Genomic DNA, 68,869 nt, shown 5'->3' with positions numbered 1-68,869 from the left:
GAAGAGAAAACGTCGCTAGTAGATTGGTTGGGCGCTGAAAGGGATCCAGACGCACCATACTATTGGCCCAAGGCTCGGAGACGTAAGCGCCGACTAGCCCAATGGCAGGCGTCAGGCAAGCGATGATTGGGCGCGTTCGGACGTCTGCGCGGCGGCGGGGGAGGATGGTGGGAGGGGCGTTACTGAGGGCGATTGGGGGCGAAAGCGAGGCTGCGGAGCAGGCGAGAGGCGGCGGCGGGAGCTAGAGAGGGTGCAGCGCTAGGGTGGCCGCGGGAGGGGAGCGGCTCCCCGGGCCGGGGCCCGGGGCGTGCGAGACAGCGGAGGTGGGTGAGCGCTGGCGGGCGCGCGCACGGAAGGCCGCTCACCCTCCCCTGCGGCCTGCTTTCGCCACCCCGCCTGCGCACTGAGGGCCGGAGCGGGGCGCGCGCTGGCGGTGAGTGCGGAGCCGCACCAACCGCCGGCGGGGCGCGCGGGCAGCGGGGTGGGGGCCGGGCCGGGGCGGTGGATGGGGAAGGGGTCTATAATCGAGTAATGGGGCTGAGGCCTGGGTGGGAAGGGAGGCGTTAGAGCAGTCCCCTGGAGGGGCTCCAGGGGTATTCGGAGCGCAGGGTTTGGCCGTGGGACAGTCCAGGACCAAAAGGGGGTGAACAGTTGGCGGTCACTTGGGTGCCCGGGGAGGTTTAGGGCGTGAGGAAAGAGGTAATCAAGTTAATGTAAAGAGAAGATCGTGTTATACCTGGAGAGAGTTAAACCAGTGAGAAGGATCTTGATGTGAAAGATAACAGGGAATGGACGTCCCGAAAGAGTAGATTTAGAGCTGAGGGAGAGGTCTAGGTGTGAAGAATGGGGTTACATAAATGTGAAGAGGGGTTAAACCAAAGTGAAGGGGGGTTGGGTACCCCTGGAATGGGTTCAGAGGGGTCCCGGTGCAAAGAAGGGTAATGTGAAAAGGGTGTCTAGGTGTCCCTAGAATAGGTTGGTTGGAGGTAGTCCTTTTGAAAAGTACAGCGAATTAGGTCAAGGTGAAGAGAAGGAATTGGGTCTTCTTGGAGGGGAGTTGGGGTGGTGAAAAACATGTGTGCAGGGGCAGTGGAGGGTGTCTGGGTATCACTGGAATGAGAATGACCTGTCAGATTAATAACAAGTTGGGGATCTGGGTATTCCCAGAGTATATAATAGATTGGTTGGTGAGAGGGTCCAGATGTGAGGAAGAGGGGACTGGCTGTGCTCTATCTGGGTTAGGGCGAGGGTGGGGAGAGTCTACATAAGAACAAAGGGTCTGGATAACCCTAAAGAGAACTTGGGTAGTGGGGGTGGGGGGTCTGTGTGTGAAAGGGGTTCTAACAATTGCAAAGGGTAGTCTGGATATCCCCGAATTAGGTTAGTGTGTGTTTAGGATCTTTTTGCAAAGAAGGGGAGTTAAGATGATACAAAGAGGGGGTCTGAACATCCCTGGAATGGGTTAGGGCGGGGGGGGGGGTTCTTTTGCAAAGAAGAAAAGGTGAGGTTAATAATGGGAACGTGGTCTGGGTGTCCCAGAATGGGTTAGGGTAGGTCTTTTTGTAAAGAAGAGGGGCTTCGGTTGATAGGAAGAGGGTGGAAGTATCTCAGAAATGGGTTAGGGTGGTTGTAAATGAAGACAAGGGGTTTAAATCAACATGAAGAGGGGATCTGGGTATCCCAGAGGGGGATTAGAATTGTAGATGAGGCCTCAGTGCAAAGAAAAGGTGATTGATGTGACAGGTGTCTGGGTACTCTTAGGTGATGGGGAAGGGTCTAGGTATCGGGTTAAGGTTAGGTTTTATGAAGATGGGTCTAGGTATTCTGGATGGGGGGGTTAGGGTTGTGGGAGAGAGCCTTTATTTGAAGAGGAGCATTGGGGTGTCATAGAGAAGTGGTTAAGTGGGAAAGTCTGGGAATAGATATTGGTTAGGCCAATGTGAGAAACATGGATTAGAGGAAGGGGTAGTTTGATGTAAAGATCCTGGGCGCCAGAGAGTGTGGGTAGCAGGGGTTGTGTCTAAAGGCGAGTTGTTGCACAATGTGAGGGTGCTGAAGGGGGTGGGCATTGGGCAGTTTGAGTGGTCTGGGTGTAAAAAGAGGTTGAAGCCTGGGTTGAGGGGGTAGAGGAAGAGCAAGGTTGGAAGAAGCAGGTGATTAGAGCCTTTGTGGACTCCCCTAGGAGTGGGAATGGGATAGTGAGTTGGTAGGGAGAGGAGTCAGTGGAAGGAGGTCTGAGTAGAGAGGACACAGGTTCCTGTGTGATAAGCGGGGCCTTGGGTTAGCATTGAGGCAGGGGAGAGTGAGGGATTGGATAGGTTACAAGGATCTGGTGGGTGGAGTTTGATTCCATTTGATTCTGAGGTGAGATTTGGGTAGAATCACCAGAATGGGACTGCTGGGAAGATTTTGTGCTTGGTGCGCTTGTGTGTTTGGGAGAGGAAACATTGTTAGGGAGGCGGGTAGGAGTGGTAAAATGGAGGCGAAAAGTAAGAGGTGGATATAGATTTAGGTTGGAGGATGATAAAGGGAAAGAATCCTGGGAAGGACTGAGGAAGCAGTGGCTTAGTTGTGACTTGTCCCCACATCTCCTCTTTCCCAGCCCAGGACCTTGCTGCCACCATGACTGAGGAGTCAGAGGAGACGGTCCTGTACATTGAGCATCGCTTTGTCTGCTCAGAGTGCAACCAGCTCTATGGATCCCTGGAGGAGGTGCTCTTGCACCAGAACTCCCACGTGCCCCAGCAGCACTTTGAGCTGGTGGGTGTGGCTGACCCTGGAGTCACAGTGGCCACAGAGGCAGCTTCTGGCACAGGCCTCTATCAGACCGTAGTGCAGGAGAGCCAGTACCAGTGCCTGGAGTGTGGGCAGCTGCTGATGTCACCCAGCCAGCTCCTGGAGCACCAGGAACTACATCTGAAAATGATGGCACCCCAGGAGGCAGTGCCAGCTGAGCCACCACCCAAGGTGCCCCCCCTGAGCTCCAGTACCATCCACTACGAGTGTGTTGATTGCAAGGCTCTCTTCTCCAGCCAGGAGCTCTGGCTGAGCCATCGGCAGACGCACCTCCGGGCCACTCCTACCAAGTCTCTGGCCCCAGTTGTCCTGGGGTCCCCAGTTGTCCTAGGGTCCCCCATGGGTCAGGCCCGTGTGGCCGTGGAGCACTCATACCGCAAAGCAGAAGAGGGTGGAGAAGGAGCAGCTGTCCCCTCTGCTGCTGCCACCACCACTGAGGTGGTGACTGAGGTGGAGCTGCTCCTCTACAAGTGCTCCGAGTGCTCCCAGCTCTTCCAGCTGCCAGCTGATTTTCTGGAGCACCAGGCCACCCACTTCCCTGCTCCTGCCCCAGAGTCTGAGGAGCCTGCCTTGCAGCAAGAGACCCTGACCCCATCACCAACAGAGGTGCCTGTGACTCAGCCTGATCCTCTCCCATCTGACCACAGTTATGAGCTGCGTAATGGTGAAACCATTGGGCGTGATCGCCGGGGGCGCAAGGCCCGGAGAAACAACAGTGGAGAGCCAGGTGGGTCAGCCACCCAGGAGCTCTTTTGCTCAGCCTGTGATCAGCTCTTTCTCTCACCTCATCAGCTACAGCAGCACCTGCGGAGTCACCGGGAGGGTGTCTTTAAGTGCCCTCTCTGCAGCCGAGTCTTTCCCAGCCCTTCCAGTCTGGACCAGCACCTTGGAGACCACAGCAGCGAGTCTCACTTCCTGTGTGTGGACTGTGGCCTAGCCTTTGGCACAGAGGCCCTCCTCCTGGCCCACCGGCGAGCCCACACCCCAAATCCTCTGCATTCATGTCCATGTGGAAAGAACTTTGTCAACCTCACCAAGTTCCTTTATCACCGGCGTACCCATGGGGTGGGAGGAGTCCCTCTACCCACAACCCCAGTCCCACCTGAGGAGCCTGTCATTGGTGTTGCTGAGCCAGCTCCAGCTGAGACTGGAGAGACAGAGGCCCCGGAGCCTCCTGTGTCTGAAGAGAGCCCAGCAGAGCCTGCTGCCCCAGGCACCTACCGCTGCCTCCTATGCAGCCGTGAATTTGGCAAGGCATTACAGCTTACCCGGCACCAGCGTTTTGTGCACCGTCTAGAACGGCGCCATAAGTGTGGCATTTGTGGCAAGATGTTTAAAAAGAAGTCTCATGTGCGAAACCATCTGCGCACACACACGGGCGAACGGCCTTTCCCCTGCCCAGACTGCTCCAAGCCCTTCAACTCACCTGCCAACCTGGCCCGCCACCGGCTGACACACACAGGAGAGCGGCCCTACCGGTGTGGGGACTGTGGGAAGGCTTTCACCCAAAGCTCCACACTGAGGCAGCACCGCCTGGTGCATGCCCAGCACTTTCCCTACCGCTGCCAGGAGTGTGGAGTGCGTTTTCATCGCCCCTACCGCCTGCTCATGCACCGCTACCACCACACTGGCGAGTACCCCTACAAGTGTCGTGAGTGCCCCCGCTCCTTCTTGCTGCGCCGGCTTCTGGAGGTACACCAGCTAGTGGCCCATGCTGGGCGCCAGCCCCACCGCTGCACATCCTGTGGGGCTGCCTTCCCTTCCTCGCTTCGGCTCCGCGAGCACCGCTGTGCAGCTGCTGCTGCCCAGGGCCCACGGCGCTTTGAGTGTGGCACCTGTGGCAAAAAAGTAGGTTCAGCTGCTCGGCTGCAGGCGCATGAGGCAGCCCATGCAGCTGCTGGGCCTGGAGAGGTCCTGGCAAAGGAGCCCCCAGCCCCCCGGGCCCCGCGGGCCACTCGCACTCCAGTTGCCCCCGCGACAGCCCTTGCAGGCTCTGCTGCTGCAACCCCTGCAGCGCCTGCCCGACGCCGGGGCCTGGAGTGCAGCGAGTGCAAGAAGTTGTTTAGCACAGAGACATCGCTGCAGGTGCACCGACGCATCCACACAGGTGAGCGGCCATACCCCTGTCCAGACTGTGGCAAGGCCTTCCGTCAGAGTACCCACCTGAAAGACCACCGGCGCCTGCACACAGGTGAGCGGCCTTTTGCCTGTGAAGTGTGTGGCAAGGCCTTCGCCATCTCCATGCGCCTGGCAGAACATCGCCGCATTCACACAGGCGAACGACCCTACTCCTGCCCCGACTGTGGCAAGAGCTATCGCTCCTTCTCCAATCTCTGGAAACACCGCAAGACCCACCAGCAGCAGCATCAGGCAGCTGTGCGACAGCAGTTGGCAGAGGCAGAGGCTGCTGTTGGCCTGGCGGTGATGGAGACTGCAGTGGAAGCGCTGCCCCTGGTGGAAGCCATTGAGATCTACCCTCTGGCTGAAGCGGAGGGGGTCCAGATCAGTGGCTGACCCTGCCCATTCCCCTGTTCAGCAGCACCATGACATGTTGCTGAAGAACCTCCTCCAACATCCCCTTAAATTCCTGTACATATAGTGCTTCTTTCTCCACTCCTTCCAGCCACTGTATAAGTTCTATAACTGGATTTATTCTCTTCTGAGGGGTGTTCTGGGGTCCTTGATATGCATAAAGGTGCCCCTCTCCCTTCCACGTGTTACCACTGGTGGCCCCAAGGTGAAATAGTCAATAAAGACTGATTTGGACATTAATGTGCTTTTGGCGAGCCCGGCTGTGTGGGGTGGAATTTGGGAGCCCAGGGACTTTTCATGTCTGCGTCCTGAGTGTCTAGAACAGGGCCTGGCAAGTAGTAGGAGCTCAGTAAATATTTGCTGAGTTGAAGAGGACCTGAATTCAAGGTTAAAACTCCTGGGGAGCCAGGGACTTCATTCTGGTTCTACATGGAGGCAGCATGGCTCTCTTGCCAGTAGAGGTCCCCACAGTTTTGTAGAAAAGTCTGGAGCTATTTCTAGTGGAAACATTTGGGCATATCAGGTTCTCCACTGCTTTCCTCCACTTCCTGGTGTGATAAAAGTCTTTTCCCCCAGGGCCATCTGCTTTTCTCACTATGGATCCCTCAGGGCACATTGCAGGTTTGGAAGAGGCATAAATGCACAGCAATAGGAGGGTGGCTCTTGGGATCAGACCCAGCTGTGGAGTTGAAGATTCTAAGGGTTAGCTGGGCAGGGCCGGGGGGCAGGGCAGATGCCTTGAAACCAACCTGGAGTTGGTCTCTGGCTCAGCTAACAGATGTTTGTTGGGAGAGGGGTGGTTGGTGTGGCTGACTGACATTTGAATGTCTGCTTTGTCTCAAGTACTTTCCTGCATTTTGGGGGGAAAATTTTCAGACTGATCCTGTGAGGAAAACATTTTGCAGGGAAAAACTTTGAAGTCAAAAACCAGGATGACTCGCTCAAGATCATGTAACTCAGAGAGGACAGAGCTTGAATTTAAACCTAATTTCATTTGGTTTAATTGCCCATGTGCTTTCCTCTACACTCTGCTGCCTCCTACATACTTAGAAGATGGTGGGGAAAGGAGATGGTGTGTGTGACTGGCAGGAATGCTTAGTTGCTGTTAGTCTTGTTTGTGAGAGGCACACCCCAAGGAAAACAAGCTCTCCCCACAATTATTCCAGTCTTTTTGTTAGATTTCTTATTTGGAACACTAGTAAGTGAGAGGTAGAAGGGAAGCTGTATTGAAACCAGGGGAAAGGGAGGCTCAAGCCTCTCCACTCAGCCTCTGCTGCCCATTGGGCCTACGAGTTCCTCTAGAGGCCCTTCAGCAATCCTGGGCACCAGGGCTCTAAGATAAACGGGGTTATCTTGTGGCCTGGGTGAGAGTGAAGAGATTTACCACAGACACATAAGTAATGGGACCAGGCTAGAAACCAGGTCTCCTAAAACTACCAATAGAGATTTTGCTACATTATGCTTATTTTAATTTTTTTAAAAAGCACTCACTCATTTGGCATCTTGACGACTCCTAATGAAGAGCAGTTACCTGTTAAGCAGTTTACAACCAAGGTGTGTTGATCCTAGGCGCCATCTTTCAGTAATCTCACACCCTGCAGAAAGGACTTGAGCCAAATTAGCCCAGCATGCTAGACCACTCCCCCTCAGTCTCCAGGTAAAGTTTTCTCCTCAAACTGCCTCCTCTCAACGAAGACCTGTAACATTCTGACAGCTGTTTCAAATCAGTACTTAGGACGGTTGGAGGATTTATGCTTGCAAAACCAGGCAAAAACCAGGCTGAATCAAGAAAAGGGACAGGAATGTAGAACAAAATCTCAGGTGCTGGTTGACCCTAAGATGCTTTCAGCAGAGAAAAAAGGCCTTGTGAAAGTGGGGTGACCACCCTTCCTCTATTGTGGTTCCTTTTTTCAAGCTTCTAAAGGAAATTTTGAGCTCCCACCTGAGGAAAATTTGTGTGCAAACAAGTTTATGGACAAGACTCATTCACCATCACCCTGCTGAAACTTCCATGGTCCTCTGTCAAAAAAGATGACTAATCAACCCCTTGTTGGATGCTGGGGTTTGAGTGCCACAGGCAAAGGTTCTCAAACTTGAACATGTGTTAGGCAATCCCCCCAGAGATTTGGATCCAGCAAGCATGAGTGGGTGAGACCCTGGATGTATGTGTTCAACACACTAGTTCTGTTGCAGGTCACTTGGCAGACACCTCTAAGAGCCCTTGCATTGCCAATTTATAGTTGGCTATGAAAGTGGCATGGCCAGAACTGTCTAGGGGACAGAACAGTGGTCCTCTAGTTCCCAAGTATGACTGTCCAGGAGAGGGCTTGTGCAGTGGTTGGGCACATTACAGGGCTACAGGTGGATGCCTAGTTCAGCTCAGGTGTGGTGTCTGTGTTTGTCACAGGATGGCCTGAGCGACAAAGAGCTTTTAGGTCTGGTTTCTGACTAAGCCCTGAGAGCAGGAGCTGGACCAAATGACTTTCCTCAGGGTATTCTGAACCCCCATCCAACACCACATCCCCCCATCCCTGCTGACTTGTCTTTCAGTCTAGTCAAAATGATGCAGTGCTAATACTTTTTATCTTTTTAAATGATCAAAACCCATTCTTCATTTCTCCTCTTCCCCCGTCCCTCACTATTGAATTTGCAGAATCCCAACACCTGCGTGCCACACATCAGAGGGTGGAACAGGGACAAAGAGACCTGATGGCACTGAGAAAACCCAGTTTGTGATAACATTTCTGGTTTTCAGTGGTGAGATCTTGGTGATCAGCCATGGCCTATCCTGTGAAGCTGTTGTTCCTTTCAAATGACTTAGTATGGGCACAACAATTTGAGTGAATGTTAATCTGAAAAAGAAGGATGTGTACCTTGTTTCACCAGACAACTTCAAAGTCAACTCAAGTTTTTAAAAGCTTTTGTTCTCTGGGGATGGAAGTGGGGAAATACTGGTTTCTGGCTTGTGTGTGTGTGTGTGTGTGTGGTTCTCATTGTGCTGGAGATCTGTCCTAAGCATTTATATCATTTAATTTTTATAACCCCAGGGTAGGTATTATTCCTATTATGAATGAAGACACTGAAGCTCACATATCAAAGGTCCCATCTATAAAATGGCAGAACTGAGATTGGAATTTGGGAATTTGAATTCATTCTAAGTTCTGAGGTTTGGTTTTCTGACTGGCTGAAAAAACCTGCTCAGGCCTTACTTCTGAGTGAATGTTTACTGAACAGAGAGGTAAAGCCCTCCCCACCCCAGCACGTACGTAGCCACCCTATACCCTGATTTTTCCCTGCCACTCTTCCAGAACAGAGAGGAGACCAAGGGAGAGCAGGCATCATTTCTCTCTGTACAGTTTTTAATTTTTTATTTTTTGATGTTGTTCAGATGAATGACACACTCAAGTTACAAAAATGGGGCCTTAAAAGAAGCACATTGTACAATGAACAAGCAGATTGGAGTTAAGAACACTGAAACGCTAACCCGCTACCACGAGAAGAGACAGGAAGGGGGTACATGATGGGAAGGGAGGGGCTACCAACACAGGGGTCAGACAGAACTGAAAAGAGGGGCTAACTTCGTGAGAATGGAGGAAAGGCAGGTCTCCAGGGCCTAATCAATTTCCAGATGCCACTTCTTGGTCTCCCATGCCCACTACTTGCCACTTCCCATCCCCATTCCAACCTGGTCAATCAAACGAGTAGGTGAGAAACACCCACCCAGCAAGGGCTGAGCCAATCAGATCTTTACATGGTGGGTGGGGGGGTCACCTTGCCCTAGTGCAGCCTTGGATTTGGGAGGTGATGGTGGCAGCAGTGGGATAAGAAGCCAGTAAGGAGCCAGCAAAGAGGAGTTGATCAAAGATCAGGCCCCTGCTTTTCCCCAAAGACTCCTTCCCCCTTCCCCACATGATCCAAAGGCCTTCTCTACAAGTTGTTGAGAGAGGCCCCCAGTCACCCTGCAATTATATAAATAAATAAATACTGAGCCCCTGGGAGTGGAGGACAGGCTGGGGGAGAGGCAGCAGGGATGAGGAAAGGGGAGGGGAGGGGAAGGGGGAGGCAGAGGGGAGGGGTCACAGACATAGTAAATAGTTGTCTCCGTCCCAGCAACACTTCTGTCTGGATTTTTTCTCTCCTTCTTGTGTTTAACAAGGAGCTAACATCTCAAGGACAAATACTTAAAAATATACATTATTTTTTCCTTTTCTTTGTTTCGCCTTTGTCATCGTCATCTTGCTTTGGAGACTGCTGAGGTCAAAGTTCAAACCACACGAAGGAACTGCGGCTTGTTTTGTGTATTTTTTTTTAATTTTTATTTTTAAATTTTTTTCGCTTTTTTTTCCAACGTATAAAAAGGTAGCGGAGTTGTCTGTGGGTTTTTTTTTTTTTTTAATGGTTAAATCTTTGGTTTGTTTCTTTTTTGTCTTGGAGGCCTTTATCTCTCGCACTTGCCTTTCCCACTCAGAGACCAGTGGGGGCCCGCGTGTCTCAGTCTTGCTCAGTCTGTCTCACTCTCTCACTCAGTTCCCCCTACCCTGGGCTAAAAGGGAGAGAGGCAGCCTGGAATCTGGGTGGGTGAGGAAATCTAGTCAGGTCAGGAGGTCACCCCCCCTACTTGGCTTGGGTGTGGAGCTTGGAGACCCTTTCTCTTGGCCCTCCCCAGGGAGAGGTGTGGGAAACTCGTATCCTTCTTCCTCCTGATCATACAGGGGCCTGGGTTCCCCATCTCCACTCAAGCCTACTTACAGCCCAGCCCCTCCCTCCCAGAAGAGAACAGAGACAGGTGTTTTAGTTACTGGCTTTTTTTGGCACAATTAAAAGGCCCACCATTAGGATAGGCCCACTCTCTGTCCCTCCCTCAAGTAGGAGGTCACGGTTGGGGAAAAGAAATTCATCATTCCTTTTCTCCAATGCATTCAGCTTCCTTTTTTCCTAGCCCAGGTCCCTGGCCCCTCACCTGACACATCTCACCTAGCCCAGAGCCTGGCCTGGAGTCTCCCCACCCAGCCCCCATATAATGTCCCTCAACCCCCCATCTCTCTCGTTCACACACAGACACACGGACACAGGCTCTGTACAGACCACAAAATAAAAACGATGAGATAGTTTTGTTTCCCGGAGTCGAGACGGGGGACTGGAGTGGAAGGGGCAAGAGGGGGGTGGGAGGCATGAATTCCCCCATCACCTTCCCAACCCTGGTTCCCTCCTGACCCCCAGCCCCTTGCCCTGGCTGGCCCCCAGCCAACGATATTTGGTTTCCTTTTTTTAACATTAAAGTTCTATGAGGTATTTGGTGCCTTATCTCGAGTCCTCGGGGGAGGGGGGCCCAGGGGGGAGACCTGGGGCACACTTGCCCCTCCTTCCCTCCCACCCCCTTCCCAATATTTGGTTTCACAGCTGTAGTTAAAGCTTGGGATTTGGTTATTTTTCCCCCACCCAGGAATTTTCTTTTATTCTTGTTTTTATTTTCCCAGTTATGGGGGTTGTACGGGGAGGGTCCCCACCACCCCCGGCTGTGTGGGGGTCCCTCCACCAGTGTCAGGGCATCAGCCCATCCCTGTCCCTACTTCCTCCTCTGGTGTCTGCCCCATTCCCCCCACACTGGGGTTGGGGAGAGGTCCCAGGTGGCAGGACTTGATGGGGAGGAAGCAGGATGAAGTGGGTGGTGGTGAGTCCTGGATTTTTTTTTCCTTTTTTTCCATTTTTTCTTTTTTTTTTCTTTTCTTTTTTTTTTGGCTTTTTTTGTTTGTTTGTTTGCTTGGGTTTTTTTTTTTTTTTTGGTCTAGAATCATAGTTTTTGTTTGAGTCATCTCCACCATGCCTTCCATGCTGCCTGTCTTCTCGGAGGGGTTTTTGGTTGTACTTCCTTCAGCTTTGCTCAAATGTCCTTACTGTCTGTTCAGGAGCCCTTGGCCCCCCTCTCCACCCTTGGGCTGGGGCCCAGGCCGCCTCAACAGTCTCTCTTCTCTTCAGGAAATAATAATGGACAAATTCAGAGGTAGGGTGAGGGCAGGGAGTCGGAGATGCTTACATTCCGGTGAGGATGGGCCGATGGCAGGCCAGGCCCCATCATGGGTGCCAGGGTCGTAGAGGTGGCCACCCCATTGCTGCCCAGACAAGGCACCCCAGACCCCCGCAACAGCCGAGTCTCTGCTGCCTCTGTGGCCCAGCCCAACAGTTTCATTTCCCGGGTGGGAGAGGGGAGACAAGAGAAAAAGAACACTGAGGCCTTGGGGCCTTAGGGTGGCAACTGAGGCTCTATCTGCCTCTCCTCGGAGTGTCCAGCAGCACTGACTCCCAGGGCGCTCCCGTCCCTCTGCTACGCTCTGCTCAGTGAGGGGCGGGGCCACTCTGATTTCCATGGCTCGTGTCCTTCACAGCAACACTTTGGTTTGAGGAGAGACGCAGAAAGAACAAGATTGAGAGAGGTAAGAGAAGTAGGAAGGAAGAGGGAGACAGAGACGGAGGTGAGCAGAGAGAAAGGACACAGAGGAGAGAGGGCAGACGGAAGAGAATAGAAAAAGAAATCAAAGGAGGAATCAAACCACCCGAAAGTTTGTTAGTTTTCCTTCGTCCATTCTTTTTGTCTTCTTATTCCTTTTTTCCTTTTTTAAAGCTTTTTCAGTTGATTGGGGTGGGGCAGGGAGTATGGGGCTCTTTACCCCAGTCCCTGACACCCCCTTCTCAGCCCTGCCCACCCACTTCCATCTGCCCTGGCTGAGGGACAGGCCCTGCCCCAGCCGCCCCCCTCCGGCTTTCCCGAAGACGACGTCCATGAGGTATTTGTGAAGAGAAAGAAGCATCCATCCTTCTATCCGCGCCTTGGGGACCAAGGTCCTGGACCATTGGGGCAGGGCTTGGCTCCGCCTCGCGGCTCCTTCTTATACTTTAAGAGTCCTCATCTTCTTTCCCTTAAATATATATATATATATAAATTCTTTTTTTTCTAGTTTTAATTTATTGTTTGTTTGGTTTTCTGTTTTTGTTTTTGGTTCAAAACTTTGTCGGCCTCCACAATAGCAGGAGGGCAAAGTGGCTCCCAGCGGTGTCTCCCCTCCGTCTGTCGTAGTCGAGATGTGTCTAGGGCTGAGCAAACACAGGATCCAGGCAAGACTCGAGGGAGGTCTCATGGGAGCACTGCCACTGGTGCCCTCTTGGATGGGGACCACAGGTCATGGCACTGTCCCTGCCACATGGACCCTGATGGGGATGCCATCTCAAGGAACCCCACCACTGGGGTGCATGCGTGTCTGCGTGGGGGGGGGAGAGGAAGAGGCATCTGCCAGTGTCAGAGGGGCATGGGGTGGGGGCGGGGAGTGAACGAGTTCTCTTTTTGGTTTCTGGTCAATGTCAAAGAACGTGAAGGATTCCACGGATAGGCACTGGAATATGATTTTTTTTTTTCAGGGAAACTGACAGACAAGGATGGAAAAAACAACTTGAATGCCCTCACCTCATCCCCTCTTGCCTGGAACTTCCACCTTCCCATGGGCTGGGGAGGGGGAAGATCCCAGAGCAGAGGAGGGTGACCCGGTGAGGGTGGGGGGAATGAGTGAGAGCTAGAACTTGGCAAAATGGCCTAGCCCAACCTTCAAAGGAAAAAGGGGGGAGGTACAGGGATGAAAAGTCATCCCAGGCCTTCCCCTGCACTCCCCTGGCTGGGGTAGGGAGGAGGTTAAAGCGAGACCCCCTGCCTGGGTGAGGAGACCTGGGGGTCAGGGGAGAGAGGGACACATGGTAGGGACACATTCTGTTGAGCGCAACGCTAAAAATTCTGTACATCCTTTGGATGAAGCTACTGAATATTTGGTGTAAGGTTGTTCAGGCCCTTTCTCTTTCACCTTCTGGAAAGGAACAACTGGCGGGTGGTTCTGAGCCCACCCTTCTGCCCCAGGCTGTGCCCTGTCTTCTCTGGCCCAGGGCTGGGGTCTGAGGCTAGGAGGCTGGCACGTTCTTTTTCCTTCTTTGGCCCCCGCTGGGGGCGGCAAGGTTGTGGGTTGACCCCACAGCCAGGGTCTCCGGGTGAGGTCCGCCTCATGAGGCTTCTCGGCCCCTGGCTGGGGGTTCTTATTTGGTGTCATAGCGGTGAGGGTGAGCACACTGAGGTCTGGCTTGCAACTGGTTTTTGGTTTGTTTGGTTTTGTGGGGGATTTTTTGGTCTGTTTTTGGTTTTTGTTTGTTTTTCACCTCTGGTTCCTTTGGGGCAGCTGGTTTCTGTTGTGATTATTTTTGGTTTTCTTTGTTGTTGGTTTCTTTCTTTCTTTTTTTTTGGTTGTTTGTTTTGTTTGTTTTTTTTTGGTCTTTCCTCCCTTGTCACTTCTGCTCCGAGGACCCTCTGCACCCCCACCGCTGGCCTCCTCGCCCTCCTCTGGGCGAGAGACCAAGGTGGGAGTCAGAAGTGTAGGAGGGGAGGCATAGTGGGCCTTCACTCGGGCTTGGACCCTGACTCCGGCCCCCCTGGGCCTCCAGGGGTCTGTGCTGCGGCCTCACTGCAAGTGGAGGAGGAGGACGAGGATGAGGACGAGGAGGATGAGGAGAGGCCAGGAGACTTGCTGGAGATGGAGGCCGCCACAGCTGCAGCAGCTGCCGAGACCAGGCCCACGCCAGGCGGGGCGCTGAGCAGGGGCAGCCCAGCGTGGTTCAAGAAGAGCGGCGAGGTCACCAGGCCGGGGCTCCCTGGGGCCGCACCGGCTGCCCCCAGCACCAGGTTCCCGCTGCCGTCAAGGCTGGTAAGGGGCAGGGTTCCACCAGAGGCCAGGGCTGGCAGGGAAAGAGAGAGGCTGGGCTGGCGGCGCCTTTCAGCATCCTGCCTGCAGCGCCCTGTCTTTCCATCAGCCCCACTGACCCCCATGAGCAGCCCTCACACTTTCCCCAAAGGTGAGATGGTATGAAGAGGCGAGCAATGCAGTGAGCAGGGGCAGGGTGGCATGGCTGGAGCAGCAATGGAGGGGCTCAAGGCCCACAGGGGTGGGGCTGGTGACCATGGGAGTGACATGAGGCAGCACGCACCTTGGATAGTGGCCAAAGGGTTGTTGCTCATGAGGGCTGGACTCAGCCCGGAGCTCAACCCCACCATTGTGCTTCTGCAAGAGGCAAAGCAGAGGCATTAGCGAAGGCAGGGCCACCGGCAGAGCTCGGGCTCGGCTACCCACCCTGGAAGCAGCAGCGATCCTGCTTCTCCCCACAGTCTTCCCCACCTGCAGCTGCCCACTTACCCCGCGCTGGGGTTCAGGCCCGTCAAGCCGATAGCCGAGTGGCTGCCTTGAGGGCTGGGATTTGTGCTGTTGGTGGTGGCCGGGGGTGGGGGAGTGACAGAAGGGATGGAATTGAGGGGGGGCGCGGCCCCGCCCCCGCCCCCACCCCCTGCGGCTGTCCGGCTAGGGTGGAGCGTCCCCACAGCTGAGGATAAGGTAGTAACTGCCAGAGAGAGACAGAGCAAGGGAGACTTCAGCTTGCACTCGCCCTCCACTCAGGAACCTGGGGTTTCTCTCCTGCCTGCCTCCTCCAGCCCCAGTCTCCCAGAGACTCCTCGGTCAGAGCCCACTTAAGCCTCCGCCCTCTCCTCCCAGGGCCATTTCTTTGTGCCACTGCCATGGTAACGGCAGTCACAGTCATCAAAGTAAGAGCAGCTGTCACTCACTGAGCCCGAGCCCTGTGCCCAGTGCGTGATAGCACCCTAGCGCCCCTTGTACCCTGCCCTGAATCTCAGCCGGGGCTCCTTTTTATACAGATAAGCACTGCGGGGGGTTGGGGGGGGAGAGAAAGAACTGGGGACACCCAGAAGACAGCGCCCTATGGCTCCCTCTAGGGGCCATGAAGGGGGGTGCAGCTGTGATTGGGCTTTGGGCTCAGGAATTGGCAGGTTGAGAGGGCTCAGAGCCCAGACTCAGGCCAGACAGCCAGCGCAGCCATTCCTGGCTCCGTCACATCCCACCTGCTCCTCCCGGCAAGTGCTTTCACCTCTCTGGCCTTCAGTTCCCTCATGAGGAAAATGGGGATAATGAAATGGGTGTGAGGATTAAATGAGTCAACATTCTTTGTAAAGCATTTAGAACAGTTCAGGCACACTTTACTGTTTTTTAAAACCTCCACTTACTATTTCTTAACCTGAGGAGGGGCAATATTGTGGGTTTTTTAAAAATAGTTTTCTTATGTATGGTATATGAGGCCCTGTCCCCAGGTAAGGGTGCTTTGTGCAAAAGGGTGTGTGCATGCATGACACTCATGTGTCTGTATGTACATACATGCACACAGCTTCTGCATGCATTACACTTCCCCAACGGTTTTATAGAAACTGAGGCCCAGAGAGATAAAGTCACTTCGGGAGCTCACCGAGTTTATAAATGCCAGGAACAGAATCCAAGCATGTCGCCTTTCGGAACCCCATGCTTTTCTCTGTCCTGGACGGGTGAGTCTGTCCTCTCCCCTTCATCCTCCCTGCCCCCTCACCCCCAGGCTCAGCCCCGAGGCCCATGGACATGGACACCCTGAGCCACTTGAGACCCCCTCGGGCTCAGGCCTGCGTCGTGCTCTCCCCCACCGACTTCTGCCCCCCCCTAACCTGTTGTGCTCAGACTGCTGGAAGCTTGGGACATCGGCAAGGTCCCAGCACCCCCTTGGGGTGTGACCTGGAGAGAGAGGAGAGAAGGCATGGTTAGGCCGCTGTCTCCCAGAAGCCCCTGTGGTGCTCCCTGTGGGTATGATCCCTGCTCCTCTGTCCCCAGGATGGGGAAGCCGGGCTCCGGGTACAGAATTCCGTTTGTGTTGTGCCAGGTGCTTTCCTCCATCTTTCTTCACATGTAGCCTAGGGGATCCTGAGCCACCAGCAGGAGGGAGTAGTTCCCAATTGAGGGGCTCCCCGCCTCTCCTCTGACACTATCCAGTTGCAGGTCTGAAGTGTGTGTCGGGGGGTTATGGGTTAGTTGTGTCTCTGCATCAGACTTGGGATGTCACATGGCTTGGTTTTCTGGGAACACCCACCCACCTCCTTCTTGGCCTCCCTGCCTCCAATCGCATCCCTCCATCATCCCCAGAAGCTTCACTAGAAAAGTGACCCTGACCCTCCACAGCTCAAAACTCCTCCTTAGCTCTGCACTGCACAAGTTCAAGCTCAAGCTCCTCAGTATATTACTTGGGTATTTGGTCCCTCCCCAACTCCCACCCCCATTCAATTCAATACATTCCAGCTCCAACCACACTAAACTGTCCTGGAGTTCCTCAAATTGGGCCGGACCCACTCTGGCTTCTAGGCCTTTGTGTACCCCAGTCCCTTCGCCCATCCTTCATGGGCCTGGCTAACTCTCTTGCCCTTTATGACTCGGCTCCGATGGTCCCTCTCTCCCCCACATCACAGGGTGGAGGGTGCCCCTCTCCATGGTCTTGCAGCCCTTTCCGCACTAGATGGAACAAAGGGGTGTCCTGGTGTGCCTTGTCCCGAGTGGGTCTGCACGCAGCTGTAGACCCGCGTGCACTCTCAGGGGTGTAGTAACATCCCGGCCTGTGTCTGCGTGGCTGTGTGCCTGCATCCCCCGCTGATGTCCGTCCCTGTGTGACTGTGTCCTCTGACAACTCTGGCTACATCCATGTGTGTGGGCGCTTGTACCCCCTATGTAAGACCACAGCCCCCTGGGAACTCTGTGTCCCTGTGTGACAGTGCTCCACCCATGTGACAGCCTGTCCACAAGGGTGACTCTCCCTGCTTCTGTTCTAGGCACTGTGGATCACCAGGTAGATCGTGCTTCACACACAGTGCCTGCTGCGGGGCAAGGAGGTGGCAGAGCTTTGTGCCCCTGCCCCACCCGAGGGGCTCTGGTACCAGATGGGGGCTGTAGCTGGCTGGCTTCCCCGGGCTGGGCAGCATGGGGGCCGCGCTGCAGGGGTTGATGCGTTTCTCCTTCTGGCGCCGGTTGCAGAACCAGACGCGGATCACTTCCTTCTCCATGTGCAGCTGCTCTGCGATCATCAGGATCTCCTCTGAGGTAGGCTTCTGGTTCTGCGGGCAGAGGGCTCATTAGCCCAGGCCCACTCTCCCACCAGCCCTCGGTGCTGCCCAGCACGGCGGCCTCACCGCTAGAAAACTCTTCTCTAAGGCGAAGCGGACATTTGTCTCGATGCTGGTCCTCTTCTTGCGTCTCCGGCCGGGGAGCCCATCAAAACCCAGGCTAGGGCTGCTCAGCTGGTTGGGGCTGGGCAGGCTGGAGTCCACAGACATAGTCTCTGTGCCCAAGAGGAGACAGGGGCATGAGATAGTGCCTCCCCCGACCCTGTGCTTGCCACCCACCTAGGAGCCCCAGTCCCACCTGCATCATTGAGCCACTTCTCCAGGAGGGGCTTGAGTTTGCACATGTTCTTGAAGCTCAGGTTGAGGGCCTCGAAGCGGGAGATAGTTGTCTGGCTGAAGTCATTGCCGTAGAGCTTGCCCATGGCCAGGCCCACGTCACCCTGGGCCAGTGGGGCAGGGAGAGGGTGGCGGTCAGGGCAGGGTTTTCAGGTACTGGGCTTGCCCCACCCATCAGCTTGTCTTGTCCCCTCATCCCCTCACCCACCGCCTTTAGCCGGGTGGCCCCAGACCTGCGTGAAGCCCAGCTTGATGCGGCGTTGCTTGAAGGTGCGGGCGAACTGCTCCAGCTCCTCCAGGTCACTAGGCTCCTCTGGATGGGATGGTGGCTCCAGGCATTTGGGGGGCTGCGGGTGTGAGAGGTGCGGGTCGGGCAGCATGGGGCGGGTCACAGCCTGGTGAGGTGGGCAGGTGGGTGGGATGCAGGACGAGGGAACCAGGATGGGGCTCAGCAATGGCTATGCAGTCCCCCTTCCCTTCCTCCCTCCCTGCCTTCCAGCCTCTTCCTGCAGATTCCTCTCCACCTGCCCCCAAAAGGTCCCCTCCCCCCACACTGGGCTGCTAGTTTTGTCAAGGTTACACTCTGCACCCTGGCTGGTGTAGCTCAGTAGGTTGGGTGTCATCCCACGAAGCGAAATGTCCCTCACACACTGATGTTTCTCTCCCTCTCTTTCTCTGCCCCTTCCCCTCTCTCTAAAAATAAATAAAATTAAGAAAAAAATATTTTAAAAAAAAGTTACACTCTGCTGCCCCACGTGGGGCCTCTCGCTGCTGGAACTCTCTGCAGAGTCCCTCCCAGACTGGAAATTCCCAGAAGGAGGGTTCTTGCTCCAAGGGCTCTTTCCCTAGAGCTGGAGGCAGCGAGTCCTCTCGGACAGGGAGTCAAGGACTGGCTCTGCTACAGAATTGAAGGTAGCTGGACAAGCCTCAACCTCCCAGGACCTCAGTTTCCCCCTCTGCAGGATGGAACCATTACAGCTGCTCGGCCTACCCTGTGGGGTGGTTGGGGAAACTTGGTTTAAAATGGTAGGCTGAGCCCGGGCTGGTGTGGCTCACTGAATTGAGTGCTGATTTGCAAACCAAAGGGTTGCCAGTTCGATTCCCTGCCAGGACACATGCCTGGGTTGTGGGCCAGGTTCCCAGTAGGGGGCGTGCACGAGGCAACCACACATTGATGTTTCTCTCCCTCTCTTTCTCCCTCCCTTCCCCTCTCTCTAAAAATAAATAAATAAGGCATTTAAAAACTGGTAGGTTGCAAAGTGAAAGTATTAAAAAGCAGAGGTGAAGGGCGACTGATTTACATAGAAGCAACAGCTCTTTCTGCAATGCTTCATCTCCCTAAAACAGGAGATCTGAAGCAGGTGCTGGGTGCAGGGAAGTTGGTCACACAGGTCCTTGATCCGTTATCCAAAACCCTGGGGCCAGATATACTTGGGAATTCAGAAAATGTTCAGACTTTAGAAAGCCTACATGGGGCATATATCATAGATGATGCAACACCGCTACCACCACCAGCAGGGTCAAACCGTCACCCTGTAGTTGGACACGTTAACAGCTCTCAGCAAAGCCTAAACCACACGAGAGAGAGGAGAAAAAAGTCACTGGCCACCTGGCATTGGGTCAGCACAGGTTTTGCAGCCAATGACTTCTGGTGTCCACGTTACGAGGGCAACTTGATTTCCAACCATTTTTGGATTGCAGAATTGCAGTTAATCCCTCTATTAGTCTCTAAACTTTTAGGGTTTTCTAAATAGTTCATATTATTTTTTGAAAGGGCTGTTACAAAAATGAGTAGGAGGGAAATTTGAAATCCGTAAAGGATTGTGAAAGATTACTATGAAAGTCTAGAGCGCGGGCAGCAAATGAGGAAAGACCGTGAAGGCCAGACAGGAGGGGCCGAGGCGGCCTGCAGAGTTCACAGCCGGCTTGAGGGGACCCCTGCTCCAGCTAGTGATCGACTGCCAACTGCCACCATGCCGTGTGGACACAGATCAGTTTTGCCAGAGCTTCTGCTTTGTCAAGAAAAGGTGGGATGCCCCAGTTGCTCTGGCCCAGTGGATTGAGTGCTGGCCTGCGAACCAGGGGGGTCACCGGTTCAATTCCCAGTCAGGGCACATGCCTGGGTTGCAGGCCAGGTCCCCAGTTGGGGGCTCGTGAGAGGCAACCACGCATTGATGTTTCTCTCCCTTTCTCCCTCCCTTCCTCTCTCTCTAAAAATAAATAAATAAAATCTTTAAAAAAGAAAAGGTGGGAATCTGGCGTTTTCTGGGAATTTTGTTAACTAATTTAATTTTAAAAACATGGTGTGGGCCGAATAAAGCATATCTGTGGGCCCTTGTTTTCGGTGTCTGGCCTGGGAAGGGCGAGTGAATAGTACCCAACAGACCCTTCCTCAGAGAACCCTCCATTTGAAGCCCTGGAAGAGACCCAAGGCACGCAAACCTAAAGGCTTTCTAACCCCCAAATTTCCTGTGTTTGTGCACATGTGCAGCCAGGGGTAGTGGGGGTCAGATCCAAATCTTCATCAGATTCCCAAAGGAATCCATGTGCCTGAAAGGTTAAGAGCCACTAGTCTGGTTGACTCCCCTCATTCTACAGAGCGGCGATTTTCAACCTTTTGCATCTCATGGCAGACATAAGCTACGAAAATTCTGCAGCACACCAAAACAATATTTTTTGCCAATCTGACAAAAAAATAGGTATAATTTTGATTCATTCACACTGGACAGCTGTTGTTGTGTTGGCTATTGTCATTTTTTTAATTTGACAACCTAAGGAAAAAAGTCAGTGCCCCTGACTAAGTAGTCAGGTACTGCGTGCTTTAAAAATTCTTGCAGCGCATTCGCTACTGCAGAGGAAGATCCAGACAGAGGGATGGCTTCCCTAAGGTCCCACAGCAAATTAGTGGTAGGACAGGGCTGGCTTCCAGGTCTCCCAACACCCATCCTGGCCCTATGGCTGTGGGGTGGGACAAAGGGAGAGGAGACCCTCAGCCCCAACCCCATCCTCATTCACCCAGCCTTCTGCAGCCCTGCTGCTGACCCAGCCAGGTGCACTTGGGGGATACTCACCTGTGTGGGCAGCCCGGCCCGGGGCTGGGAGGTCAGAAGCGCTCCCTGGGTTTGCTGAGGTAGCTGGAATAGATTTGGCGTCGGTAACAGGCCTGGGAAGACAAGGGGGACACATGGGGTGAGGGGGGAAGGGGAGTTCTTTGGGGGCGGCAGGGAGACCATCAGGTGGGGACCTTACCTGGCTGACTCTGCTGGGCCTGTGGCAGCAGGAACTGAGCAGGTGGCTGGAGGTGGTGACCTGGCACAAGCACCAGCTGCTGGAGCTGGAGGAGCTGCTGTATGTCCTGGCAGGGATGGCGGTGGACAGAAAGACAGCCTGAGCCCCTCACCCTCACCTGAGCCTCCAGGGGTGAGGCCTGGCACCAGGCAGGGAGGGAAGGACCACGGTATCTCTGAGCAGCACCCCCGAGCTAAGGGCACCTGGGAGGTTTGTCCCAACCCCAGGCTTCCAGAGTGTCCTACCTGGGCCATCCCAGGAGGGCTCACTCTATTTACCTTTTCTTTCTTGATGAAATATTTGCCTTGTCTTACAGCCCCACGGATCAAATAGAATTGTTTAAAAATGTAAATCAGACCAAGTCTTCCCTCCTTTTAAAACACGCCCAAGGCAAATGGCATCATGTCTGGAATGAACTTTGAAGTACTCCAGCACATCATGAGTCAGGAGATTGGACAACCACCTTGGGAAACTTTGGCACTGTTAGGGGCTGAACCGTGTCCCTCCCCCAAATGCACATGTTGGAATCCCCACCCCCAGGCTCCCAGAGGGTGCCCTTACTGAGGTATGGGGTCTTTGAAGATAGGGTCCAGTTAACATGAGGTCACTTAGGGTGGGCCCTAAGCCACCTTGACTGGTTTCCACGTGAAAAGGGGAATTCTGGACACAGAGACAGACACGCACAGGAGGAAGATGCCATGAAGACACAGAGAGAAGATGGCCACCTACAAGCCAAAGAGAAAGGCTGAAGCAGACCCTTCACAGCCCTCAGGAGGAACCAGCCCTGCCAACACCTTGATTTTGGACTCAGCCTCCAGGACTGTGAGAGGATACATTTCTGTGGTTTAAGACACCCGGCCCATGGTTCTTGGTTGTGGCAGCTCTAACAAATGAACACAGGCACCACTTACTAAAGCCAACCCCCTGCCTGGGCTTGAGCCACCACGACTGCGTACATGAGTTCACCGAAAGACATGCTGGGATGTTCATAGCAGAACGACGCGGGATTGCTAAGACCTAAAGGCAGCCCAGTACCCGCCAACAATTTATGGGGTAAATAAACTGTGACTCATGGAATGCCACAGCGACAAGAATGAGCAGTCTACAATCTCCGATGACACACAGCAGTAAAAATTCCCAAATGTAATGATGAGCGAAAGAAGCTGGTCACGGTAGAGAACATCCTGTGTGATTTCTTTTATGATCCATTTGCATGTTAGACATCGGGAGGCAGAGACGAGAAGGGACCACAGGGGGCTTCCGGGGAGCTGCCATCTGGGTACCAGTGAGATGCACATGCTCAGTTAGTGAGCATCACTGAGCTGTACGCTTAGGATTTGCACACTTTTTGGTATTTGTTATACTTCACTGAAAGGATTTTTTGTTTAAGGGCAATGAGGAGGGAAAGAGGGAAAGGAACAAATCTAGCCCCTCCACCAAAAAAGTAAGAGTATAGGTGAAAGAGGATTGGCAAAATGTTGGTATCTACTGAGCCGGTTGAAGATATGTGTGGTTCCTTATATCTTCTCTTTTCTTTTAGGTTTGGATATTTCCAAAAGGAAAAGCAAAACCCCCTCACACACAAATGAGCCAATGGATTCGTTTTTTAATCCATTGCTATGCCATCACCCAAGGCTATGTTTTCAATTGATTTTTTGAGAGAGAAGAAGGGAGGGGAGTGGAGAGAGAGAGAGAGAGAGAGAGAGAGACATTGGTGTGAGAGAGAAACACTGATCGGTTGCCTCCCGTACGCACCCCAACCAGGGATGGAACCAGAAACCTAGGTATGTACCCTGGCCAGGAATCAAACCTGCAACCTTTTGCTCTACAGGGACAACACTTCAACCCACTGAGCAAGCCGGCCAGCGCTTCAGTGGATCCTTGTAGCCCACACCACTACAACTGAACTCCTCCCCTGGCCTCTAGGGTCCCTTATACTGAGGCCTGTGCTAGTTTTCCTGACCTCAACCCCCACCTCGGGGCCTTTACGTGGGTTGTTCCGTCTGCCGGGCAGTTCCAGTTCTCACACTTAGCCCGGGTCCTTCTTGTCACTCAGCTCCTAACCCAAAGTCAACTCTTTGGAGATGCCCTCCTCGACCCCCTGATCCCAACCAGCCCAGCACCACCTCCCTTCGTCACCTCCATTTCACCTCCTTCACAAGACTTATCACTCTCTCAGGATGCCCCTTCTGTTTGCTGCTTCATCGTCACGGCAGCTCGTGAGAGCATGGTGGGGACTGCTGAGCACCGGTGTAACCTCAGTACCTAGAGCAGCAGCAGGCACCCAGCAGGCGCTCCACACATATCTGTTAAACGAACCAGGACTGATGTTTCATAATTAGCAACTTTTACGTATAATTGCAAGTTACAGGCTGGGGTGAAAGTAGGTTTACAGTAATGAATACACCAAACAGCTAATTCTAGTATTGTTATTTATTAATCATTGTAGTAGCTGCCATACGAACTGTAAACCTACTTTTGCCCCACTCTGTATATTACCTACACTTAAAATATTTTTTCCTCCCGAGAAACTGGAGGGATGACACATGCTCCTCAATTCCTCCCAATGCTATTTTTATTCCAAAGACCAACTTAATGTCCCAGGAGGTGAACCACAGGGGGGAAATAAAAGAAATCAACACTAAGTGCTTATTTCTCAATATATGAACAGCAGTTCAAAATCAATAAGAAAAATACCTAATGACCCAATAGTAATACGGTCAGCAGATAGGCCTGGTGACTGCCCAGCAAAGGAAATAAAAACAGCTCTGAATGAAAAAATATTCAGAGTTACTCACAATAAGATAAACACAGCTACACCAGCACCGAGATACTATTTTTACCTCTCAGATCAGCAAGGATAAGAGCGCACGGCACGCTCTGTTAGGGTGTAAGGGGAGCACTCTTGCACGTCGCTGGTGGGAGGGTAATTTGGCAATGCCTATCAAAGTTACAAACACACACACTTTTTGACTCAGCCATCCCACGTCTAGGAATTTATCTTAGGGATATACTCACACAAAGTAACCTCTCCAGAAGGATATTCCCAGCTGCAAGTAGTGTTTCAGCAGGAGTGGAACCCAGCTGAGCATGCAGCAGTAGGGGACAAGTGAGTGCATCAGGGCGGAGCTTTGCAATGAAATATTAGGCACTCATGAAAAATAACGGGGATGCTCTTTGAGCCCTGACGTGGAGCAATCTCCAAGATGTTCTGTTGAGTAGAAAGCTCAAGAGGCAGAACAGTGGGTGTGATGTGTGCTACTGTTTGTGTTTTAAAAAATTGTATCTAGGATTCTGCTTGGGTATGCATAGGTTAGATCTAGGAAACTGTACCGGAAACTGGCAACACTGTAAACCCTCTGTACCTCTTGAACTTTGAACATTTACTTAGTCCAAATAAAGAAAGAAATGTTGATCAGTCACTTCTGCCCAGCATCTCTGCTTTCCCAGTCATTCATCTTGCCACATTTCCTTTTTTCCCCCCAGTGACTCACATGTTTCTTTCTAATGAATTGACCATTACGTTTCCTAAGTTCTGACATGGCCAACAGACTATAGGAAGACACTTCTTTAGGCTCCTGCTTGAAGCCAGTTGTCTTGCCACACTTGAAGGCTGTTCCCTGTCCACCTGCGAAGGTCTCTGCTTTGTCCATGTGCTTTGGAAAGTGGATGGAGTACCTGGATGCTCCTGACCTTTCACCCTTCTCACTCTTACTGCTAATCACCTAAGACCACAGCTTATGGGGTTTGGAGTGCTAATGCTCTCTCCTTTGAAACTGTGTCCATTCTGCCTTCCCTTTCCCAACCACCTACCCACCCATCAATAAAAACTTCATGGCTGCCTCCCTTCTGCATGTGGACTGACCCTGAAGTGAGGGAAGCTTGGGCTTTAGCCCCACTTACGATGGACCCCTCCAAGACCCCATGCCTAATTTTGGTCTCATAATTTTGTCTTCCTTTTCTCTAAAAGGCCCTGAAAATTGTATAAAAGTCAGACCCCACAGAACGGTGCCCACCTGCTCCACTGTGCGTCTCTCACAATGCATTGCATTTGCTTACATATACTTTCCTCTGCTCGACTGAAAGTCTAGAAGGCAGAAGCCATGTCTCATTCCTCTTTATTGATTGATTGATTGATTGATTGATTTTAGAGAGAGACGAAGAGAAGGAAGGAGGAAGGGAGGGAGGCAGAGGGAGAGACATTAATTTGTTCTACTTATTTATGCATTCATTGGTTGATTCTCTTTTATTTATTTATTTATTTACAGACAGATGGGAAGGGAAGGAGGAAGACAAGGAGAGAAACATTGATTGGTTACCTTTGTGTGCCCTCAACTAGGGACCTGACCCGCAACCCAGGCACATGCTCTGTCCAGGAATCGAACCAGCAACACTTTGTAGTACAACGCCTAACCCCCTGAGTCATGCTGGTTGGGGCTCATTGGTTGATTCTTTTCCTTTTTAAAAGATTTTTATTTATTTATTTATTTTTAGAGAGAGAGAACGGGAGGGAGAAAGAGAGGGAGAGAAACACTGATGTGTGAGAGATACATTGACTGGCTGCCTCTCGCACACCCCAAACTGGGAATCTGGCCCACACCCCAGGCATGTGCCCTGACTGGGAATCCAACTGGCAACCTTTTGGTTCGCAGGCCGGCACTCAACCCACTGAGCCACACTAGCCAGGGCTCATTGGTTGATTCTTGTATGTGTCCTGACTGGAGATTGAATCCACAACCTTGATGTGTTAGGATGACATTCTAACCAACTGAGCTACCCTGCCAGGGCCCATGTCTCATTCTTCTTGCATCCTTAAAACTTAACAGGGCCTGGTAAGCCCCCATTAAAAGCACTGAATTGAATTAAATAAGAACAGGAATAAAGTCTTATTACTAGTATTTTCCTGATTTTCTATAACCCTTAGCTTGTTAATTAAAATATTTAACTCCTGTCTTTCCCAAGCTTGACACTCAGTGAAAGATCCTCTTTCTCCCCAAAAGCCCAAAAGGGTGGTGTCTGCAGATTTCTTCCTGAATCAGCAGGAAGAGGAAAAGAGTGGAGAAGATGAAACTCAGTTTGCAGTGGGGTCTTGCACTGAGGAGTCCAAACGAGGAATTTATCCACAGCCCATCCATTACTCAGACTGTGAACTTGGGGGTCGGCCTTGGTTCCCTCGTCCTCATCGTCTCCCCCACCCATCCTACCCACCACAAGTCCCACCCACAACATTCTAAAAGTTTTGCACTCTAGCCCTGGCTGGTGTGGCTCAGTGGTTTGAGCACTGGCCTGCGAACCAAAGAGCTGCTGGTTCAATTCCCAGTCAGGGCACATACCTGGGTTGTAGGCCAGGTCCCCAGTAGAGGGCATGCAAGAGGCAACCGCACATTGATGTTTCTCTCCCTCTCTCTCTCCTTTCCCCTCTGTCTAAAAATAAATAAATAAATAATCGTTAAAAAAATGTTTTGTGCTCTAAATTCTTTGGTGTCTCACAAAACTTACTGCCCCTTCTCAAAATTAAAGAAAAAAAATGCATAGCCCTGACTGGTGTGGCTCAGTGGGATGATTGTACAGCAACCAAAGGGTTGCCAGTTCAGTTCCCAGTCGGGGCGCAGGCCTGGGTTGCAGCCCAGGTCTCCAGTTGGGGGCGTGCAAGAGGCAACCATACATTGATGTTTCTCTCGCACATCAATATTTCCCTCCCTCTTCCTCCCTTTCCCTCTCTAAATATAAATAAATAAAATCTTTTTAGAAAGTGCATAAAATATAATATACAGTCATCAAAAGTATTTTGAACCGTGATGATCGTAATCTATGGGTTTCTTTAATCAGCACATTACTTAAGATCAAGCAACGGGGTAATGACTGCAATCTCAAAGCAGTAATGAGTGAAAACAGTATTTTAAGAGACTTGCAACAACTGTACAGAATGTGGAAATAGCTGAACGTCCTATTGGTGACAAAGCCCACGTACAGCTGTGTCACTGCAGGCAACTGCCCACATTCATAATAGAAGGAAATACTGTTTTTGGTTAGAGGATAGTAAAAATCGAGACGTCATTGTTTTCCCATCCGAGTTCATGGACCCCCCTGAATTCTATCCACAGACCCCTGGGGGGAGTTCTGTGGAACCCTACTTCCTGCTCTAAAATATTAATCAAACCAGAAAACCTCCTTTGGGTTTCATCACATTTGTAATATAATCTGACTCCTTGCCCTGGCCCTGCCTGCGCCAGCCGCTGCTTGCCTCTCCTCCCTCACCGCCTGGGACTTTGTCACTCCCTAACTAATCCAGCCACACTGCATTCCTTCCCGTTCCTGAGGCCTAGAAAGAAGTCCCCGCCTCAGGGCCTTTGTACATGCTGTTGCTTTGTACCTTCCCCCTTTTAAATCCATATTTCACCTGAAGACATACTTATTCATTTTAGAGAGGAAGGGAGGAGAGAGAGACAGAGACAGAGAGAGAGAAACATTGATGTTAGAGAGAAACATTGATTGGTTCCCTCGGGTATGCACCCTGACCAGGGATTGACCCTGCAACCCAGGTATATGCCCTGACCAGGAATCGACCTGCAACCATTTGATGTACAGGATGATGTTCCAGCCGACTGAGCCATCAGGCCAGAGCCTTCCTCGCCTTTTTGATTTGCCCATCACTCCAGTCTCCTCATCACTCAAGTCTCTATAAAATGCCCCCTCCTCAGAGAGGCCTTCCTTGGCTGCTCACTTGCATAAGGAGTCTCCCTTTCCCTCAGTGAGTCTCTAGCCCTCTTCATTCCTTCCTTTCCTTCACAGCAGTTGTCAGCTTCCTGTCTCCCCATCGAGCGTGGGTGCCGGCCCCACAAGGGCAGAGACTTGGCTGCCTTATTCCTCACTGTGCCCCCCATGCAGAAGGTACCTGGACATGGGGAATGTTCACTACATGTTTGTTGACTAAGGGAATTAAAGAACAAGAAAGAGAGGTTCTGGGTGAGCAGTGAGCTGGCTCAGGACTGGGGTTGGCCAGTAGGTGGCCCCATTTCTCCACAATCTAAAGACAGGGTGCACTCTGAAGCCACTTGGGGACATCAGAAGCAGCGAAGTTAGAGAAAGCGCAGAGGTGCTAGTGGGAAGGATATTCAGTGTGCCACCTGCTCAGTCTCTAACCCATGAGGAAGACCAGCCCAGAGGTCGGGCACACCCCATCAAAGCTGAGAAGCGAAGAGGCCCATTCTTGCGCATTGCTGTACTCTGATCACCCCCACCCCAGTGCAAGCACGGAACAGGCCATCGGTGAGTTCTCAGCGAATGAATGAGGTAAACCGAGGACTGCTGGTGTTCGGAGCAGGCTGTGCTTTACTGCAGCTGGGATCTTGGCCACAGATTGGGGGCAGAAAGACTGAGACACATGGTTTATAGGACACAGGAGTGACCTGGAGTGTACCTGTTCATTTTTCCACCTGGCTTGGTTCCACCTCGGGGGAGGAACCAGAGGAGGCCTGGGCCCAGGTGCAGTGCCTCACCCTTGTGCGCCCGAAAGACTCCCCTGGCTCCCGTCGTGGGCCCCCAAAACTGGAATGGTGCCCACGCATGAGCCGACACCCACTGGCCATCCCTGATTGGACGAATTATGACCAGTGCTGAGGCATGGACAGCCTAGAGTTAAGTCCAGAGTGGTGAGGACAGGAACGGATGGGGTCTGGAGACCACGTGAATTGTGTTGTGACTGGCTGTGTTCAAAATGGGGGCACGACTGTGTCCGCTCGTCCAGGGGAGGAATGGGCCACCTGGGAAGGCAGTGAGCAATTTGTCCCGGGGGCAATCTGGGCAAAACTGCACCCCCACCTGCCCAGAACAGTGCGGAGGTTGGGCTAGACGGGGGCAAAGGGCCCCTTTGGGCTGAGAACCTTGGGGGCTTGGCCTTGGCCCTCTTGCCTGCTTCTTGCTGTGTGACTTGGGGGAAAGCCACTCCCTGTGGCCTCGGCCTCCTTCACTGTAGAAGGTGACAATGCACGGTGTCCTGGAAAGACCCGGGCCCTGGAGACAGCCAGAACCTGACTCTGTTCCTCATACACCGTGGGGCCACGGGCACCTCGCCCTCCTTGAGTCTCAGCTTCCTCAGGTGACATCTCAATAATTCTGATCTCAAGGGGCCATGAAAGGAATTAAATGAGACAACATGTGTAGAAAGTTTAGGCTGACCTGTGTTCACTCACAAGGTCCTCCCTAAATGGCAGTCATTACTACGAAGTCGTCTCTCTCCCAGGACCTCGGTTTTCTCATCTACAGAATGGGGGTAATGATATCAAATTCTCCACTGGGTGTTTCTGAGGCCTGAGGAATATTACAATCCACAGCACACGTTGGAAATCTCCACATACTCCTCCAACACGACCCTTTGCTACCCCAGCACCCTCAAGTCCCGCCGCTCGACCGTGAGCTCCCCCGGTGGAAGCCCCATCTGGCCATTAACTCCATCTTCTTCCTGACGACTCACAACCCCCAGTCCCTGCCCAGGCCCTTTGCAGAGCCCCAGCCTCCCACATCTGTCTGCCTATTTGATGCCCCACTTGGATGATTAATACTCTTCACATCACACTGTCCAAAGCGAAACTCTTGGTTCCCTACCCCAGCCTTCCTGTTCCTCCCCACCTCGCCACCCATCTCAGAAAACCACCTGACCACCGCACAGATGCTGATGCCAAAGTCCTAGGAGTCACCCTTGACCTATCCGACCACACCAAATAGCATCCCAGGGCCCCACCATCACCCCCTCGCCCACCTGGACAACCGCAAGAACCGGGCTCCTTGATTCTATTCCTATCCCCCATAATCCATTCTCCCCGCAGCATCTGGAGGGAGCTTTGTCAGGGTCAATCAGGGTGTCAAGGGCCACTCACCTATCTAAAAAAACCCAAGTTTCCTATCACACTTGTCATACATTCCAAATTCCTTGATCAGGCCCCACAAGGCCCCATAAAAGCTGGTCCTGCCTGCCGCCTGCTCACCTCTTACTTGTCTCCCACTCACTAGCTTTGCTCCAGCCACGCCCCCTTCCTCTGGGCCCTGATCTAGTCAAGCTGCTTTCCGCCTCAGGGCCTTTGCACTGGCTGTTGCCTTTCCCCAAGCTCTCCCCGGGCTTCTTCATCACTGACTCATTCAGGCCTCGGCTCTCGAAGGCCACCTTCACAGTGAAACTTTTCCTGACCACCCTATTAAGAGTGGCTTCCTTCCTCTACAGCACCACCCAGTTTCGTTTTCCTCATTACACTTACTCTAAACCAGTCTGGTTTTGCCGGCTCGTTTACTTGTTTGCTGTCCATCTCCCTACTAGAACAGAAGGTCCTCTCCCTTGTTCACAGCCGTCCTCTCTGGGCCATGAGTGGGCACCTGGCATACACATGGTGCTCAATAAGCGTTAGTTGAATGAATAAGTGACTATGATTTTTCCAGTCACTCCACTAGAAGCTTTAAAAGTGTGTGTGTGGGCAGGGAGCCCTGGCTGGTGCAGCTCAGTGGATTGAGCACAGGCCTCTGAACCAAAGGGTTGCCGGTTCGATGCCCGGTCAGGGCACATGCCTGGGTTGCTGGCCAGGTCCCCAGTTGGGGGCACGTGAGAGGCAACCACACATTGATGTTACTCTCCCTCTCTTTCTCCTTGCCTTTCCCTCTCTCTAAAAACAAATAAATAAAATCTCTAAAGGAAAAGTGTGGTGGGGAGAGGGCATGAACAGAGATGGTCTGATTCTAGCGTGGGCTATTCTATGAACTAGTGCCCCCCAGAGGCTGGCCCTGCCACATGGAGCCCAGGAAGTCCCAGTGACTGCGACAGAACACCACCGAGAACCATTCAACAGGGAGGAAAACCGCCTGCACGTGGAATACGGGCTACAGTCATGCTACCTCATGCTACAATTCCAGGATAGATGAGCCATAGCAAACCCCAACCCAGGAACCATGGGGACCAGCATGCCTCGGCCAGGCTCCTGGGACACGGCCCACACCCTCCAGTGGGTACTTCAGCTGGCCTGGCACCCACTGCCTGTTCTGCAAGCAATAGGACCCATCTCTGCCTTTTGGGGACTTGCTCTCCCCCACTCTCAGACAGTCCAGGTGAGACTAACCCCACCTTCTCTGGGGTTGGGGGAACAGACTCAAACCTGGCCAAACCTGGCTACAGGGTGTGTTTTATCTCCCTGGGCAGGGTGGCTGCAAGTTTACAAGTTCTGGCACCCATCTTGCCTTTCCCAGGATGAAAAGGGAGACAGGTCCCTGACATCCCAGCCTGGGCCTTTTCAGTGACATGAGCCAAATAGTCCCTTTTCTTGTCAGCCGCCTGGAGTGGCCCAGCTGACACCCTCTCCCATCTCATCCTTCACCGTCTCCCAGCACAACTCCCACCTGCAACTCCCTGAGCCCACCCTTAGAATTCCCCGGTGCCACTGCCCTTTCTCCAGCTCGTCCACCTAGTAAACTCTTTTTTTTTAATGATTTTAAAGAAAGAGAGAGATGGAGAGAAGCATCAATGGCTGTTGTTCCACTTACTGATGCACTCATTGGTTGACTATTGTATGTGCCCCAACTGGGGATCAAACCCACAACCTTGGCATATCAGGACAATGCTCCAACCAACTGAGCTACCCGGCCAGGGCCCACCTGGTAAACTGTGATTTGTCCTACATTGGTTCAGATACTGCCTCTTCCCGGAAGCCTTCCTGACTCCCTTGGACATAGGTCACCTTTCGTTTCCCACCACATCCACTAGGTTTCTCTAGGAAACCTTTGTCCACTAGATCCTACCTGTCCAGCTCTATTTGCCATGGCCATATTACAAAAATAGGGATTTTTTTTTTCAGTCTCCAAATACCAAATGATGTTTTAACAGTTAATGTAAATTTTCAATCAATACCTACCCCTAGCCCAGACATTCTGAATGACTCCTCTGGAGAGACATCTCCCCTACTCTTGATTAAAAAGCTGCAGCAAAACATCTCTCATTGATTCAGTAAACACCCATGCAGCCCCCTCAGTGGAAAGCTTCGTGCCGAGGGCTGAACACACAAATCATACAACTGTATGCTAATCATCCCTTTATCTGGACAAGCTAGGAAAATGCAGGGAGGGTTCTTGCCAAACAGTTTAACCAGTATTACTTTGGAAACTGGCATTAGAGGGACAGAAGGGGGACTTTCCCTTTGCACTTTTTAAAATTTTAAAGTGGCAGGGTTAGTGGCCCTGGCCATGTTGCTCAGTTGGTTGGAGTGCCGCCCCAATACACCAAGGTCGCAGGTTCGGTCTCTGGTCAGGGCACATACAAGAAGCAACCAATGAATGCCCAACTAAGTGGAACACCAAATCAACTCTCTATACGCCCCTTCCTCTCTCCCTCTAATATCAATAGATAAAATTAAAAACAAACCGATAAGGTTAGGGGTGCTTTTGACTTTCTTGGTATTTTTCATCTGGAACATTCTTAGTGGTTCTTTGGTGTATTTGTTTCCCTGCAAGACTGGGAGCCCTCAGGGGCAAGGATGAGTCTGAGTCACTCCAGGGCCTGACGGGCAATGGCCGCAGGGCAGAGCTGAGCAGGCACAGACAGTGGAATCAGCAGGCACGAGACACAAGCTGGGGCCTGCCTTGCCTCAGTGGGCAGCCAGGGCAGGAGAAGCATGGTCCCCGTCACAGCCTGGGCCCAGCAGGGTGCCAGCGCACCAGCAGAACAGACTATTCATTTGTTGTGGAAAGAGGTCATGGGCGACAGAACTCCCAGAAAACAAACCTGACCCATCTCTGCACTTGCGGAGGACAGACAAGGAAGATGAGCTGAGGGAAGCTGGGACGGGAGGAGCGACAGGAGGGGGCTTGGCAGTGAGGGGCTCAGGAGACCTTGAGAATCAGGCCTGGTGGGATGGCAGGTGGCAGGGGTCAGCCTGCTGCTGCAGTCTGCAGGGAGCCTGGGGCACGTCGTTCTAGGGGTACATGAACACAAGGGTGTCCACTGCTCATGGCAGATGGGGGCCAGGCTGGGCCCGCACTAGGCTGCCTTGTCTCTCCTCCTCCCTGTCACCTGTGTTCTTTCAACAGACACTTCCTCAGGCAGAGTGGGACACGGCCCTGGGTGATCAGAAGGAGAGGCCTGGACTTCAGGCACCCAGAGGGGGCAGGAAAGCAAGCCAGCTGGAGGGAGGAACTTCATCAAGACATCCTGGAGGTGTCGACTCCTAAGCTGGGGCTTGAAGGATGAAGAGGAGCTGTTCAGGGTAAGGGAGGGAGCAGGCTTCCAGGTGGAACAAAGGACAAGAGCAGAGACACCAAGATTCAAGACCTAGCACGGAGCCTGGAGCCTCCATGTTGCTCTGTGAAGAGCCGTGTGTGGGGCGAGGCAAACGGAACACCTGCTGCTGGGATCTCTGGTGCTGGGGAGGGAGGGCAGGACACACATCCCTTGAGGGACCGCTAAATACAGCAGCCCCAGATTGTGTGACGAGAGCCCTTGACTCCCAGGCTGCTTGCTCTGCCACTTATGTTCACGGTGTGACCTGGGGCAGGCAAGTCACTTTGCCCCTCAGAGCCTTGGCCATGGTGAGTTGTGGATTCAACTTGAGCACAGTGCCAGGTATCAAGGCAGTACTGAACAAGCCCTCGTTATGGCTACCGTGGTAAGCCCGGCATTGGGAGGCTACGTCCGGAAGATACGTTACAGAGCCGTGGGCACGGATGGCCCTGTGAGTTCCTACAGAATCAAGCCCAGAGACAAGAAGCTCTCAAGAGGCAGATACCAGCTCAGTGTGAAGGACAGTCCCAAAGTTGGGCACTCGTCAGTAGTGAAAAGACCTGTGGGAGGCAGAACTCTGTCTGGGGGACAGCCTCATGGGCACTGGACAGCGCCCTGGAGTAGCAGCGTCTGCCCAGGAGTTCCACGGAAGGGGGTGGAGGGAGAGACAACGGCATCTGCCGAGCAGTCGTTATGGGAATCACAGGGCTAAGGGAGGTTAAACAGGATTCCTTGCTGTGGGACTTCTCCGGACCTTCACCGCCTTCGCACCCAGGCCACAGACTCAAATGCTTGTGGAAACCAGGGAGGTCTCACACTTGGGTGACAAGGACAGGTGTAGGCGAGTGGGCTGGCGAGGTCAGACCAAGTGGGAGGAGAAGCCTGCCCAGCTCCTCCTCTGCTCCCGTCTGTTATCCTTATGGGAAATCCACTGGCCACCGTCAAGGGCTGAATTGTGTCCCCAAAAGAGATATGTCGGAAGTTCTAGCCCCTGGTGTCTATAAATATGACCTTATTTGGAAATGGGATCTTGGCAGATATAATCAAGTTAAAATGAGGTCTTTGGGGTGGTCCCTCATCTAATGATTGGTGTCCCTATAAGAGGGGACATTTGGATACAGAGAGACACCCACAGAGGGAAGATGGCAGAGACAGAGGTTGGAGCAATCCATCTCAGAGACACCAAGGGCTTCTGCACCCTTAGGAGCTAACAGAAGCAAAGAGGGATTGTCCCCTAGAGCCTCCAGAGAGAGCACACCTTGGTGTCCCACGCTGGCCGGCAACAAGAAATGTCTGCTGTTTTAAGCTGCCCGGTTTGTAGGACTTTGTTATGGCAGCCCCAGGACACTAAGATGGCCCCTAACTTTTTGATGTGCAGACAGCCCCCAAGTATTTGATGTGCAGAAGTTGCCAGAATGCAGAGAAAAGATGCAGGATTCCTTAACTCAGAGATCACAGCCCCCTTTTCTGAAAGAGCGATTTACTGGCTGAGCCGGGGACACAGTGTGAGGCCCTAATTCTGACTCTCAGCCTTTCGAGTTGCACTCACACAGGTGCCATTCGTGCAGTGGCCCCTGGCCTCCTCAGCAGTAAATCGAGGATAATGCGACAACTTCCCAGATGGCTGTGATCCCTCAGCCAGGGGCACAGAAAGCACTTAGCCCAGGGGTTCCGCGGAGAGAGAGAGAAAGCCACCCGCAGAGCGGTCACTGTGGGAAACGCTCCATCCTGTGGAGGATGTCCCCTCTCTGAGCCTTGCTCTGCCCCTCTGAGGGATGGGGGCAGCACCTCCCAAGGCGTCCCAGGGTTTCTGGGAACTGCCTGGCATGTGGCTGGTGGTGGGAACAGTCCACAAGGACCAGCCAGCCCTGCATGCCCCTGCGGGTCCTCCACTGGGGGGACTGTGCTCCCGGGCCACCCTTACCTGTGCTGTGAGCTGGATGGGCTGGGACAGGGTGAGCTGTGGGGTCCCGGGGGACTGGCTGGCAGGCTGTGGTTGTGGCAGGTCGCATCCCCCAGAGGAGGCTGGGGGTTGCGAGGCTGAGGAGGAGGCAGAGGAGGAGGAGGAGGAGGAGGAGGAGGAGGTGGAGGAAGCGGCAGCAGCGGCGGCGGCATTGGACTGTTGCACAGCGGCGGCCAGGAGCTGGGCCTGTGCTTGTTGCAGGAGGAGCTGCTGCTGGGCTGGCATCAGCGCCGTGAGCTGTGGGGTGGGCGTGGTGGCGGGCACGGGGGGCATGGGGAGCAGAGAAAGCAGAGAGGGGTTAGTGCCTGAGCCAAACTGGTAAGGAAGCAAGTCTTCCAGGAGGCAGAAGAGGGCACATGGCAGGTGGCGGAGAGTAGCTGTGGCCCTGGAACGTCACCCAGGCCACTGGTCCTGTAACAGATGGCATTGGGCGGCCTGTGCCCCTGTCCCTGACCTTCCCGAGTACTTACCCCGGCAAGCTGGCTGCCCGTCAGCATGAGCTGGGCCTGGGGCAGATGTGGTTGAGCCGGCTGAGGGGGCGGGGGTGCTGCTGGGGCTGAGTCACCACTGGGGTCTTCAGCCTTGATCTGGGGAGGAGAGAGGCAGGGTCCGGGACCCCAGAATGTTAAGTGGAGGCCAGAGAGAATGCCCACCTGTGAACCAAAGAGAGGGCACTTGTGTGGCAACAGCAGCCTCCAGCCGGCACAGGAGAAGTGGACAGGGGTGTGGAGACCAAACCCTGCCCTGGTCAGCTGGGGCCTCGGGCCACCCCCTCACCTGTTTCCTCATCAGGTAGGTGGTCTACCTTACCCCCTGCACTGGAACTCCCTACAGGACAGGGACACCTTTGGAGGGCACTTTTCCCCTCTCGGGAGTCAGGTTCCCTGTGTGTAAAATGGGAAGTGATGCCACGGGGCCCTGGGACCTCAAATAAGGAGGTCTGGGTCCCAGAGCCCTCATCTGCTTCAGCCAGAGGCACACCTCTTATTTGTCCAATGCAGTAATATTTCATTGGAAGAAAGGGTCTTAGGGTATTAAGCACATACACAGACACATGCTGCTTCAGAGCATAGGCCACAGGTTCAAATGCAGGCAGCAACAGGCAGACTGCAGGAATGGGTGACCTGGACAGAGGGCAATGGGCAGGCTGAAGCGGCTGCCCACCTGCCCGCCCGCAGGATAGGCCTGCCCAGCTCCTACTGCTCCCACCAGCCACAGAGTTTAAAATCTAAAGGAAAACTGCTGCAGAACAAGGAAAGCACATCTGAAGGCCCAATGTGGCCCAAGTGCTGCCAGCTGTCAGCCTGCACCCCCACGGTCCCCTGAGCTCCTCCTTGTCTCCGTAGGATGCAAAGGCATCTTCCATCAAAAACGGAGGACAGACCAGCATACAGCGGCCCCAGCCTCCTTCCTCTCCTACATAAAAGCCTGACAATGGTGGGCTCCCCTGGGGGCATCTGTTGGTAAAGGACACACGGGAATGGGAGGAGGCCCAGAGGGGACATCTGGGATCATCCTGCAGCCCAATGACCCAGCATCATTTTTCTATTAAAAAAAAGGTTCGTAGAAAAAGCAGTTGAGCAAGGTGACACAGCAGCTTGGCAAGGGCGGGGCCTCTGGAACGCAGACTGAAAAGGACACAGAGGCCTGGAAAAGGTCAGATAACAGAGGGTGAGTGGCGTGCCCCTAAGTGTGGGATACAAATGTCAGAAAGTTTTAGGGGTACAGGCTGCAGCACGAAGCAACACCGAGTATTAGAAGCCAGGGGCAGTGGCTTCACTCCTGGCAGGGAATTAAGACCTCTGGAAAACTGGTCGTATTCTGCTTCTCGATGTGGTGCTACAGACACGGCTGCTCAGACTGTGAAAACCCACAGAACCGTACGCTGAGGATCTGTTTGTGTCATATTTTAATTAAAAGTTTGTTTTTTTAATTAAACAAACAACATTGGCAGCTATGGTGAGGACCTTCGGAGTACCTTCATTCTTACTGGCTCTCTTCAGAAAGTCTCTGTCAGGGGCTAGGATATCTCTTTGCCTCCCTACAGGCCGATTCCCCTGCTAACAGAGAGCGGGCCTCAGGCGAAACCTGATGGCAGGCAAGCGTCTCTAGGTACATTTTAATAATCGTTGTATTTATTTCCATAGCAAGTGATTTTGGTTTTCCATTCATGAAATTTCCATTAAAAAAAATTTTTATTTCAGCTGTTGAAAGAGCAAGCCGGCTCATGAGTCGGTAATTGTTGAAGCTGACTGACGGGTACCTGGGGGTTATTTTCATTACGCTTTTCTTTCTATTTTAGTATCTTCTCCAAAATAAAATGCTTGTTAAAAAATTGGGGCAATTAACAAAGTTATTACGCACATAATTGTGTGCAGTGGTGTGTGGATTTGTGTGAAATTGTTCTGGGGGCATGAAAAGCCCGCAGTAAGGGAAAGACTGACTGGGAGAGATGGAGGGGTGGAGAGGCTGAGGCTGACAATGGCCTTCACCTTTCTCTGGGAACCAGGTACCAGCCCAGGAAGGGAAATGAGGACCCTCCCATCCCTGGACCCCCCTGGTTTCCCCATGGAGAAATTGGGCTGCTGTGAGGCCAGGAAAGGCTGCGAAGGTTCAGCTGTGGAGGGTGGTGTGGAGGAGGTAGTCAGACGCTCTGAGGGCTAAGGTCCAGGCCAGAGCTGAGGTCAGAGGGAGGGAGGTCCAAGCTAGGGACCCTCTCCCCTGGGACCTGGCCAACTCGCTCAAGACAAGACAGCTGCCCACCAAGAGGCATCAGGGTGCACTAGCTGTGGAGGGGTCCTCAGAGGCCATCTAATGTGACTGTGCCCCCCCCCCCCCCCCCCGTTAGTGAAGAGGAAACTAAGAAGCACAGAGCGGGGAAGTGATTTTCCCATGGCCACAGAGCCGTTCCCAGCCCCCTCACCTCATCCCTCTGCCACCTCTGGTGGGGATCAGGAGTCCTGCCCATGCCCCATCTGCCCTGCCCCAGGGCTGCCTGCAGGCCTCTCCCCTGCCGGCTGCCCACCAGGCTGGGGGATGCAGACCTGGGCCCCAGGCAGCCCGGGAAGCCCATCGCTGCCCAGCAGTGGGGCCTCACCTGGATTTGGGATTTGCTCTGTTTGGCCACTTCCGGCCTCCCCATCGTCCTCTCCTACATATCCCCTCAGTCCCCCAGCCATCCTCACCGGGTCTGCCTCCCCCTGCCCCCCACACCCCCTTGTCCCTCCTAAGTGTGTGTTGGGGGGCAGAGGGTGGGGTGGGGCAGGCCCCTCTCAGGGAAGTTGGGATGGGGGCGGGCCCTCAGCTTCCTGTTGTTCATCGCCCTGGGGCTCTGGGGGGGATTTCCCTGGCCACCCCCACCCCCCAGGGAAGGGGAAGGAGCCTGGGTGAGTCACAGGCCTGGGGCGGGAGCCCGAGGGTGAGAAGGGGTGGGAGGAGACTTGTCACTAAGGTGCCAGGGCTAGGTGCCCCTCAGGCTCTGGGTCAGTGGCAAGCCTGTGGGACCCTCTCCCAAAAGCAACTGCCACCCATCACAGGACACCCCACCCCTCCCCTGCCCTGGCTGATCTGATGGGTGCTTACCTTGGTGCTGGGGCCAGTTGGGGACACGGAGAATGGGGAGGTCTTACTCTGGGGGTTCTGCGAAGAGAAGTTGGGGTAAGGATGGGACTAGTGAGACGAAGCAGCTGCTGACACCTCACAGCTGCCCCCACAGAGCCCGCTCTGCTCCCTTCTCTCCTCCCCCACCCCTCCTGTGCATCCACTCCCTCCTGACCTGGTGGTTAGTGTCTGGTCCATTTCTTTCCGTGTCTGCAATGGGAGGGAAAAGGCGAGTTGTCACCAGCTGCCCCCCCAGCTCACCCCCCCACCCCTGCACCGGCCCCCTGCCATCCCTGCCTTCCCACACACCTGTGCGCTCTGATGGGGAGTCCAGACCTTGCTTCTCGGCCTCCAAGGGCTTAGACATTCTTATTTCTGCGGACACAGGAGGGATGGAAGTACAGTGAGGGGAAGCCAGGAGGGCTCTCCACCCTTACTCCAGCAGCACCCCAGCTCCCCCTCACCCCCTGCCTCCTTATAAGCGTCTCTTTCTAGCAGACATGCCCTTGGTTCTGGGCCTCTGCCCTTCTCTGGGAAGACAAGAGAGGGGCTTTCGGGCCTTGGGGCCCTGCCTGATCGTTTTCACCCTCCAGAAGGTGCCCAGGGAGTCTTGGCCCCGGGAGGCCCTGGGGCAGGGCAGGAGGCAGACAGTGGGCGGTGGTCGTGAGAAGGCCTCGGCTGCCTGGGAGGAGGCTGGTGAAGTTCCAAAGGAGAGAGTCGGCCGTGGGCCTCCTGCTGAGGCGTGTCGCCCAGGCGCCCGTCCTGCCTCACCAGGTTTCAGCTGAGGCATGTTTTCCACTCTGAGCGGGCCGGGGCGGGGGGTGTGACAGGACTGCAGCATCCCCACAGGAGCAAGTCCTCAGATCTCGCGGAGTGATTCAGCCGCCCGCCGGTCCTCCTCCGGCCCACCGCTTTCCCGTCCACACCGCGCTCGCACCGGCCGCAGTTCTTGCTCTCGGTGCCTAGCAGCCGCAACCCTTTCCGGCTCTGCCTTACCTGGGACTACAGCCCTGAATTCTAACTGCACCCCCAAATCCCAGCAAGATGCCTGGCCCCTAAAATGCAATCCCTTTCTATGGTTCTGCAGACCCCAGAAATAAAAGGAGGTGGCCAGGGGCAGGTGGTGAGCAGCTGGCCGGCACCAGGGGACACAAAACAGTGGAGGGTGCTCTGTCTTCTTAGCGCTCTGACGCTAACAACCGGAAGCTGAGTGCTTCCCAGAGCCAAGCAGAGCGCTAAGTATGACTCCAAAATCGCGTTAGCAGTTGGTGCTCATCTTACCCCCATTTCGCAGGGAAGGAAACGGAGGCTCTGAGGAGGTGTCACTCCCCCGAGGACACCGCGAGACAGCAGTGTCACCCTGATGGGGCCCCCAGGCTCCGTGAGTCCAAGGTCCCTGCGTTTACGCAGGACTGCTCTGGGCTAATGACCCCCAGTCATGACTTCCACCCACCTCATCGCCAACAGTCACCCCGACATCCACTCCAGCCCAGTTCCTCCTGGCCCTACACCCCCACAGAAATCTGGGCTTCTGCCTGACCCATTCTCCATCCCCCTACTCACCCTGCATCCCAAATCCCATCCAGGTAGTCCAAGATCTTCCCCTGGGCTCGATTCCCAACTTGGCCTCAGATGGACCTCACTCATGACCCTGACTGAGACCCAAATGTGTCTTCCACAAGTCACTACAAATCCCCACCCACCCCTTGATCCCACCCTATCAAAGGAGCTGTCCAACTCTAGTGCGCTCTGCACCCAGTATTCAAGAAGGCCAACTAAAGAGAGAGCTGGACATCCTCAGCAACTGGAAAAAAAAGTCCAGGAAGTTTGGAACTGAGGATTGCTAGACATGAACCACTGCTCAGGGGAATTAAGATTCCCGATTCAAAAGCCAGGACACACAGCGCTGGTGGGAGTGCAGATCGACACAAGCACAAGTCAGGAGAGCTAAGAGGTGCCCCCTCCTGGGACACCGCGCGTCCACTCCCAGGCATCCTGCCCACCAGTGCCCACAGGGGCACGTGTTCCCAGCAGCCCTTTGGTAAAGGCTCTGAAATACCTCCAAGTAAAGGCTCCGGAAAACACTCAAAGGCCCATCAATGGGGAATGGATCAACAAAATGTGGTATGCCCACGCAGCGAAGTACTCCCCAGCAAGGAAAAGAACAAACTCCTGCCTCACAGACCAGTGAATCTCACAGACTGGACGCCGAGGGAAAGATGTCAGACATAAAAGCAGACAGACAGGAGGACTCCGATTACTCAAAGCCCAGAAAGAGGCAAGATAACATCAGATGATCAAGGCCAGAGGAGCCGGTGCCTTTGGGGGGTGCCGACAGGGAAAGGGCACCAGAGAAGCTGCAGGCCTGGGAATGTTTGGTGGTTACATGAGTTTGTACACCTGTAAAAATTCATCAGGCTGTACACTTAAAATGGGGCACTATACTATACGTACACTGTTTTCACAAAAAGAAAAGCAGACCCAGTATGTGGTCCCATGAAGGTGTAGGCTGATGAGGGTGAGGTCGGGAGCAGGTGCCCAGGACGGTACAGGAGCTCAGGCCCTGTTTCTGGGCCCTGAAGACGGGGCCCCGAGTGGCCAGTGAGCTTGAGAGATACAGGAGGGTACAAAGGGAGCTGCGACGAGGCCGTGCTCCTGACACTGGGGTGTCAAAGGCAGGAGTCCTGCCCAATCTTGGCCCTGCTCCAGGCAACAGCCAACCCTAAGGCAGCCCTAAGTCCCACCCCTCTTAGCATCCCTGAAACCCCTGCCCCAGCCCTGCCCACACCCCCACTTCAGCCAGTGTCCCCAGTGTCCCAAGAATATCCTTCCCACACCCAGCACTCCCTGGGCCTAAACCCTTCCCTGGCTCCCCATAACCCCAAGAGAAGCCCAGGGTCCTTGGCCTGCCTTTGGGGTGTGGCCCTTGCCACCCTCCACTGCACCTCTAACCACTCTTGCATCATGGTCTTCAACCACACCAGGCAGCTCCTTCGGCTGGCAGGTTCTGCTTCATGGGGAATCCAGGCCTTGCAGGTTCTCTACTCCCTGCCTAGCCAGGGAATTCCTCTCCTGCCGCAGACCAGGGCAGGCTTGGACCTCACCCTCACCCCGGAGAGTTCGTGCTCATCCCCGGTCTCTGTTATGGGCTGTGTTGTGTCCCCAGGATTCCTGTGGAAGCCTTAACCCCCAGCACCTCAGAATGCGACTGCATTTGGAGACAGGACCTTTAAAGAGGTGATTAAGTTAAAACAAGGTCACCAGGGTGGGCCTTGATCCAATATGACTGGTGTCCTTATAAGAAAAGGAGATGATTGGGACACAGACACACACAAGTGAAGACGCAGGGAAAAGATGGCCATCCCAAGTCAAGGAGAGAGGCCTCAGAAGAAACTGGCTTTGCTGACACCTTGACCTTGGACTTCTAGCTTCCAGAATTTCGAGAAAATTAGTTTCTGTTGGTTAAGCCACCCCTGTGCTACTTGTTACAGCAGCCCTAGCAGACTGATACAGCCAGCCTCCCACAGTTGCGCCCTGCTGCTGTCCCAGCCCCAAGCTCACTGGGCTGTCTGTGTCCACCAGACCAGGCTGCAAAGTTGGGTCTGACTCATCCCTGGGTCCCTGGCACCACATGGCTCAGAAGAATAGGTTACCAATGACTGTCCCTCCCTGCAGCTCTATCTCATACTTGTTCCTGCTGTCTCTCTGCCATTTAACAAATGTTTCCTGAGACCTTGTCGGGAGCTGGTCCCTCTGCCTGGAACGCTGCTCTCCACGCTGTCCACCGGCCGACCTCTCGCTCATCCTTCAGGGCCCAGCACAGACTCCATCCTCTGTGAAGCCAGCCCTGCCCCGATGCCTCCAGGTGTCTCTCCCCTGCTCCCTCCACCCTGACCCTCATCTCCCCTTGTTACAGTGCTAGAGGCCATCTGGGCCCCAGTATGTCTCCCCCCATCAGACTAGGACCCCCTCAAGGGCAGGTCTGACTCACCTTGGGGTACCTGACACTGCCCAACAAAGGAGGCGTGGGTCCAACGAGAAAAGGTGGCCCCGAGCCCTGATGTCGTTCCTCCAGGCCTTTGCTTCTGCCTTTCTCCCACCTGGGGCCACCTTTTCCTTCTCCAGCAGCAAACTCCTGCCCCTTTTTAAGTCCCTGGCTCACATGTCACCTCCTCTGTGAGGTCCTCCCCAACTCCCCAGGTGGGCAGTGTCTCCTCTGGGACCCCCTGCCTGTCCCCCTAACAAACCATGACCACCTGGGTGGTGACCTCAGCCCCAGACTGTGGGCCCAGGATGGAGTCACTACTGCACAGGCTGGGACTGTGTGTTTGGAATGGACAAATGCACGAAAGAACCTCCAAGGGACCAAGACCCAGTCCTGTCTCAAACGAGCCCCTCTCCCTGCTCTCACCTGACTCCCCAACCCTCAGCCCAACCCCCCCCCTTCCCCAGCAGCTTCAATATACACCTTCAAGGTAACAGCCCTCTGCAAGGACAGTGGCTGAGGGCGAAGTGGCTTGAGGGAACATTTCCGCCACTCTGTTTCCACTGGTCTCCCCAATCCCTGCACACTCACACAGCCGCACCCCCCGGTGCTGAAGGCCGGGCCCACGGCACAATGGCTGGAGAGGCCCTTCGCCCAGGCCTCGCTGACCCTTCTCCTCCTCCATCAGAGCTCTCAAATGACCGTCCCCACCAGGGAAGAATAGGGGACTCCATTTGCCCCATGAACCCAAGGCTACATGATGACTTCGTGGAGCTGGAAACCCCTGAGCCGCCCACCAGCAGGCCGTGTGCACCTGGGCCCAGGCACGGCTACCCCACACCGCTTTCTCCTGACTGCAGAGACACGAATGCTATTCCCACCCAGACACGATTTCACGATTTCCCTGGGACAGGGTTTGACCTGGCATCAGATGTTTAAAAGCTCCCCCGCCCCCCACCCCAGGATTCCAATGTGCTCCTACCCCCTGGAAATTTCCGAGGCCCCCCTTCAAAGCCTTATTCAGACAGAAAGGTTCATTGGCTAGTTCTGGCCAACCTGCCCTTCTCCCATCCCGGGCAGCAATGTAACTTTTTAGCGGAACAGGCAGGGAAAAGTGATGCAGAACCCTGTGGGCCCCTTGGTTCCCACCATCCTAGAGTCAGACCCACCCAGGGCCGTCCACACCCCTGGCCTCACACCCACTTGCCCGATTGCCCCAGGCCAGGGACTCTGGCTGCCCTCCCCTCCTCACCCCTCCCTCGCCCCTCCCTCCCGGACTTTCACTTCTCCTCTGCATTTCCCCCAGCCGGTTTTAGCAGACTTGGGTCAGCTTCTCGTTAGCACTTACCGAAAATGGGGCTAAATATAGAGGGCCCGAGGGCTGCCCCTCACCCCTCCTGGCCCCGCTTGGCCTGTCCCCTGGGTCCCCTGCTCCACAGCCTGCTTCAATCAGAGCTAGGCCTGGGAGCCCCTTTGGGCTGGGTCTGTGCTGCCGGGAACCTCTGTGAGCCCAGCTGGCTTAGTCCTGGCCTCCTGAGGAACCACACCTCACACCCCCACAACCCCACAGCTGTCCCTGGGCTGCCTCAAGGGAGTGAGCACTTCTGAGCTGTCAGGAGGGAGGGATGGAGATACAGGCAGACACAACAAGAGATGTGGCCCCACAGCTGTGCTGACAACAGGCAAGAGCTGCCACAGCACACACACCAGAGCCACAGCCAGGCCCGGTCCTGACATAGACAGAGACCTGCAAACACACACAGGGGAGGTGTGCATGGGTCCAGAAGGGATGTGTGCAGATGAAGACACAGGCCCAGACACCGTGACATAGGCAGATGTGCAAAACACACCCAGATGTGAGTGTGCACACCTGCGCACACTCACACACCCAGTCGCACTGAGAGATGCACACATTCACACATCCAGAGTCACTCACAGACAGAAATACAGATAGATGCAGATGTGTACCCACATTCTCAGGTAACTCAGACACACACGCAGATGTGCACACACTCACACCTCAGAATCACTCTCAGACATACATTCACACACTTACACATCCAGAGTCACTCAGATGGATATGCTCACTGGCAGATGTGCATCCACAGATACACCCAGGTCACTCACCTCGACACACACACTCACACGCAGAGCCCCTTCATCCCGGGAGATGGCCAGGGAGGAGCCCTGAACCCAGGTCACAGACATGCAGCCCAGGGCCAGGCAGAATGAGTGATCTGCCCAGGGCAACACAATGTATTCATTCCAGTCCAGGCAGGCAGAGTCCGGCCAGGCCTCCGAGGCAGGGCAACTCAGTGAGAAATGCCAAGTAAAGGGTCTAACACAGTGCCTGGTACGTATGAGACCCCCATTCAGCCCCAGGCAGGGATGAGCCAGCAGTGGAGCAAACAGCGTGTGTGTGCAGACGCTCTGGACCCCTGTGTCCACAGTGTGCACACACACATACGCAGTTGCACACACGATCCCTTCGATAAACTATCACATGCCCTCCTGAAAGGTGTCTTCTTTCCGTCTCAAGCCCCTCCTCACCTTTTTGCCTTGCTCACACCCACTTGTCCTTCACATATCAGCCGGAACATCCCCTCCTCCAGGAAGCCCTCCCTGACAGCCCACAGGCTGAATTGGACAAGTCTTCTGGGCTCCCACAGTCCCCAGTCCTTGGCATCCCAGCTCTGACCCCCTGCCTGTGCCTCCTCCACTCTCTGGTGACAGATCTGTCTCCCCCACTGGACTCCAAGAATACTGAACTAGAGCTGTCTTCCAGCTGTATTTCCAACCCCCAACACAGAGAAGCTGAATAAATGCACCTTGGTAAAGGATCACAGACACTGATCACACAGGACAGCACACACCAAAGCAGGACTCGTCCCCACAGAAGACCACAAATGTGACACATACCCACAGCCATGCCCATGGAGCCACAAATAAGACAGTCATGAAGCATTGACGCTAGCCATGTTCCAGGCGGTGTTACGCATGGACATGCATTACCTCATTTAACTCTCCCTTCAGCACCACCGAGAGGTGACTGTCACTACGCAGAGAGAGACACATTACGCCAAATGCGACAACAAACCCAAGCTGCCTTGTGCGGTGCCTGGCCCACAATGTTCACAGGGAATTGCCACTCAGTCCACTAACATCTAATACACTGTCAGGCTGTGGTAAGTGACGTGAAGAAAAGGCGAACAGGGCAAGGGGACCAGAATGGCGGGGTTAGTGCCAGCCTAGAGGGAAGGCCGGGGAAGGCCTCCCTGAGGAGGTGACATCTGAGGTGAGTGAAGTGAGGAAGTGAGCGGCGAGATCACGGCCCGGGCTCCCCCACAATGCCACACACAGCAGCCCCCCACTCTCCCTCACGCACAGCCACCGGACGGTCCCACTCGGACTCGCAGTGAGACTCGCCCCGGCCGCAGGGCGCACGGACGCCCGCACACTGAAGTCCAGCGACTCGCTCAGCCTGCCCACCGACGTGCAGCCCCTGCTCAGGTCGCTCCCCGACCTGTCCTCCCTGGGAGAGCCTGCTACCGAGCCCGGGGTGCATCCCTCCCCCGGAGCCGTCAGAACAGGGCGGCACAGACAGGGGAGAAGAGGCTGGGAGCCCCCAGGCGTCGGATGTGAAAGGAGAGGAGAAAGGGAGCTGCGAGTGGGGACCCAGGATGGGAAGGGGGAAGCTGCTGGGGTACAGAGTGGAAGGACAGAGGAGACAGCTGAGGAGGAAGGGCAGGCCAGGCCGGCGACGCGCCCCGCAGGAGCAACCCGAGAGCGGCCCCTGGCCCCGGGCCGCGGCGCCGGGCCCTTACCTGGAGCCCCCATGCTGGAGTGAAGCGAGCTGCCCGCCCCGCGGGGCTGGGGGAACAACTGTGTCATCTGCCCGCCCTCTCTGGGGGCCAAGCCCTCCCCGCCGGAAGTCACCCGGAGAGGAAACCACAGGTCCGCCCCCTTCGGAAGGGAAAATACCCTGGCTGGAAGGCCCACCCCGGCGGGCAGCGACCCCAAGTCGCGCGCGTGGGGAAGTGGGAGCAGTGAGGCAGAGCGCGAGCGGGCTGGAAGGGCTGACTCCTGCGGAGGCGCCCGCCACAGTTGCCCCGGCCCCCCGCCGCCTCCGGGCCGATCTGGAACGAGACCTGGGGGCCGGGACAGCATGTGGACCCGTAACAGCGACACTAAAACATTAGCTAGAAGAATTGGGGGGGAGCGGGAGGCTTTCCCAGGGCCGGGCCCTGAACCTCGCACTTGACGAGCGTTGTCTCTTGAGGTAATCACTATTTGCTCCATTTTACAAAAGAAAAGACTGAGGACCAGGGAGGGGAGGTGGCCTTCACAGGAGCCCGGAGCCAGAAAGCACAGCAGGAGGCGGCGTCCGTGGTGGGTCCTACACGGCTCTAGGGGCAGAGGGGGTGCCCTGCCGTGCACCTGTCCGCAGGTGAGGCGTCCGGGGCCTCCGCTGAGCGGAAGCGGCGCCTGTGGGCAGTGGCAGTGCAGGCGGCAGGTCGGGGCCTGGCCCTGGAGCAGCAGGAAGTCTGCCGGGGGCAAATACAGGCGCCCGAGGTGGCTCGGGTGGAGGGCAGCACCGGGTCCCCTGGCCGCCCGAGGGCCCTTCGCGCCGCTGCGCTCCGGGCCCGGCGCTTCCCCCCGCGCCCGCCAGAGGGCGGCAGCGCCCAGCCAATGGGCGCGAGGGCGGGGCCGGCTGCGGGGAAGGGAGCTCCTTCCTCCGCTCCCCTCCCCGCCTACCCCTCTTCCGCCCCCCACTCGCACACCTGCGAGGGTCACACAAAGGCGCAGGACTCCCGGCGCACCGCGGCGCAGACAAAGGCGCGGCCCGGCCGCTGCCCTCTTCCTGCTCCCGGTGCGAGTCCGAGGCCGCCAGGCTGCCTGGCTCTTCCAAACAGCTCACCTGCCCTCTCCGGGCCCTGCAGTTCTCACTGTGCCCCACGCTGGGGGACCCCCAAACCACACGCGCGCACACTGACGCCCGGACTCACCCTCCCCCGCACACACATACACTGAAGCACTTCACACACATGTGTGCACATGCAGACACACAGGAGCACTCCCTCGCGCACAGGCCCCAACACCAACCCTCCCAGACCACTCGCCTTTCAGGCATCCCCTCTGCTGCCTCACATGGGCCCAAGGGCACACCTACACACGTGTGCCCAGGCAGGCCTGCTGCCATGTGTGCCCACATTCACACCCATGCACACTCACGCAGGATATAACACAGGCAGACCTCACGAGTGCCCTTCGTCTACGTGGGCCCAGTGCACCCAGACACACCCAGGCAGGCCAGCCGGCTGGCAGGCCCACTCCATGGGAATGACCAGCAGTCCTTACATCTGCACACAGAGGAGACAGCTCCCAGCCGTCCACACTGCACATCCTATACTGTAAATGCCACCCAGCATCAACCTGGCTCCAACCCAGACCTCCTACCTCCTGGTCTCTCTCCCTCTCTCTTCCTCTGTCTCTATCTCTATCCCTATTTCTATCTCTAAACACCATCTCTGTCACTATCTCTTGTGAAGGATTTCTATACACAAGGGCCTTCCAGACAGCTGGCTGGTGGCTGTGGGGTACTGGAGCCCTGTCAAAGAGCTTCTTTTGCACAGTGTTCTCTGTTGATTTAGGATTTATGTTTTGGGGGATTTGGAAATGAGGGTCTTAAGGGCTCTATGGGGGGGTGCCAAAACCCACCAAGCCACCCCTATGCTCCACCCTGGACATAGTCACCATTGCCCATGTGTGGTGAGTGCTTTTGGACACGACCGGGTGTCGGTCCCCACCAATGAGTGAGGAGAAGAAGCGCCACTCTTCCGAGCTGCCCTCCCAGGCCTGCGGCTGAGCAGGGGAGCAGAGGAAAGCCTTCCGTACTCCCCCGTGGGATGAAGTCGCCCCACCCCTCTGGTCTCCCATGTGGGCTCCACTACTATGGCCTCAGGCAGACCAGGACTGAGTCCCTGAGCCCGAGTCAGGGAATCTTGAAGGAGAATGGGTGTGAGATGTCGCCCTGCCTGAAAGAGGACAGAGGAGCAGAGTTTGGGGCACACTGGGTGGGCGAGGCCTGGCAGCCAGGAATGAGGTGGCCGAGGCAGGGGAGATGGTGGCCTCTCAGCTGGAGAAGAGAGCTCAAGCCGTGTAGAGCAAGACAGGTAGGGTATGGGAGCTGGGGAGCAGTGGGGGCCCTGGGGGGTGCAGGGAGCCTGGGCGGGAAGCGGTGCGGGGAGGCCAGTCTGGGCTCAGGGCTGAGCGGTAATTAAAGGAGACGCAGGGGGCTCCCCAGGGCCAGCGGGGCTGGTAACTGACACGCGGGCCCCATTGCTCCGCTCATATTTCTCACCGGATCGATACGTTTGACTCCCGACAAGACAATAATCGCTTGTACGCGGCCGGCGAGTCGATCAAATACATTATTAGAGCGAGGTCCCCCGGGGGCCCGGCGGGGAGTGCTGGGGGGAGCAGCCAGCCCACCGGGGACAGCAGAGCAGGATTCTTCACCCCTCGGGGCCCCCAGCTATGGCCTCTTCCTCTCAGCCGCCGCCCCCAGGGACCCTGTCTGCGGCTTGGTTCCCCAGCCTCTTTCTGGATCCTGCTGTGTCTGGCGACATCTCCACTGAGCCTCTGGCCGTGTCCCAATGCTGTGTGGGACCCAAGGGGTCTTTCCCAGTAAGTGCTGCCTAATCTGTAAGGTGGTGGAATGTGCGAGCTCAGAGGCCCCTCAGAACCCCAGCCTGGCAGAAGATGGAGAGACTGGGTTGCCCGCCACGCTGTGAGTCGATGCCTGAGCCAGAAGACGAACTCGGGCCTAAGGGTCATTGACACCAACCTCCCTTTGCAACTCAGCACAACGGCCCAGGCCAGGGCAGCCTCTGGGGAGGGGAGACAGGGGAAGTGGGGGCAGGGTCCCACACACATGGGAAAACAGTTTGGGAGTGGCAGACAGACACACAAAGGGATGTCCAGCTGGTCCTGCTACATGGCCACGCAATCCTCCAGCGGGCCTCCCATACTGTCAAATCAAACCTTGCCTGGCCTGCCCTGGCCAGTACTTGCCCAGCTCTTCCCCAAATGGGCTCGCGCCTTCGTTTTCTGTTTACACACCTGCTTCGCCATTGGGCCTGCCCTCAAAACTGCTTCTCTGGTGGCCCTAAGTCAAGGTCAGGCTATAGCCACCCCATGTTCTGCTTAGGAGCAGCCAGCATCCAGGGACTTAAAATATTTCAGCAGCAGCAGTAACGGCATCACTGTCTATTCTGTGCTAATTGGGCCAATACATTGTTTCTAATCTTCACGACAATCTCAGGAGGTAAGGTCTGTCATCGTCCCCTTTTCATTAATGAACTGGAGCTCAGAGATGTGAAGTCAATTGCCACCTGTCACACAGCATGTGAGTGGTGGAGCAGGATTCAAACCAGACCTTTCCTCATTGCTTGCTCTTGTTCTACTCTGCCATGGGCCTCCTCAGAGCTCGGAAATGTTCCCCGTCCTCCAGTGGACAGCAGAAAGCCATTCCCCGCCCACTCAGGAACACCAGGATCTCCTCACAGCCCACAGCCCTTAGAGTCTATTTTTGATGCTCAGTAATGCATTGGATTCCTTCTATTGAAGGAGCCTATCAGTTACCCCATTTCCTTCCATTCAAACATTTCCTACGTGTCCCTTAGTGACAAGACCTGGGCTGGGACTGAGGACCCAGAGATGAGCTTGAACCTGCCTCAGGAGCTCACGGTCCAAGGGGAAGATTGAAGTTGATGAAATACCCTGATATTCCTTCATTGAGTGAGTAAGTATCTGGTAAACGCTGTTATGTGTTAGGCTCAGAGAATGCAGGGGTTAAAAGTCAAAACAATCAGGTATACATCAGTAAAGCTGATTTTTTTAAAAAACAAAACAAACAAAGATGTTCTTTCTCTCTCCCCCACCCCCGAGCTGGCTTACAGCCTTTTGGGGGCAACACTTTTTAAGCCATCAAATAAATATGTACTTCCAAGTTGGGAAAAGTGCTTTCTGGAACAGGGTACCTGATGTAAGCTAGAAGGTAGCATTTACCCAGCAGTTGGACCATTCATAAGGCAAAGAGTGTGGGGAAGAGCAGGCAGGCCACAGGAACAGAGGAGGTGATGGCCCTGAGGCAGCAAGCAACACAGCAATTCCAGTAGCGAGAAGGAAGCACATCTGACTGAAGCAGAGTGAACAAGGAGGATGTGGGAAATGAGGTGGAGAGGAAGGTGGGCAAACCACAGGGCCTTGCAGGCCAGGGCGAGCCTTTTGGACTTTACTGTAAGTTCAGTGGGATACCACGGAGAGGGTCTTAAGCCGGGTAGTGACATAGTTCTGTGAACATTTTCTTGGATGATTCTGGCTGCTGTGGGAGGCTAGTCTGAAGGGGCCAGAGCATGAGGGAGGTCAGTTGTGAAGAAACAGGGGTGGCCACATGAGAGTTGGTGAGGGTGGGACCAGGGTGGTGGCAGCAGGAGTGGAGAAGGAGCAGGTGTTTCCAGAAGCAATTCTGAGAGTAGACACAACAGGCCTGGTGACTGGCTGAAGGTGGAGTGTGGGGGAGAGGGATGAGTAAAGAATGAGGGTCAAGTACGCAGAAGCGCCTTTCCTGCTGCAGAAGGATGGTGGGGATGGAGGGGTCAGGCTCAGACGAGAAAGATCCCAGCAGGACACCATAGGTGCCCTGAGGTTGGACCTGATATTGTAGGTGGAAGGCTTCTGAGGAGGGAGACTCTGCCTGAGGGAAATCCATGGGGGACTGGCATGAGGACAGGCTGATGGGGGGATCTGCAGGCAGGATGACCAGAGGGTAGCCTGGGACAATGACTCAGACACCAGGGGAAGAAGGGGCCATGACGATGCAGATGTGGCTACAAATTCCAGTGAGAGACTGCAGGACCCTATTGTGCCTATAAGTAGGAGGCTGGGCAGACCCTGAGTGGACCCTGAGGCCATCACCAATGGGCAGTGGGAAGAAGAGTGTTGGGGAAGAAGCTTGGGTCTGGATGAAGGGGAAGATCAGGAAGAGGCATCTTGGAAGCTGCAAGGTCTACACACCAGGAAGCCAGTAGATGCTTAATAAATGCATTGACACAAGCCTTCCTTATTGCACCCCCCCCCATTTCCCCAACCCACCAGAATTTCCAGGAGTTCTCCTCAAGAAAGAAGAAATTGAGCCCTGGCTGGTGTGCCTTGGTGGATTGAGCGCTGGCTTGCAAACCAAAAGGTCGCCAGTTCAATTCCCTGTTGGGGCACCTGCCTGAGCTTCGGGCCAGGTTCCCAGTAGGGGGCGTATGAGAGGCAACCGATCAATGTTTCTCTCCCATTCTTTCTCCCTCCCTTATCCTCTCTCTGAAAATAAATAAATAAAATATTTTAAAAGAAGAAGAAGAAATTGAGAAGCGTTGTGTGTGGCTCAAAGATGATAAAAGTCAGAAGACCAACCAGGACCCCATTCTGAAAGTGGCCATTTTAAGACCTAGGGCCAGCTACCTGTGTTCTCTGAGCCTCAGTTTCCCCACCCGTAAGTGGGAGGTGGGGCTGGAGGAGCACTCTGAGACTTCCAGCTCTAACATTCTAGAGCTTGAAAGAAAGAAGAACAGGCAAGATGGATGGACGGGTCAACTCGCTGTAGGACAAACAACAGACAGAGAGAATGTATGGTGGGTTTAGTCTACTGAGGGCCTGGCTGAGTATGCTCAGGGTCTGCTGACTCCTCACCTTTTATTGGGACTGGTATTATCCCAATTTTATTTTTTAATTTTTAAAAATGTTTATTGATTTTAGAGAGAAAGGAAGGGAGAAAGAGAGAGAAACATTGATGTGAGAGAGAAACATCAATTGGTTGCCTGCCATACACACCCCAACAGGGATTGAACTGGCAACCTAGGTATGTGCCCTGACTGGGAATCAAACCCCCAACCTTTTGTGTACAGGATGATGCTCCAACCAACTGAGCCACATTGGCCAGAGAGACTATCCCCATTTTAAAAATGAGGAAACTGAGGCCCATGGTCACATAGCTAGGCTAGCATGGACCCAGAGTCTCTCACATCAAAGCCCGTTAGGCACTGGCTAACTGCTGTGCTGAGTTCCCCCGCTCCTCATCCTGACTTGTGTATCTCTCAGACTGTAGGTCCTCCAAGAACAGGGTCCTTGGCATCCCTCACCACACACCCACTGGGACCCTAGGCCCTCCCCTGACACAGCTCTGCCCTCAGCCCAGAAGCCCCCACCTGCCTCCAGGCTGCATGCTCTCCTTCAGCCCAGAATTCCCAGTCACGCGGCACTGACTGCAGGCTCAAGGTCACCGCTCTCTGTCCACAGCACAGGGAGCTGTCCAAAGGCTGAAATGCACCATCCCTTGTCCTTGGTCCAGAAGCCTTCCAGTAATTCCCTGCTGACTCTCAGACAAGCCCAATCCCTTCCCCATGGCCTCTAGCACCCTGAAGACCGGCACGTCTCCCCATAAGAGCACCCCATGTCAGCCACACTGGAGGGAGCCAAGTTTGTCCCCACCTAGGGGCCTCTGACCTTGCTGACCTCTCCCCATTCTTTTGATCCTTCTGTCCTCAGCTCACAACCCCCCTCCTCAGAGAGGCCTCCCTTAGTCACCCTCCACTTCACTGCCCAGTTTCACTTTCTTCAGTGACTGCCGACCTGGTTTGCTGCCTGTTTCCCCCTCTAAAGTGTAACCAATATGAAAACAGGGGCCGCTTTTGTCTTGTTCACTGTGGTAACCCCAACACCTAAAAATACTGCCTGGCACATAGCCGGTGTTCAAACCCCACTGGCTGAGTGAGTGAATCCCTCTAGGTTCCCATGGCCCACAGACTGAAGTTCAAGGCTAGCTCTCCAAGCTCGAGTGAATGTGGGCCCCTGCTAACCTTTCTCCATGTTGCACTCAGAGCTCACTTTCTTCCTCTGTTCAGCAACTTGTCACCCAAATTTCACCCACCCCTACAGACTCTCCTCAATGCCCCCCTCTCTGGAAGCTTACTCAGACTTCACCAGAGGCCCAGTTAATAGTAGTGGCCCAAGTTACCATGGCTGCAGCATCATCCGGGCTTTAGCGCTAATGACTTCTCAGTGAGTCTGTCCCCTCAGGGCAAGTTTTTTTTTGGGGGGGGCGGGGGGTGTTGATGGGCCCTGGGAATGTTTAGTGAAGGAGAACAGCTGTCCCACAGACTGCAATTACCTGCACTGATATATATAAGCACTGCTTTGGGCGTCAGACATATGAAAATTTGGGAACTGTTTCCTCCATTCACTTGCTGTGTGACCCTGGGCAAGTGACTTCACCTCTCTGAGCCTCCTCAGATACCTGGGTTGTGAAATGGGAGTACTAACATGGGCTGACAAGAACTTCATTAATAGTAAAAATAATACTTGCCACCATGCACAAGGAATTCAAAAAGTTCACAAAGTGTTCCTCACATCGAGGTTTGAAACAGAAACATCAAACAATCTAGAGGCCACATCAGGACGATGGCTAAGTCAACCGTTCCCAGCTGGTGCTGGTCACGAAGGAAAATGAGACAGGCCTCGGGATACACACGTGGAGAGTTTTCTAAGACACTGCTGAGTGAAGAGGCAAGCTGTGAGTTACATGACTTAATACCATTTATGCAAAACACATACAAACACAGTACACATTTTCTGTGGGTGCACAAGGAGCAACAAACACAGAGAAAAGGGCCTACAAAGTTCGTTAGTAATGAACCAAAGGCGACTACCTCTGGTGAGGGGCCAGGACTGGCAAAGCAGAGGGGACTCGAAGAGAGTTAACCTCCGTTCTCGTTCTGGGGTTTAGAATGAGATTTATTCACTTTTTGAATTAAAGTTAAAATATATTAAATGACACACAAGTGGCTAACACAAAGAAAAGCAAAGAAATGGTTACCCGCGAAGCGAGGACCGCGGTACTTCCAGCAGGAGGAGGGAAGGGATGTGTTCGGGAGGACACAGGGGGCGGGGCCTCCTGGGCGCTGGCCGCCTTCTTTATCCCGACCTAAGTAGTGATTGCACCGAGGTTCGCGCGATAAAGATTGACTAAACTGCACATTTATGACTCATCCACATGATTGTGCTTCCTCTGGGCAAGGGTCAATGCCAACGCGTTGCAATATCATGTGCTCCCCACCCACCCCCAATTCACTGCCAAGAAGCAGTCCTTAATGGAAGTCCAGGTTCGGTATGGTGCGCCCCGTGGCTGCAAGCGCTTCGAGGGGCGGGCGCCGCTGTCCAGGGTACTTACCGCTAACTTCGAGACTCCTTATCCTAACCGATCGCCCCTCGACCCTGCCCTGTGGCAGTGGCCTCTGCCCGCCTCTAATACATCACCTCCCATCGCTTCCCACCCATCACTCCCTTTCTCCAGGCTGGCTTTTGTTCCTGCAACCCAAACCCAAGCTCTGATATGCCTCCGGACCTTAGCTCTTGCCCTCCACTCCCTCCCTTCCATCTTTCCCCAGATGTCCTGTGATGTGTTCCCTCACTCATTCCAGGATTCCACTTCCACATCCTCTCCACAAAGAAGTCTTTTTGATCATCCCGCCTACGGAGACTTTCCTCTCCTCCTCACTCTCGCCCCCTCACCGTTTTCTTCCAGCACTGCTCACTGTCTCACACCCGAGTGTCCACGTGTTATGTGTTGGTGATCTGTCTCCCCCCACTTGAATGTTCATGTGGGGGGACAAGGAGCATGTCTGTCCTGTTTGGTCTTATCCTCCTCTTCACAAGGGCCTCGGGTGCACAAAATTGCAATAATCATAAGCTTGATTCATGGCATACTCCCATCATTGGGCTGGGCAGAACCTTCTTCCATTTATTTATTTTATTTATTTTTAATAATGTGTTCACGTGAACCCACTCAACATTCAGATTAGAACTGTGACAATAGTCACGCTGACTCGTGTCTGACTTGTTCACTGCTGTGTCCCCAGCACCTGTACATAGGAGGCACTCAGTATCTATTTGCTAAAGAAGAAGCTAAGGGACAGTGACCTCCACACCGTGAAAAGGAGCATTTGGGAGCGACCACCTGGCCTCACAAGAGCTGGATGGGGGTGGGGAAGAAATCAAAGACCAGGCCCCATGCTCAGCTTCCCTATCCTCCCTGGGGCTCTCAGCCCTCTGCTCAGCCTGGCTAAAGCCTCTTCAACAGGATTCAGTTCTACACCTTCCCGAAGGCCCACTGTGCCAGACCCTGTGCCAAGATCCAAGGACACAGGGTGCATCTCAAACCTCTATGCCCCTGCCCCTTGACCATCCACTGTCATGCTAAGTGCTGAGAGCAGCTCCCGCACCTGCTTGGTGCTTTCCTCGCATTGTCTCTTGGCATCTTCCTGATGATCCAGTAAAGCAGGTGCTACTATTATCCGCCCCACCCTTTCAGAGGAGTACCCTGAGGTGGGTCAGAGCAGGCAGGTCAATTCCAGACTCTCCTTCTCACCAGACATGCTGCCTGAGTTACACTGACGCATGTTTCTCCCCTCAAAAGTTCACCAGGTCACCCTGGCTGGTGTGGCCCAGTGGAACGAGTGCCAGCCTGCAAATAAAAGACTTGCCGGTTCAATTCCCAGTCAGGGCATGTGCCTGCATTGCCAGCCAGGTCTCCAGTAGGGGGCACATGAGAGGCAACCACACATTGATGTTTCTCTCTCTGTCTTTCTCACTCCCTTCCTCTCACTCTCTCTCTAAAAATATAAAATAAATTTAAAATCTTAAAAAAAAAAGTTTGCCAGGTCCTGGGCCTTCTACATTTCTGCAAAAGCAACTGAGGATGGTAGAAGAGATATCAACTTCAGAATCATCTAATAGGTTGTTAGGTCCCACCTGTAGGGCTCGAGGTGTGGCAGGGTGTCACCTAGCCCAGGTATCACATTCACGAAGAGCTTCATTAGATGAGATGTGCACTTTGACTACAGTTGGTGCCACTGCCAGACCACACTACCTGTAACACACTACACATTTTGTTTTAAAATATCTTGAAATGACCTTATAAATTTCAGTTAATGAAACATTTTGTTGCTGTGGCTAAGAGCACAAGTCTGCAATTCCATTTGGTGTTCCTTCATTCTTAGCATAGTGGGAGGCTCAAAAATTAGAAGTGGCCTGGGTGTCTTACAGGTTCTATTGAGCCTGCCAATCTTTTCTGTGTGACTTCAACCAAGCCACTCGGCCTCTCTGTGCCCCTTCTTGACCTGTGTGGTCTCTGGGCAGCCTCCTCAGAGGGCGCCTGCAGGAGACACTCCACAAACATTTGTTCAGAGGAGTGTAACTTGATGGAATCAGGGTGGCCCAGATTGTATGAGGCATAGCTCCTGCTACCGTGGAAGCAAACTCTGATCTCTGGACGTGAGAAGGAAAGTGAAGGACCAAGGAAAATGGGTTTTTCGTGTGACAACCACCTACTGACATGGGGACAAGTTCCTGGAGGAGCTCATGGACAAAGAATCAAGAGTTCTGCTTTAGACAATTAAAGGCAGAACCCCGAATTTACTGCTTAGGAACACTTTTCATGCCTTTTCTCACTGAATTGTCTCAACACTCCATAAGAGAACCTTAGTCAGCATGCCCATTTTACAGATGAAGAAACTGATGCTCAGCAAGGTTGAATCATTTGCCTGGGGTCACAGAGATGGGACCTGGGGTCGCAAAGATGGAACCAGAATTAGCACCCAGGCAGCTGGACTCTAAAGTCCACGTTGCCATCCACTGCACTCTGCCCCAGATCCTTGCCACCTCGTCCCTTTGGCTCAGCAGGAAATACTGGGCTTGGACCTGGGCTTGCCCTCTTTTTAATTTTTTTGAAGAATTTATTTATTTATTTTCAGAGAGAGGGGAAGGGAGGAAGAGAGGGAGAGAAACATCAATGTGTGGTTGCTTCTTGAGAGCCCCCAACTGGGGACCTGGCCTGCAGTCCAGGCATGTGCCCTGACTGGGAATTGAACCAGCAACCCTTTGCTTTGCAGGCTGGCACCCAGTCCACTGAGCCACACCAGCCAGGGCTGGGCTTGCCTTCTGAGATATCCACACGTCTCCCATCCCTGTCCCAGTTATGGCCCCCTGCCAATAAGAGCCATTCAGTACAAGCTTTCATGCTGTGTTGAGTCACAGCAGCGCTGCTATGCACACTGAACAGTGTCCCTGGGACCCTGAGACAGTCTTCTTACCCACACATCAAGGGCCACTGAGAGGGGACCCACTCGCCCCCTACACCACCTTGCTTGGAGCTCATGTCCTGCAGGAATCTCCTAGGGGAAGGCCTCCCATTCTCCTCCACGCAGGGCCTCTGTCTGTCAGTGAGCTTCTTCTCGGTGCCGACAACACTGGGCAGCCTGAGCTTGCGGGAAGGACACCAAACAGACACAACCCAGGTCTGCCTCCCAGAGGCTTCCCTGGCTTACTACAGAAAAAGCCTTCAAAGCAAGCTCTTTCCAACCCCAGGCCCTTTGCATGTGCCTTTCTCTCTGCCTAGTACATCCTTTACCAGGTTAAGTCCTGGTAAACTCATCTTTCAAAGTTCAGTTTAAATGTCTTGCCCTCTCTCTGTTTGTTCCCTATTTTTATCTCCATATTGGGGAAATTTATCACAATTTCTGACTTTGCATTTAATTGATATTTACACTTAAAGATTGGCTTCCCTTCCAGGTTTTCGACTCCATGAAACTGGGCTGTGCCAGTTTTGCTCACTGCTTTGTCTCCAGTGCCCGGCACAGGGCCCGACACACAGCAGGGGCTCAGTGTCGGTTAAATGAACCCTTTATGGAGACAAGCACCCGAGGCAGAGGACTTGGGTCTTCAGAGCCTCAGTTTCCACTCCTGCAAAGTCAGGATAGTGACTCCTTGCCGACGTGTAGTGGTGAGGATCCAAGCAGACAGTGAATGTTGACAATGGTTTGGGAAAAGCTCTTCCAATGGAAAAGCTCATGAGAGCTGGAACTTAGAGGTTGGGCAGATTCAGAGGAAGAACAATAGAGAAGGCCATGGCCATTTGCCACGTGACCTTATGTGTGGGATATTTTACATTTCCTCATTCGCTGACTCCTGCGAGGTGGTGGCTAAGACCCAGAGAAAGAAACTGAGGCTCAGAGAGGAGAAACCCCCGTCCACAGAATTGCAGTAAGTCCATGGCGGAGCTCGGATTGAACCCTCTCACCTCAGTGGTCATGTTTTCCATGCACCTCCAAGCAGAACTTGACCCCCAGCAGGGAGCTCTTGGCAACACTTGTGGGTTGGACTGATGAAGAGAGCCAACCAGAGTCACTTGGGCCTGAATGGCAGTCATGGCTCTGCCACTCACTGGTTGATGACCTTGGGCAAGCCCCTTCCCTTCCCTCGGTCTCAATGTCCCCATCCGCAAAGGGAATAATGATCATGCCTGCCTCCTAGGGTGGTCGGGGGATTCAGCAAGAGCCCGACGGTCGAGTGCTTAGCCAGCAGTACGCATCCATGAATAGCTGCGACGACTGTTACCTTTCCAGCAAAGGAACAGCATAAGCAAAGGGGCAGGTTTGGGGGGCGGCAAGAGGCCAGTGGAGAGAGGGTCAATCAGAGAAGACCTCTCAGAGGAGAGGCATCTGGAGAGGGACTCCCAGGTCTGTGTCCAGCTGTCCGGTCAGTCAGTGGGCAGCTGATCTCCCGCCCCCTCTCTCCACCCTCTGCCCTCACACCCCTCACCTCCTCCCAGGCCTCCTGGGCCTCAGCCAGAATCCCATACACCTCAACCACCCGCCGACCTCGTCCCCATCCATCCCACGGCCCCGCAGGCCCCACTCAGTGGGGCCCTTTTGCTCAGGCCCCGCCCATGCACCTTACCCCCGCCAATAGCCCAAAGGGATTTTTCTCTCTCTTGTTAGGAAGGCCCTTTACTAATTGCCAAATTGCTATCTGAAAGTAGTGTGTAAAAATCCCTAACGGTGAAAGGTGAGAACTGTTTTAGGCATAAGCAAGCACATGACGTGGGTAGGTAGGTGTGCATGTATATACACCACCTTTTTAACACAGTGCTTCCTCCCTCGTGCCAGAGGGAGCTAACAGAGCTCCGTACTCCCCTTCCAAAGCCAGGCAGCTGTGAGGCCTGACGGGAGGGAACGTGAGGGCTGCGCCAGTGGGCAATTGTTGGCTGGTCACTGTCGCTGAGTCCTAGGCAAAGGGTGGCTGCCTGGAAAGGAGACTTGGGGTCATCCCCGAATCTTGCTCCTCCCTAGTGACCCCCAATTTCCCACTGATTCAACCTAGAGATGTCTGAACCCCTCTGCTCCTTTCCCACCCCCAGCCCTGCCCCCAGCCCCACCCCCAGCCCTGCTGCATCTCCAGCTATCTCTGTCTCACTCCTCCGGCATAACCAGTGTGCTTCCTCCGCAGATACCTAGTGAACCCCACCCATGTGTTGGACACTGAACTAGGGACAAGTGACTCAGCCCCTGCCTCCCAGAACTGACAATGGAGGTGGAACCTCCCTGCTCCGTAAAGCATGGCCCTGGTCGGGCGGTTCTCCTGCTCAGCCTGAGACGGAAAGTCTTGGCATCCTGGGCTCCCCCAGAACAGCTGTCCCAAGCTGCTAGGAGAAGGTGAGAGGGCAGGCCTGCAGCCTTCAGCTGTCACTGACGAAGAGGCTGGTGATAGAGGGGTGACCAGCTTCCCTAGCAAGAGGATTCTGCCACTTGCTCCCTCCTCTGGAACCTGAGAGAGTTCTGGCCCCTTCAAGGCCCAGGTTTGCCACAGGAGAGGCCCTAAAGGCCATCTGAGCAGCTAATTTTGGGGGGGAAACCAAGGTTCAGGGCAGGCTAGTGACAAGCAAAGCCACACAGCCCACCTGTGACAGATAGGCAGCCCCAGCCTCCAATCCTCCAGCTCTATCTCTGCAGGTGTAGACAAGTTCTAACTCCTCTGGACACTGATGCCCCCAGGAGAAGCAAGAAGAAGGGCTTTAGACCTTGTGTCTGTACTTTCTGCTGACTCGCCTAGGACCTGCACCTGTTTATTTTCACAGCTGCGGGAGGGGGCTAAACCAAGAGAGCCATGGAATGAGACATGGGTGTGGGGGTCGGGCAAAGTGGGAGAGGTTCCAGGGGAAAGCATGTAGACGGGCAGAGAAAAAGGGGTGTAGGGAAAGGACAGTCAGGGGCTATCAGGGAGAGCAGAAAAGGGTGCAGGTTCTTCAATACCTAAAAAGGGAGGCAGCCATAAGTGAGAGAGTCGAAAGAAAGAGAGACAGACAGAAAGATGCAAAAGGAGAAAGATGAGAAAATCGGAAAGAGAGACAAAGAGAGAGAGAAGAGAAAGAAGGAGAGAAAGAGCAAGCCAGGTGCAGCCACCAGGGTCTCCGTGAACTGTGTCCGGTACAGCCTCTGCTCTGGCCCTCAGGACCGGTGTGCGGGTGCCCTGTGGGTAGTGTGGGGTGCCCCAGCCCTGGAGGTCGGGGCTGCTTGGAGCCAGGCTGAAATGGGTAGATATGTGGGAGAGATGCCCAACCCCAACCTCTTCTTCCCCCATGGCCCCCAGCCCTTTCCCTGAGACACGGACCCAAGTTCAGTGTGGACAGGGTAGGGTGGGCCCTGGCGGACTTCCGCTGATCACAGGGCAGAGGCCAGAGCAGCCGGCCTGCCTCCCCCCACCTGTTCTTGTCCCCAGCTGCTGCCCCTGTGGACAGCTTGTGCTCTCCTGACTTCTGCCCACGCCTCCCTCAACCTGTGGCCATCATCTCCCTGTGTGCCCACCCAGCACCCTTCTGCCCATCCCTGGGCTCCCCCAGGCCACTCCTCCAGAGCCCACCTTTCTGCTCCCTACCGATTTGGGGCTGGGGAGGGTACCCAGCAGCCCAGCTGGGGAGGGGGTAGGTGGATTATTGAGGATGTAAGGGACTGCGGCTGACATGGATGAGGAGGAAGAGGAGGGGGTCTCCGTGATGGACGAGGCTGATTCTGCGGTGGGGGTGGCGGGGAGGGGGTAGAGGAGGACTGGGGGAGGGGTGGTGAGGAAGCGGTTTGAGGGGGGAGCGGGACCAGGCTCACATTTGGCATTCAGGGCAGCTGACAATAAAAATGCTTTATTGCCAAGAAACTGGATCGATCGGGGCTGGAGGGGGCCGGCAGGGGGGACGCGGAGGGCTCAGCGCAGAGGCCGGCGGCCGGGCCTCCGCAGCGACCAGGGCCCAGCCGCCCTCCCCCCTGCGCCCCCCTCCCCGCCTCCTGCCCTTTCTCTCTCCTGCAGCCACCGCTTAGTTCTTATTATATTTTTTCTTATATATTTTTCCCCCAGCTTCTCCTGCTCCTGTTATTTTTTTCTTTTAATTTTTTTTTAAAACTCACTGCACTCCCAATGCCGCAGGCCGGGTGGGGGGACGGCGTCTGCTCAGGCCAGGCCCCTACCCACAGGGCTTCCAGAGCTGCTGGCTCTGAGCTGAGCCCCATTTTGCCTCCACATCCCCCAGTGCAGCCAGGCTTCCCCAAGGACCTGCCCCAGTGGGTACCTATCTCCCCCTGCAGCTCCAGAAACACCCATGAAACACCCCCGCTCTGGATGGGCTCAGGGCTTTGGCCAGGCCTTCCTCCCCTCCCCCCTACCTGGCCCCCTGCTCACTCCCAGAGCCATTTGGCTGATGGTCAGAACTGTCCGTCAAGGGGGCTCTGAGCCCCTGGGGACCCAGATGGGAGGAGGGAAGGGGAGAGGTCGAGGGTCAAGGCACGTTCCCTCAGCTCAGCTCTTTCCCCTCCCCCTTCCTAACAAAGGGAACAGCAGCCCCTACGAAGGGGGTGGGGGGGCAGCCTGGTACTCCGGGAAGCAGGGAGGAGAGGGGCTGCAGGGATCGCCAAGGGCAGGAGGTGGGGGTGGGGCCCGCCTGCCCCTCCTCTGCCCTCCCCCTCGGGTCAAGGCTAAGGTGATTCCTCAACCTCTGGGAGGCTGGGCTGGGAGGGGAGGAGGATCTGGACAGACAAAGAACCCGAGCCCCGGGGAGTTGGGGGTTGGGGGAACACCTGGGACCCAGGCAATCCCGCTGAGGGAGGGGCAGTAGGCACCCCTCTGGCCCTGGCCTCACCCTCCAATAGCCCTGCCCCCTAACTGTACCAATCCTGGCAGATCCCGGAACGGCACAGAACCTTTGAGCTCGGCCAGGGTCAGATGGGGTAGGAGGGAAACTGAGGCCCGGAGAAGGGAGACAGAGCCAGGGCTGGGATCCAGGATGGAAGCACAGCCCCGGGGCTCTCAGCAGGGTCCAGAAGCTTCTCCCTTCCTCCCTTTTTACCTAGGGAGATGGAGACATCCCTCCTCTCCCCACTGAGGTCAGGGGAGGCTGAGATGGGGGGCAGGTGGCAGAAGGTTCTACAGAGAGGGAGGAGGAAGCTGAGGAGAATGGAAGCTGAGTTTTCTGCCTCAGACCATTGAGGTCAGGGGACCAGGAGGAAGAAATTTTAAATGTGGCCTGTCTAGCATGGCCAGGCACAGCTCCGAGGTGGGGCTTCTGGCTGGAAAGGAGAGGGCAGGAAACGGATGTGGGCAGATCCCTCCTGAGCACCTGGCTGGCCATGGCTAGGGAAGCGGCAGGCAGAGAGGTTCTCTCACCTGCCCATGGTTCCAATCCAGCCCAAAGCTGCAACACCGCCTCAAGGCCTCACAGCTGCCTGGCCCCACGGGGGGGGGGGGGGGGGGGGGCAGGGGGACATGGAGGAGCTGAGACAGTACACAGCTCTGACCCCACCCACCCATGCCCACCAGAGGTGAAGAACCACCAGAAACAAAAAGAAATGGGCCAATCTGTGTTTAAATTATTTTACAAAAGCGGCTCTCAGGGAGCGGGCAGCCAAGAGGAAGAGGGGGAGGACACAGCAATGGGCCTCTTTTGGGGGTATAGGCCTGCTGGTTCATGCCCCCACAGCCTGCCAAGGAGGCCCCAGATGGGCCCAGGACTATAGGGGTCCCGCTGCCCTCCCCCAAACCTCCCCTCCCCTCACTCCCTCGCTTTCTCGGCTGGCTATCGACCGGGGCTGTGACATGGTGGATCAATACGGCAGGGATATAAAGCCGGCTGGCTGCCTGCCTGCCTCTGCGTCTCTCCACTTGCCTCGCTTCCCTTTCCCGGAGCCGCACCCAGGCCCCCCACCCCCCAGGCACCCCTTACCCATGCCTCTGTGGGGCCAGGGCCCCCCATCACCAGCCCCTACAGCGGGAGAGCTTAGGGAAGCTGAGAGCTTGGACAGCCAGGAAGGGGGTGAGTATGGGAGTGGGCAGGGAATAGATGGGGATGGGGGTCACACTGGCAGGGAAGGGGGCTGGGAGACATGGAGGGACAGTCCCCCGTGAAAGCAGGGAGCCCCTCACTTGGGGGCAGCTCAGGGAGATGGGGCCCTTTGAAGGCATGAGAGGGATGGGCCTCCAGGGGTGGGCAGGAGCACCTAGGGGACTACGGAGACATTGTCCTCAGCCCACAGGCAGCGGAAGGCCTGGCGGGGCCGTTGGGGTGAACTAGAATGCGTGAACGCCGGGAACAGTGGGGCAGCCCCCAGGCAGCCCGCTGCCCACCCCTGGCAGCCCCACGCTTGGGCCGGTGGGCAGAGCCGCCTTGGCCTCACCCCGGAGCCTGGCCTGCTCGTGTATGTGGGGAGTGAGGCTGAGGGCAGGGGGTTCCAGGGAAAGGGCTGTGCTGTGCCATGGGTGCAGGGTGTGAGCGTGTCCCCCGTGTGCCCGGGGGGCTGTGTGCTTCTGAGTCCCTAAGCTGCGGGTCTCCGAGGCCATGTGTCCCGCGTGTCTCAGCTAATGCGCCATGTCTCTGTGACCACCAGCCCATGGGGTGTCCCAGGGGGCTCGGTGGCTCTGTGTGTGCTTCCATGAGTGGATCCCGCAAATGCCTGGATGTGTGTGAAGACCTGTTTGTCCCTCAGGGAAGTGTAGAAGTATTCCCAGGAGCCTCTCAGTGACCCCCTGTCCCCAGGTAATGTGGTGGCTGCGTGTCCCATGTTCCAGGGGATCTGTGTTGGTGTGTTCCAGCCCCGGCCCGCCCGCGTGTGTCTGAGCACGGGTGTTTCTGTGAGTGTCTGGGGACTGTGGCAAGAGTCCGGTGTGTCCGAGCGAGTGGACTCTGTGCTTGGGTCAGTGGGCAGCCGCAGGTGCGGTCATCTCTGCACCACCAGAGGCCCTTTCTCTGTGCGAAGGCCAGAGACCCCGTGTGCTTTCCATGTGTCTACGTGACCGCGCGTCCCTGTGTGCCGATGGCCGAGTGGATTGGAGGCTTTGGGGTGTTTCCGTGTGTACCGTGGTGACTCGGTGGGCACGATGGTGCTGGGGGGTCTCTGAGCGGGGGACGGTCAGAGGCGGCGCAGGCAGGCTGCTGTGTGATGCTGGCTGGCCCGCTTCAGTGCTGCCTCGCCTGCGATTCCTCACGTGAGGGCCTGCTTGCCTCTTCCATCCCCTGCCAGAGGCCCAGACCCCTACCAGGATGAACCCAGGGCCCCCCCTCCCCCAAGGACAGTGGACCTCTGCTTCTTAGCATCCCCTGCTTTGGCAGATGCCACCTCAACTCCACTAAGCGACCTCCGTCCCTCCCAACCCCCCCCAGCGCCACCCGCTCCCCCCACCCTCCCCCCACCACAAGTCCAGTCCAACCCAGACAAAAGCAATTACTCCCGAGGTAGGATGTGAGTGTGGGTGTTAGAAACAGAAAAAAGGGGGGAAGGGAGGGGGAGCAAGAGAGGCACACACAGAGGCAGGGATGGACGCCAGAGACACGGAGAGACAAGGGTGAGGTAGAGACCCGCAGAGAGTGTGAGAGACAGGAGGGAGAGACAGAAGATGAAAGAGACCAGAAGAGACAGATGCAGGAGGCAAAGGCAAAGAAAAAAGCAGAGGAAGGGCAAACGAGAGGACCAGATGGAGAAACAGAAGCAGAGACGGGAGAGACAGACAGAGATACGGGGAGGGCGAGAATACAACAGAGCGAAACCCCAGTGACGGAGCCCTGCGGAGAAGGCAGATACAGAGAGAACGGGGCGGAGACAGGGAGAACTGGGAAAGAGTGAGAGGGAGAGAGAGGGGTGGAGGGAGCGGATAGGGAGAAAGCAGCAGCGATACAGAGAGGAACAGAAAGACCCAGAGAGAATGAGATAGGTGGAGAGACAGAGAGACAGGGAGAGGAGACAAGGAAAGTGAGAGACAGCTGGTGAGAGGAACCTTGAAGGACACACAGCTCAAGCTGGAGGGAAGTTGATAATGCAGGAGAGCCTAAGACAGCAAAGCTAGAGAGGGACTGAGGAGAGACCTAGTCCACGGTGATCACTCACACGCTCTCTCTCTCTGTCTGCCTCTCTCTGTCTCTCTATCTCTCTCTCACACATACACACAGGCTTTCTCTCCACCCATCCCCAGGCCAGATGTCAGGGATGCCCAAGCCCTTCCCACAGTCCTCTGGGTCCCCGTCAGCTGAGGTGGGCAGGGGACAGGATAGACCGACAGAGTCACAGCAGGGAGGGCCAGAGCAGATGGGGCCAGGATCACAAGGGCAGGTGGAGCAATACCCACCTCTTCCCACACTCCTGCCCTTTGCCCTCCACACACACAGACACACACGAGGGGCCTTGGTCAAGTTCCTTATACTCTGCCAGGCACAGCAGCCTGGTGAGGGGTGGCACCCCCAGACACTAAGCACCGGCACAGCCTTCCTGCCCCACAGGTCTCAGCCCTGCTCTTTCTTGTTGCCCCTGCCTCCCCCCCAAGCCTAGCGGCTGTCATCTCTCAACAGCTCACCACCTCGCTGGCATACTGCAGGGCTCTCTGCTTCTTTCTAATGGTCTCTGAGCCCCCGACTCTGCTTTCCCGGCTGACTTTTTGCTCTCCCCATGTCTCTTTGTCTGCTCAGCTCAGATGCTCCTTCTCTCCAGGAATTTCTCTCCCGTGGAGTGTTCTCTGCATCTCCCTGAGTGTCTCGCTCCCACTCTACTCCCTTCTGGTGGATTTCTGGACTCCCCTTTCTCAGAGGACACTCCAGCCCTCCACATGTCCACATGCACCCCACGAGGATGAGGGCCGGTGGCTGTGCAGGAACCTCTGGAGCCAACCAGAGGGGGCACTTCCTCTCTTGCTTTCCCTCAAGCACCACTTTGCCTTCTCTCTTCCTCGTCCCCCTCCCCCCAACCAGGTCCACAGCCCTGTGCGGCTCTTTCTGGAGGCAGAAAGCTAGACGTGGACCCATACACACCCTACGTGCACGACTGGAAACAGATCCACGCTCAGAGAAAAACGAGGCAACCAGGGTGGAAGGGAGAGGCCCAGACAGGGATGAAGACCAAGCAAAGGAAAAGAGAAGAGGATGGGGTGGAGCTCCAGGGCAAGAGACCATGGAGGGTAGGGAGGGCCAGCAGAGCAACATGAGTCTCTAGCCTCGCGGCCTGACGATGCCGGGGCAGGGGTGCCCTCTATGTGGAGTCACAAGCCAAGTACCTGCCCCGAGCCCCTGGGGCTCCCTGCTTGCCAGCCAGCACGGCAGGCTTTTCTGCCTTCATCTACTCTGGGACTGTCACGGATCTCAGGGACCCCTCGAAGCTGCCGAGAGCTGTGAGTGAGCCACTGTTCCCTCCTCCACATCGGTGACACCCTACCCTGTGGTTGACAGACACTCCCAGTCCTGGGTGGGTGTCAACTGTCTCCACCCACCCACGGATAGCAAAGGCAGCCAAAGGAATCCAGTGATCTCTTGCCACCTCCCAGCACTCAACAACGGCAACAGCCCCTTGTGGCCCGACTCCGCGCCCAGGGAGGTGTGCCACTGCCCAGCCCGGTCAACATGCCCGCAGCCGCACACAGCCTCATCCTGTGGGCCACCCCAGGGGACCTGCCATACCCAAGGAGCCGCCCCCACACTGGAGCTCCTGCCTGGCCCACCCACGTCTGTCACAGAACTCACCCTATTCTCATAGCCGAAACCCAGGCCCCAAGCGCAACCTAACTGTGGCTAAGGGCCTGGGGGATCCAGGCAAATCCCTGACCCCACCTACCAGCTTCTTGGCTCTTGTACACCTGTATTGCCTCACAGGCCAATCCTGGAACATTCCACTGACACACCTACACTGTCCCCAAGATGTCCTCCATCCTAAACAGTCCTGGGTTCCCCCCGAGTCACCTCTCCAGTCCCAGCCACAGGAGCCCATCACCCACAGCTGAGTTTCTGAGGCATTCCAGGGCCCCTGGGGCTGAGTGTGGGGACCTGGGCAGGCCCTGGGGCTGGTATCAGAGTCACCTGTGACCCCAGGGCCTGGGCCACACTGAAGGCCACTGAGTCTTTTTGCAGAAGGATGGAAGGACAGAAGAGAGGGTGAGACAAGGCAGGGACACAGCCCAGCCCTGGAAAGGCCTCAAATGCTCGCCATGGGGACTCTAAGGCCAGACCAGCACCCTTGGCCCCCGAATGGCCCACTCACTCACTCCTTGGCTTCTCCGAACCCTTCAGAAGCCCCCCTTCCCACTTTCTCCTCCCAAAGACTGCCAAGACCCCTCAGGCAGGTTGATCACATCTTACCCCTCTCGGACCCAGCCCCTTGCAGACCTGCCAGTTCAGACCAGTAGTGTTTGTGCCTGTCTCCCCCGCAGCCTGGGGACCCTCTGGGTCACCAGAGTGAGGCACACAAAGAACCCCAGGAAATGTTGGCTGAAGGAATAAATGGGTGGATAAGGTTTGTGTGTCTGTGTGCTCACTTATTCACTCGACAAATACCTACCAAGCACTTACACTGTGCCAGGAGCTGGGTGTAGACAGGTTGGACAAAGAGAGCCGCCCCCCACCATAGAGCTCTGAGGAGACACCACACGCCTAACACACAACCAGATATGGTAACAGTGCTCAGGAAGGAAGAACACGCAGCGGGCAATCCGGCCTGGGGAGGAAAGAACCCAACCACAAGGGAGAGAAGGGCCTAGTCAGGCAGGGAGGAAAGCAGAGAAGAAGCCAGAATGGGTGAAGGATGATGGGAGCGTGTCGGTACCAGGGGCTGGCCCAGCACCTCCAGGGCTGGAGGGGGTCTCACTCATTCTGGGGTTCCAAGGCTCCACTTGCACCAGGGCTCCGAGGAGGCCTCCATTCACCTTTGGGGAATCACTCACCTT

General features: G+C 54.9%; 2 protein-coding genes, 1 long non-coding RNA gene and 1 other non-coding gene across 15 annotated transcripts; 2 read left to right on the top strand and 2 right to left on the bottom strand.

Moving 5' to 3' along the window:
• Positions 1–175: 175 nt before the first annotated feature.
• On the top strand, positions 176–5,568 carry ZNF574 (zinc finger protein 574). 2 transcript variants are annotated; one of them, XM_053915197.1, is made up of 2 exons: positions 176–323; positions 2,603–5,568. In XM_053915197.1, exon 2 carries the CDS (start codon positions 2,623–2,625, stop codon positions 5,308–5,310), a length of 2,688 nt encoding a protein of 895 aa, XP_053771172.1. In that variant the 5' UTR covers positions 176–323; positions 2,603–2,622; the 3' UTR covers positions 5,311–5,568. The 2 variants fall into 2 exon arrangements, with proteins under 2 accessions (XP_053771172.1, XP_053771173.1); XM_053915198.1 differs by having other exon boundaries at positions 176–433.
• Positions 5,569–8,687: 3,119 nt separating this feature from the next.
• On the bottom strand, positions 8,688–46,710 carry POU2F2 (POU class 2 homeobox 2). 11 transcript variants are annotated; one of them, XM_053915828.2, is made up of 16 exons: positions 46,579–46,710; positions 39,079–39,144; positions 38,945–38,979; positions 38,752–38,808; positions 35,640–35,822; positions 35,131–35,406; positions 20,918–21,023; positions 20,740–20,831; positions 17,902–18,015; positions 17,631–17,772; positions 17,399–17,547; positions 17,147–17,323; positions 15,893–15,959; positions 14,547–14,748; positions 14,341–14,414; positions 8,688–14,091 (listed from the first exon to the last, which is right to left on the bottom strand). In XM_053915828.2, exons 1-16 carry the CDS (start codon positions 46,643–46,645, stop codon positions 13,757–13,759), a joined length of 2,142 nt encoding a protein of 713 aa, XP_053771803.1. In that variant the 5' UTR covers positions 46,646–46,710; the 3' UTR covers positions 8,688–13,756. The 11 variants fall into 11 exon arrangements, with proteins under 11 accessions (XP_053771803.1, XP_053771797.1, XP_053771798.1 ...); XM_053915822.2 differs by lacking the exon at positions 35,131–35,406 and having other exon boundaries at positions 17,902–18,063; XM_053915823.2 differs by lacking the exon at positions 35,131–35,406.
• Positions 24,449–24,583, bottom strand: LOC112320279 (small nucleolar RNA SNORA2/SNORA34 family). The gene has a single exon (XR_002976411.2). It is a non-coding gene; the product is annotated as a small nucleolar RNA SNORA2/SNORA34 family (small nucleolar RNA).
• Positions 46,711–46,812: 102 nt separating the features above from the next.
• Positions 46,813–52,087, top strand: LOC123478418 (uncharacterized). The gene is made up of 3 exons (XR_006653620.2): positions 46,813–47,033; positions 50,440–50,558; positions 51,914–52,087. It is a non-coding gene; the product is annotated as an uncharacterized lncRNA (long non-coding RNA).
• Positions 52,088–68,869: the final 16,782 nt, after the last annotated feature.

The sequence above is a fragment of the Desmodus rotundus genome, chromosome 12 (assembly GCF_022682495.2).
Source record: "Desmodus rotundus isolate HL8 chromosome 12, HLdesRot8A.1, whole genome shotgun sequence".
NCBI classification, from domain to species: domain Eukaryota; kingdom Metazoa; phylum Chordata; class Mammalia; order Chiroptera; family Phyllostomidae; genus Desmodus; species Desmodus rotundus.
The sequence above is the reverse complement of the archived record's forward strand: the minus strand, read 5'-3'. Positions and strand labels throughout refer to the sequence as shown.

Bases quoted from the DNA above. Each gene is read 5' to 3' on its own strand.
- ZNF574 (XM_053915197.1), top strand. From the start codon at position 2,623: ATGACTGAGGAGTCAGAGGAGACGGTCCTGTACATTGAGCATCGCTTT.
- POU2F2 (XM_053915828.2), bottom strand. From the start codon at position 46,645: ATGACACAGTTGTTCCCCCAGCCCCGCGGGGCGGGCAGCTCGCTTCAC. The intron at 35,823-38,751 runs GTAAGCACCCAT...TTTGGTTCACAG, and splicing joins CAACTGGCCCCAGCACCAAG to GTGGGCATTCTCTCTGGCCT. The intron at 17,324-17,398 runs GTGAGGCCGCCG...CTCTGCCCGCAG, and splicing joins TAGAGAAGAGTTTTCTAGCG to AACCAGAAGCCTACCTCAGA.